Genomic DNA, 52,858 nt, shown 5'->3' with positions numbered 1-52,858 from the left:
TTCTTTTTTTACGCGAAATAGCCTTGCCGTGTTTGTTGCCTGAATACCGCTAGCGGTATTCGTTCTGTCCGGTGGCGTCTCTGCGCATGCCCGTTTTTTTTTTTTTTTTGAAGCCAGCCGCACTGTCGCCGACTGTCGAACCTCCGAACGAAGCGTTCGTAGCTAGGTTGAGCCGCGTATGGTATCCGTGAGCCGTCGGAGTGTGACACCCTGTCGGTGCTACAACACTCGCAGCTCCTTGCACATCTGGCGCGAATCGTCCCTGTACAGAAACAAACCCGGCGACCCGACACTCGCGTCTTTCCCCGAAAGGGGACCTTGGGCGAGCCGGCCGCTCCGTCTCTGGCTGCTACCTGCAAGTAGCAGTAGCACCTGGGTGCCACTTGCCGCCTCCGGCCAAGTGGGGGGGGGGGGGGGGGGGGCTCGGAGACTGCAGCGGCGGGGCCAGTAGGTCGCGGGCGGGACACAGGAGAAAGAAAGACGGACGCTCGTAATGATCCCCGAAAGCCTGTCTGCAACTGCCTCCCCTCCTACTTAGGTCAACATGGCGACGGGTGCTAGCAATCGTCATTAATGCCTTCTTGGGATCGGCAGAGGCTTACAATCCTTTACACGGGGGTATGCGAGGTAGAGAACCAGACAAGGGAGCACAAAAGGGGACGTGTGTCGGCGACATAAAAGGGAGAGAACAAGGTTGGAGAATAAAAGGCAGGAAAAACCTGGAGAGAAGTGAACGCAAGGTGCATGAATAGAAATGTGCGCGACACAGCCCAGACTGAAGGCAAGGTCGGACGAGAAGCGGGAGAGCCGGGAAAAGCTGGGCAAAAAAACGAGGGAAAGAAGAAAGGTTTAAGCGAAGTGATTGAAAAACTCATCACGGCACGAAAGAACACTCTATCTTAGAAGCGGCCGCACACTCGGAGAAAAGCGTCAGCAAGTGCGCCACGGAGTGAAAAAATTACAAAACATTGACAAAACACGGCATGGGGGAAAAGGAAATGAACGAATGCAAAGAAAGGCATGGGCCACGTGGCAAGACGTCACTGCTGCTATCACGTGACCACGCCACCTTTTAAAACCGAGTTCCGAAGTAGTTCGTGCAGTGTTTTCAGGAAGCTAGCAACCTCCGACAACACGACGACATGGCTACGGCATCAGCGATGGGACCGCGTTATGACCCTGAATTATTATTATGACCCTGGACCACGCATAATAATTCATAATGAATTATTATGACCCTGGACCGCGTTATGACCCTGGTGCCTTCGTGAATGCAGCGCATACAATGGCCCACAGAGAAAGGCCCCACCGCTGCGATCTTTTTTTTTTATTTCCTGTCGGAAACGGCAAAAACAATGCCTATCCGTAACCAAGACATCCTTATGAAGAAATGTCACGACGCTCTGATTGAAGTGCAGCAAGGCTGAATAAAATGGAAAATACTGACACCGTCTCGTCTTTCATAACGGGTGTATACGCTAATATCCTTCAGTGCCTGTACTACCTTCATTTAACATTAATGTGGCAATAGGCCAAAGCAAGTGGTGTGGCCTTCAACGTTTGGCCGACGTTTCATGGAAGAGGTCTATTTCTGCCAGAAGAGCCTTAACCGTTTGTCACACTAGTGAGTCATTTAGACTACAGCTGCTCTCTATGACATTGCGTCTATATGCATATGGCTAAGCACAGGGAAGGAGCTTGCACAAGAACGGACTCAACAAAGGCAGTACAACAAACAAACAAGGACATGCAAAATCTTCAGTATATTATGCAAGGCATAACTTCAAGAAAAGATTCATATAGCAATGCAGAGCATGAAACGAACGATGAGACCTATGGCAAATAACGTCACGGATGGATTTGATGTGATTCTGTTTTCTTTATTTCCACAAACAAGGTTACTGTAGGTTGCAAGGAGTAATTACAAAAAGCTTCTCAAGACAACCTGAGGGGCCCCAGCATCCATTGAAGTGGTCGTAGCAAGACGGAACACTTTAATACAACAGTATGATACCAGAAGACAGCGCCACGTCAAAATAACTACTAACGCATTTTGCAATTCTAGCGCAGAATGTAGATAATGACTAATTTTCTCCCATTTGATCACACCGTTTGCTGACAGACTACCGAGGCAAGCCAAGCATGGGGAATGAAGATTTTTGATGCACTTTTTGCATGATCAATGTGTTCGGTCCATTCAATGGCGGTAGTTTGAAACCTCTGAGATTCTCATTTTCAAACCAATAATAAGGCGGATTTCCTTCCGAGATACTTTCACGGAAACTATCTTTGGGAAGTTATCAGACATGCATCCGCCAGGCGTCACACCAGGCGATGACTTTCCAGATAGCCCCATTCAGAATTAACTTATCTGACGTATTTTTAATGCCTGGATAAAGGGCACAATCAACCTATAGAAAGCTGTGTGATGTGATATTAGCTGGCGGTTACGCAAATCATTCAAAACAGCCATATTTCTGGTTATTCATGTCTAGAGCGGTTTCACTTCGGTTTCACTTGGGAGCATTTCTGGGTATATAGTCTAGTTGCCAGTCTACCCGCCCTGCTCCCAGAAAATAAGTTTTGAAAGTTTGGCGGATACGTTCAGCTTCATGGAAGGATCTGTTGGAACCCAGATTTGTCGCCTCACCAAACACTGGCACATCGCTACGTTCATTGCGCCAGTCTCCTTCAACTACGTCCCCGTTCCAAGTTTCCGCGTCAACTAGAGTTGAAGGGCAGTAGTACTGCTGATCCTCATTGCGGCCGATGAGAAAATTATGCAACGCAATGCTCGCAATGACATATCTGTTAACATTTTCATCGCTAGCTTTAAGTTTCCTCCGCAAGATGCGCCATTGGCTTGTAAGAATGCCGAAAGCATTTTCAATGACGCGTCTTCCTCGTGAAAGCCGGTAGTTAAAAACTCTTTCTGCGTCTCTTTCCAAAGACCGTTTTGGATAAGGCCGCATTAGATACGGCTTAACGCCTCGTCTCCAAGAATCATGTACGGTGTAATATTACCCCCTGGAAGTACGGCAGGCTCGGGAACACCCAAGAGCCCAGATTCAAGAGCTCGGGGTAGCTGCGACCTCCCAAATACGCCACCGTCGCTCTCTCTTCCACACCGGCCAACATCAACATACAAAAATCTATATGCAGAATCGCACATTGCTAGAAGAATCTTACTAAAGGTCCCCTTGTAATTGAAGTTTTCTGACCCGGAGTTACTAGGAGCCTCCACGGTAACGTGCTTCCCGTCGATGCTACCTGCAAAGAATAATGAAGATAAATTATTCTTTGCCCACCGTATCTAAAAACCAATACGCAGTCTTTTCTTCTCGGTTGCTTGAAAACAACTGTATAGCCGAGATCACGTCACATTATATTTGTCATATCTTATTAGGTACACACATGCTTACATGCACACCCCAACACCCCGAAATTTCCCATGACATTTTCCCATAGCACTGCAACATATATAATAGCAGAACCACATATCAACTAAACAGTTTTGAATCTGTAACTAGCAAGTTCATAAGTTATGACAAATGAACACTACCATATACTTCATGAATTAGAACAGCTTGAAGCGGGCGTGCACGGTACGAAGATCAATATTTTAAAATATGACTTACTAATGCAGTTTGGAACGTTCCACCGCTGCAAGAACCCTCGACCTACATCGAGCTATTCTTCAGGTGTTGAGGGACACCTGACATATTGGTGTTTTAGTACGTCCCAGATTTCTTGCGAGGTCTCTGATATTACAGTGCAGACGGTGGACCTCCCTATCATGTATGCAAATGACAGGCTGCGCTGACAGTCACCGCTGGCGAGAAATCTGCAAAACAGACAAAATATGTAAGCAGAACGCACGCTGTAGCCACAGCAGTGTTAACTGAGCAAAGCGCGACTGCAATGAAAGATAACTATACCGAAGTGTGATTTCCAAACGGGTTCTTGCAGATATTGCCTGTCTCCAGTTGGTGTCTTGCCGCTCGATTATGGGTCTGACCAATGCCAAAATTTTGTCGAAAGTTCCCTGAAGCATCCTCATGTAACTGAAATACAGTTAAACATATATTACTTTACTCGCTACAAACGCCGAAACTTCACTTACTCGAAGAAATATTGCCGGTCCGACTGACGCAGCAACGGGATGAGCAGCCCGGAATGGCCGAAGTTCCGATGCCTGCACATGCTGCGCATACACACACTTCTCGGCTGTCCAGTACGCCTTGCATTTTGTTGTCTCCTCTTCCGAAGGAGAAAAAAACAGCAGAAGCCCGCCCAGCAGCACAAACGGAGAACCGTTGTCTCGGTGGCTTGTCATTGTCACATGAAGGGAACGAAGCACACCGCGCGATAGTTTGAAGCTGGAATATCTGGTGCGATATTATTTTGGGAAAACGGCACGGAAAACGTAGAGTGAATGACACATCACGGGAAGTGGCTAACTGAGATTCTCTTCACGCACAGAGAAATACAGAAAACGGCACGCCGGGTCAACACACTCGTTCTAATTTAGCCCAGAAGGAAAAGCCTGTTCATAAACAGTGCCGACTGCAGCACTCCGCTTGCATGCTACAAGAAGCTCGCAAACCTAATACCCCTGCTACACGGGCGTTTCGAATGCCTTCCAACCGAACGTCATTCGACTCGAATGCCAAACGTGCGCTGCTACACGACGTTTTTGAACGGCATTCGGTTGGAATGACTTTCCAGTCGAAGGAGCTCCGCGGAGACATTCCAGATTTTGGAATGCCTTCGAAACGCGAACACAGCCCGAACCAACCAATAGCCGTCGCCGCCGCCGTCTCTTCGCCCCGCCCACCGCCGCGCGACTGCTTTCGGCTCTGTGGCTGCTCATTTCGATACCCGCTACTCGCTTTTTTCTGCTGTTTGTTTAGCAAATAGTTCGTGTTCCGTCTAGGTGAGTGCTTGCAGATAATAGTACACCAATGAACATTTACCGCGTGAGCATGAAATTTCCCCAGGAGTGCGCCGATGAGGACGACTGCAGTCATACTGCTGTTTTCATTGGTTTACATCGCTTCGTATGAACAGCTTGTGCTCGTTTGCAAGACACAAAACTAAATATGCGCTTTAGTTCTATTAAATAATCTCTTCTCTTCTGTACCGGTTGTACGCGTGCTTGTTTACGCAGTGCGACAATCTGTGGGAAGCGCCGACATGATCGCTCGCCTGAGAAACACTTGACAGCCGGGTTGTTGACATCGGATGATCAGCGCTTCTCGCTAATTTTCCCGGCTTCCTCCAACATGCCCAGTACTTTATTTTAAGCTACTTTATCCAGAAGTATGTTTGGTGACCGTTCGCGTTAACTGAAATGGCCTAACTTGTTAGTTACAAGCTAGCGACGGCGACGACTGCTGCTGGCCGTAAAGCACTGTTCGGCAGCTCGTGTCACACCGCCGCTTCCCGTTCATCGTATGCGCGTCCTGCGATGTAAGCAATAGTTGATTTCATGTCCCTGTTGTCAAAAGTACACTCGTTGATCATTTGCATTCGCTAAAACTTGTGAATTCATTCTTCACAACCACCGCAATCACCGATCCAACCCTGCGGATTCGCTAGGCCTAGTCGTCGCTGAAGGGAACGGAGTCGTCGTCGACTGAAATTAATTTGGCAAGTGGTTATCGCTATCGAGTGTCCAAGTGTGCACATGTGAAATATAGCCGTTCGTCTCGCTTATTTCCAATACGGATAATGTATAAGCGCGCATGTATTCGCACTGTCCCCTCATCAGCGTGTTTTCGCTCAGCCGCCGAACTCCCGAGGGCATATGAAGGCTGACCGTCCGCCGATCGGATTCGTCGGTGTCGTTTAGCCAAAAAACTTGTCCCACTACAATATTAAAGTGAACTGGATAGTTCACTATAATCACATGATAATGTTCACCGTGATAGTGCCGTTGTCCGACTAGTGTGACCGTCGTCGTCGTTGTACACTGAAAACGAGCCGAGAATTTCGAATGCGTTTGGAAAGTGCCGTGTAGCACCGCGGGAGTCCGTCGAGTTCGAATGCCATTCCAAGTCTCGAATGCCATTCGACTCAGATGTCATTCGAAAGTACCCGTGTAGCACAGGTATACGACACCCCAAATCAGGAAAAGCCTGGGAGGTTTAAACGGTGAGGAACATGTGGCTCAACAGTTCAAAGGCAAGCCAAAAGGTAGAAAAAACCTTGAAAAAAAAAACACGGCCCATGGGCCATGACGAAAAGAGGGAGTTCAGGAGGGTAACGAAGTTGGGGACGATAAGACTGTCGCCAGGTTTAAAGCGAAGTGAAGGGGATGGCTGATGCAAAGGGGAACCATCCAGGTGAAGAAAGGAGAAAGGGGCGGGAGAGGCAACTGCGGAGGAAACGAAAAGAGCATAAAAACCAAATTCTGTTCACCCGTTGCTAGCTCTAGAGGCCTCATTGTTTTTATTAGCCGTTTAAATTGTTTTGCTAGTTTAATTCTTGAATGGTTGTATAAAGACCAATAACAGAGTTCATTACCACCCTACATATGTTCAATTTCGTGCACATTGGCCTGAATACTGTGACTGCACCACTCATTTCTGCAGCGACTTTAAAAGTAGCTTGTTATACTCATATATATTTGTTTTGGTGCTGTACGCATGGTGTTTCGTTGCACAAACAAGGGAGTTGTGTAGAGTTAATAAACTAACTTCAAACTTTTTCCACCGCTTGCAAGATCGCATCGTTTTTTTTTCTGCGATAAGAGCCAAGCGAACCAAAGCGTGAGCAGTCGACAGACGACTTTCACCGCTATTTCGGCATGTCCTTCGGGCACCGCCGAGCAGCGTTTTTTTTTTTTTGCGCGGAAGAAAAAAAAAAGGCACTGACGTAGAGTCACGTGGGAGCAGCGAGCGCCCGCCCAAACTGGTTTGCCGGTGTCCGGCGCCTCTTTCGATAAGAACACAAATCCGTTGCGGCCGCGGTTCCCGGCTCCGTCGCCGCCGCGCCGGAGAAGATACCGGCTGTGAGGATCAGGCCCTACATGGCTGTTTCGAATGCCTTCCAATCGAATGTCATTCGACTCGACTGCCGAACTAACGCTGCTACACGAAGTTTTTCGATGGCATTCGGTTCGGATGACATTCGAGTCGACGGAGCTCGGCGAAGACATTCCAAATTTTGGAATGCCTTCGAAACGCGAACACAGTCTGAATCGACCAATAGCAGTCGCTTCGCCCCGCCCACAGCCCAACAGCCGCGCGACGGCTTTCGGCTCTGTGGCCGTTCATTTCTACCCGCTGCTAACTTTTTTCTCCTGTTTGTTTAGCAAATAGCTCGTGTTCTGTCTTAATGAGTGCTTGCATATTATAGTACACCAATGAACAATTACCGCGTGTGCATGAAATTTCCCCAGAAGTGCGCCGATGAGGACGACTGCACTCATAACTTTAACTCATACTGCTGTTTACATAGCTGCGTATGAACAGCTTGTGCTCGTTTGCAAGACATAAAACGAAATATGCGCTTTAGTTCTATTAAATAATCCCTTCTCTTCTGTACAGGTTGTACCCGTGCTTGTTTACGCAGTGCGAAAAGAAGCGCCGACACGATCGCTCGCCTGAGAAACGCTTGACAGCCGGGTTGTTGCCATCGCGTAGGACCGGCGCTTCTCGCTAATTTTCCCGGCTTCCTCCGACATGACCAGTGCTTTATTTTAAACTAATTTATCCAGAAGTATATTTGATGACCATTTGCTTTAACTGAAACGGCCTAACTTGTTACCCACAAGCTAGCGACGGGGACGACTGCTGCTGGCCGTAAAGCACTGCTCGGCAGCCCGAGTCACACCGCTGCTTCCCGTTCATCGTATGCGCGTCCTGTGATGTAAGCTATAGTTCATTTCATGTCACTGTTGTCAAAACTACACTCGTTGACCATTTGCATTCGCTAAAACTTGTGAATTCGTTCTTCACAACCACCGCAATCACCGATTGAACCCTGCGGACTCGCTAGGCCTAGTCGTCGCGGAAGGAAACGGAGTCGTCGTCGACTGAAATTAATTTGGCAACTGGTTATCGCTACTGAGTGTCCAAGTGTGCACATGTGAAATATAGCCGTTCGTTTCGCTTATTTTCAATACGGATAATGTATAAACACGCATGTATTCGCACCGTCACCTCATCAGCGTGTTTTCGCTCAGCCGCCGAACTCCCGAGGGCATGAAGGCTGACCGTCCGCCGATCGGATTCGTGGGTGTCGTGTGGCCAAAACCTTGTCCCATTACAATAATATTAAAGTGAACTAGATAGTTCACTACAATCACATGTTGCTGTTCACCGTGATAGTGCCGTTGCCGCACTAGTGTGACCGTCGTCGTCGTCGTACACTGAAAACGAGCTGAGAATTTCGAATGCGTTTTGAAAGTGTCGTGTAGCACCGCGGGAGACCGTCGAGTTCGAATGCCATTCCAAGTCTCGACTGCCGTTCGACTCAGATGTCTTTCGAAAGTACCCGTGTAGCACAGGTATAACTCGCTCGCGGTTTTCCCACCGCCGCGTTCCCGCGGCAAAACAACAAACAAAAACCAGCAAACGAATCCTCTAGGCGCAGTGCGCCAACGATTTGCAGATGTTGAGAACGGGGGGGAAAGAAACACGGAGAGATTGAGAAGGGACGCGAGGGAAAGCCACGTTCCTCACGAGAAGCGATGCTAATTTGCCAAGATCGGGAAGGGTGCTAGGGCATTCAACCGGCCACTTCCCGTCCCCCCCTCGTGCAATCGCTCGCTTCCCGGCGATAATCCTGGGGAGGGGGCGGAGTAGGCTTGACCCTCCAGTGTCGCGAGCGGTCTACTGCCCCCAAGAGGGGTGCAAAATCGTTGCCGCCGCATTGCGAAATGCCTGCGAACCACCGGCGCCGTGGCCACCTCGCCCGCAAAAGAAAATAGAAAGAAAAGGCATGCACGCACTTCGTGACAATTATGCAGTCGTTATTTGGTTAAAAAACGATATTGGAGAATATTTATGAGCTCAAAAATGCAATTTTTCTTTCAACGTAATTCATTTATTCACATACGCATACAAAATTAGTGTCACAATACAATACACAATTAGTCTCACAGTGCAATACAAAAATACACTTCAACAAGGTTCTTAACATCCACAAACAAATTTTTACATCAAATGTAGGTTATGGTTTATAAACAATGTTTTGCTGACTTTGAGTGAGCTGTAAAGCCATACAAAATTAGTGTCAGAATACAATACACAATTAGTGTCGCAGTACAATACAAAAATACACTTCAGCAAGGTTCTTAACATCCACAAACAAAGTTTTACCTCAAATGTAGGTTATGGTTTGAAAACAATGTTTTGCTTACTTTGAGTGAGCTGTAAAGCCATACAAAATGAGTGTCACAATACAATACACAATTAGTGTCGCAGTACAATACAAAAATACACTTCAACAAGGTTCTTAACATCCACAAACAAAGTTTTACATCAAATGTAGGTTATGGTTTATAAACAATGTTTTGCTGACTTTGAGTGAGCTGTAAAGCCATACAAAATTAGTGTCACAATACAATACACAATTAGTGTCGCAGTACAATACAAAAATACACTTCAACAAGGTTCTCAACATCCACAAACAAAGTTTTACATCAAATGTAGGTTATGGTTTATAAACAATGTTTTGCTGACTTTGAGTGAGCTGTAAAGCCATACAAAATTAGTGTCACAATACAATACACAATTAGTGTCACAGTACAATACAAAAATACACTTCAACAAGGTTCTCAACATCCACAAACAAAGTTTTACATCAAATGTAGGTTATGGTTTATAAACAATGTTTTGCTGACTTTGAGTGAGCTGTAAAGCCATACAAAATTAGTGTCACAATACAATACACAATTAGTGTCACAGTACAATACAAAAATACACTTCAGCAAGGTTCTTAACATCCACAAACAAAGTTTTACATCAAATGTAGGTTATGGTTTATAAACAATGTTTTGCTGACTTTGAGTGAGCTGTAAAGCCATAGAAAATTAGTGTCACAATACAATACACAATTAGTTTCGCAGTACAATACAAAAATACACTTCAACAAGGTTCTTAACATCCACAAACAAAGTTTTACATCAAATGTAGATTATGGTTTATAAACAATGTTTTGCTGACTTTGAGTGAGCTGTAAAGCCATACAAAATTATTGTCACAATACAATACACAATTAGTGTCGCAGTACAATACAAAAATACACTTCAGCAAGGTTCTTAACATCCTCAAACAAAGTTTTACATCAAATGTAGGTTATGGTTTATAAACAATGTTTTGCTGACTTTGAGTGAGCTGTAAAGCCATACAGAATTAGTGTCACAATACAATACACAATTAGTTTCGCAGTACAATACAAAAATACACTTCAACAAGGTTCTTAACATCCACAAACAAAGTTTTACATCAAATGTAGGTTATGGTTTATAAACAATGTTTTACTGACTTTGAGTGAGCTGTAAAGCCATAGAAAATTAGTGTCACAATACAATACACAATTAGTGTCACAGTACAATACAAAATACACTTCAACAAGGTTCTTAACATCCACAAAGTTTTACATCAAATGTAGGTTATGGTTTATAAACAATGTTTTGCTGACTTTGAGTGAGCTGTAAAGCCATACAATACACAATTAGTGTCGCAGTACAATACAAAAATACACTTCAACAAGGTTCTTAACATCCAAAAAACAGAGTTGTACATCAGATGTAGGTTGTGGTTTATAAACAATGGTCTGCTGACTTTATCAGAAGTGAGACGACTTCTGCTTTCAGTGCAAATTTGGCCAGCTTTAGAGAATATTTTCTCACTGGGTACACTCGTCACGGGAATACAAAGCCTTTTTAAAGCCAGTGCATACAAGTTCAGGTATGTGAATTTTCTACTTTCCCACCACTTAAGTGGGTCATTGCTACGGTTCAAGTACGGCTCGCTCAGGTACTTATCAACCTCAACGACAGCCTGCGCTGTAGGGTCTTGATTCCCTTGCAAGGAACTCAAACTAGCGTCATACTCATCCTATACTGAGGAGGTCTGAACAAGCGTCGCGGGCTCATTGCTTGGTCCGGCCTCCGTGCTTTGTATAGTCGCTTTTGCCCTCAAAACAAGCGCTTCTTAGTCGCCTTTAACTTCGCATCATCCCCAAAGCCTTGGGACTTAAAACGTGGGTCCAAAAGTACTGACTGAGCAATTAACTCGTTTGATTCTCTGTTACCAAATCGCCGTGTGAGACCGTCGATGAGTTCGTTTGGAAGCTTTACAATCGTCTCGGAAGCGTCTGTATTAGTCTCTAGATACTGATTTACTTTTCTCGTCATTATCCTGGACAAAACGGCCATTTTAGACAATGACACATTTGCTTCGGCAGAAATTTCTGCCGTTACACGACTAAACACTGACAAGACATTAACAGCATAGACCAGTTCTGTCCATTCTAGTTCTAATTTATCTTTTCATCCAAGTAACGCCAGAGTTGAAACAAGTGGCTCTTTTTTTTCAGTAATCTCTCTAACATATCAAAAGTGGAATTCCATCGAGTGGGAACATCTTGCTTTAATTTAAGTTTATCTTTATTAAGCGAAATTTGCCTCTCGTGAAGTTTCGCGAGTGCCGTGCTGCTTTCCTTGAAGTACTGGACAATGGACTTCGCTTTATCAAGTTTTGCCCCAATAGATGCCGAAATGGCATCTGTGACGACCAAATTCAAAGTATGTGCAAAACAACCCAAGTGCCGAAGATTTAGTTCTGTCAGAGCTGCTTTCATATTAGCTGCATTGTCAGTGATAACTGCACAAATTTTATTTCGGATAGCAAATCTTTCTAAAACTTCATTTACCCAGGCTGTTATATTGCGACTCGTGTGTCTGCCGGAAAATTCTGAGCATTCAATAAGGCACGATCGCAAGCAAGTTGCCTGATCAATGTAATGAGCAGTAAGGGTGTAAAAGCTAACATTGTTAATATTAGTCCATACATCACAAGTCAAGCAAACAGCTGGGGCATCAAACAGAACTGATTTAACTTTTTCTAGGAGTTCGCTATGAACAGCGGGCAACAAACTATTTGTGAGTGTTTTACAGCTCGGTAAGCTATAATTTGGGTTCAAAACATTGAGTTCTTGAAGCTCTTTATCCTCAACCAATAAAAACGAATGGTACTCTTTGGAAATCATCTTGAGCAATTGAACATCAATCATCCTTTTTTTCTGCGCTGACACTGGTCTAAGTGCATCAACGTATCGCGTCAATGATGACTGCTATAACTGGCTTGATATAGGCCCAGGCGTGGAGAACGGGGTTGACGAAGCCGTCGAAGACGAAGCTGGCGACAGCAAACCATTTTCTGGTATATCAGAATTGTCCGGTTATTGGCTCAGGCCCCTTGAAGGGCGTGCAACGGCGCCGAGGCAGGAGCAGCAGGGTAGTCGACGGTGATCGGGATGGTGATCGGGAGCGCTTGGGTTCCACTCGGCCGAGGGGTACTGTGGGGTGCTTCTTCGTCAAATGCCGTCTAAGATTTCCGATCGAGCCAGATGACATTGAGAGCACAGCTTGACAGTATCTGCATTTCGCCTTGCAATCCGTCAATTTTTCGAAGTGGTACCAAATTTCGCTGGTTGAGCGATTTGCTGACATCATTATTCTAGGAATGAAATAGAAAGGGAGAACGCGTCTGAGTGGGAGGGCGTGGCTGCCACGCAATCCAGCAATAGACGATCGAATGTCCCAGGCCACTGTAGCGCATCAAACGCGGCGAGCCACGCCTTATAGAGGCGTCGACGAACTCTATCCGCCGGGTATCCCGTGCAGCGGCCCAGGACGTCGCTGCCTACTCTAATGGCAACATCATCCGTCCAGTCACCGTAGCTGTGAGTAATCATGGGCAGGTACTTCTCTTCCGGCACACTGAGCGTGGCTACATAGTCGCTGGTGACAATGGTAGCGAAGTACGGGTGCAAATTTGTCGTAAAGTCTTCCCACCTTCGCCTCAGTAGCGATATTGCTAGGACACTTCTCGATCACCTGCGTCACCAGAAATCAATCAGCTAATTAATGCGAGCAAATATTACAACAGTGCGCTTCACCAGAATTATGCTCAACTATATATACAGCCTGACCACTCTGACAGCTCTGCAAATAATCTGCGCAGCGCCGCCATACTGACCACAGCGCCATGGCGCAAGGCAGAACGGGCGATGCAAGCATCTCAAAACACGCAGCGCCAGCTCACAAGCCAGAGGCACGTTCGCTGCCGCATAGAATGCTGCGTAATTTTCAAGCCTTTAATGCCCCATCGTTGTAAGCAGGAGTTGGCAGAAATGTCACGCTTTCCAATTGGTCGAAACGGTCGTGACGTCACAGTGCGCGAATTTTAAACGGGGCCAATTGGACTTTGGCTAGCAACCATGCAACCAATTAAAGGGATCTTATAGTGATGCTCCAAGTAAGTGGGACTTAGTTTAGTTAATTGCTTAATTACCCAGTTAGCCTAATTAACCTTTGTAGTCAGGCCAGATAAATAATTAAAAGCGAGTAGGAAATTGGTCGAGTTCGGGAATCGAGCCCCGGTCTCCGGAGTGCGAAACGAGCATGCTAACCACTCCGCCATGCCAGCTCGATGGTTTGGAATGAACAAAGGCGCGTCAACTGAATATGGTGTCTTCGTTTATTACCATCTTCCTCCCTTCCGGTTACGGCGAGGTTTAGGTAGGTGTCCACCGAGGTATGAGCGGCAGATACATTTCCTTTCCTCAAAATAATTTACCGACGAGCAAGGCGTAGAGCCGACCGGGCGATGCCGTTCTGTTGACTCCCTGGCAGCGTTGCAAGACGCTGGCGCGTTGCACTCTTATGGCCGTTTCACATGATGCGACGCGCACGAAAAACTTCGGTCCAGTCGCAGTATCGCAGCGGCGCCAGTCGCGACAGCCGTTTCACGCAACTGCTTTTATTGTTGTCCTTTTGACGAGCATAGAGAAATCTTGGCAGCCATGCGGGGGCACCGCACACCACATAAATTTTGGCATGTTTTGTATTTGTGCACAGTGTATGTAGCCGCCCTGCATCTTGCCTTTATTTCTATCCCTCCCCGGCATCTCTCATAGCCTCAGTCACTTTGGGACGTTAAACCCCATAAACCAAACCAAACCTTTCTTTCAGTCCATGTCCATTTAATCACGCTAGTCGCAGCTCAGGGCGCTTCAGGTTCCGATGACAGATGCTGCAGCTAACATCTTTCCTTTCTATTGTTATTTTATTAGTAAAGAGCCGCTAACAATAATGATAACGTTATGAATTCTGCGGTAATGACATTCAAATTCTCCCGGCATTTGCATCTACTTGGCTGTAAAAAGTAACGTTTTTATAGCCAAGCAGGAATATGATTGTTGGTGGCTACTTTAACGTTCCTTCCATAAACTGGAGCATTAAGTTCCGTGATTCCTTACGCTGATATATTTTAAAGGACCTATTGCGATTAGTTACTGAACCAACACGAATACGAAGTGCTATCACGTTTATTCTAGATCTTTTCATTGTTAATAATGTCATCATTCGTCACAGTCCCGAAATACACGTTCTTAAAGGTATATCTGATCATAAGATGGCAGGATTAACTGTCGATCTGAAATGTACCAGTATACTGGAATCTATGGTACCGATCATTACACTTACTGATGATGTGGGTGTACTAGACATACTTGATATCTCGTTTTCAAACTTCGTTTTCAAAGTGGACTGGCGATTCTTCCCTGTCTTCTGTAAAGACGTTGTGAAAACCATCTGGGAGATGTCCTCCAGCCTGACGTCCTTCCTTAATGGGTTTTTGTTCTTTTATGGAAGCCAATGGTGGCTGTGCATGCGCTATAGATATCTTTCGATATTCTGACGTATCACACTTTCACACCCTAGATCCGAAATTGCTGTATGACTGCTGAGGTTTCGACTGAATCAAACGCTTTGCTGAAATCTAGGAAGGCTACATGTAGGGGTGGATGTATTCTGCGCAGTTATTTGTCGTCCCATGACTGCGCCAATATGGTCCTATTGCCTAGTACCCTTTACGAAAGCCAGCTGCCTGTGTTTTGGTTGACTAGGTTCTAAGGTTTACCTGACTCTATTAGCGACGAACGCTCATAGCTGTCACCCTCTTTTATGATCATCCTTCGTCGAAATCTACACACACTAACTTGTAAACGATTCCCGTTTCCCGCACTACTGTTCTGCCTGTGGTGGGGGGATGATAGTACGTCTGGAAAAGTGCTCCACCCTACACTGTCTTCCAATTTAATACTACCGTATCCTTGGCCGCGAGTGGTATCGCAGGTAATCGGCGCGTTCATGCGTAGCCCGGAGAGGAAACTCCCGGGCTCCTGACGATATCCAGCCAAGCCCAACCATTCTCTTGCAACCAATGCATAGTTTTTCAAAAGACGACCCTTTGTAATAACCGCATGGCACAAACTGTTTGCCCACCTCGGCGTCAGCACTAAAATTTATTACTTTCCATGATGTTACAACTGGGAATTCTTTCCATTTCTTCTCCGTATCACCGTGTTCATGTGCTGCAGAGAACCTAGAGTTCATCATAACTCCTCAACAGTTCAACAACGTCGCTGTCGGCTTCAACGGCGCAGTAATGTGCCATACCAAGGTATCATCGAAAAATTCGTTAACCGACACCAACGCGGTCAGACGGCGTCTGGCAGTTGTCACTAGAAGGTGGCTGCCTCTGTCTAATGCGCTAACGTCTTGGAGGATACTTCCAAACCTGTGTTGGCGGTGACTGCAATAGTAACACACAACACTCGTTTCGTCGGTACGCTATGCCAGGATAGTCTTAACTGACATGAATTGTTCTTCTGCCTTGAAATTTTTGGTGCCCATGTGAAGGTCTAGACAGTGGAGTCACGAATGACCTTGGAGCGTACTTTGCAAACTGAGAATTCTGGGAAGTCTTCGCAGACAAGTTTTTTAATTAGAAAAACTGAGGGCACCAGAGACCTCTTTTGTTGCCACTTCGATGCTTCTTTGCCATTTTTTTATGCTCTGCGGAATTGCCGCCGTTATTGTATATTAAAGGGATACTGAAGCAATATCTTAATGTTGAACAAAAACGCTGAAAATAGATTCACGGAATGTGATTACACCGAAATCTAGGCGCCACTTAGCGTATTTTTCAGTTGATTATATTTTCGACGTTTTCTGAGCGCGCGCCAAGCCCTCCCGGCGGGCGCGAGTTAATCAGCGTGACGTCATGACACCCTCGTCCGACAGGCAACCGGTCGCGTCACTCGAAGCGCGATGTCGCACTGCAGTTTGGGTAAACCAAGCGATAAGGCTCCCAACCACCGACGCTGAGGGCGCAGTACTTGCAAAACCGGCGAGTAGCGGTGGGAACCGTGCTCCTGCGGGAACAGTGGGCGAGCGGGTGTTATGACGTCTCTTAGTTGCTTCCACAGGCGGCCGCCAGGTGCAACGATACGGCAATAAATCTCGAAACACAAACGTGCTATCCGCCTCCTTCATCAATTTCAGCAGTCAAGCTTTTGTTTACATGTATAACAGCAGCTCTGAAAGTTTGGTTCAGTATCCCTTTAAAAGCGCTCGCTAAAGCATGAGGTCTTCGTTGTCTTAGTATGGTTAGCATCATCCCTTCATGCCACTAACTGGCGACACTGGCCATTGGAATGACCCTTCGCCCTGCATTCGTCGCACTGCAGTATCTTTCACACCTCCCGTTGGTGACGACGTGGCAGCGTGAAATCGAACTGGTGCCTCAATTTCATTCTCGGGGCTAATGAGAACGCTTTTGCTAGGGCCTTCACCCGCAACCTCGGGAGATATGGCAGCCATATGCTGCGCACAGGGCACGTTTTGCCTGTCCTGCTGTAACATATCACCCCTGCAAATGCACGAATGTTATGGACACTACAGCAACATCTCACATGATGCGAAACAGTTGAAATGCGTAAACAACCAAAGTGCACTTCATGGTGGATATGTCTGGCCGCACAGTAAACGAGGCACAAAGAAAAAGACACATGAAACGCGCCATATAAAGTATATTTCAATCGCAATCATTTCAGCATTCCAGGTTCTAACCTGGGCCGATATATGCATGCAGTGCCTTTCCGATACATTTACCTCTTCGTGACCGCGACAAGGTGCTATTTCCAGTTATACGAGGTCTGTTAGAAAAGTATCCGACATAATTTTTTTTTTTTGCGAACACCTGATGGATATGAAACAAGAGCGCTTGCATCAACAGACCATAAACCTTCGTGCGCATGCACGAATTTTTTCTCGCTTGTCGATAGCGTCAGTCGCTGGGACGGAGCGTTTGAGTGAGGCATTGCGCAGTGCTCTCGTCGATTTTTTTATTGCAAGGAAAATGGCGGAGCGACAGGAGCAGCGCTACTGCTTCCAATTTTGCCAGAAATTGGACGACAGCCAGGTGGAATCCATTCAGAATATTCAGACGGATTTCGGTGACGATGCTAGGAGCAGCACACAGATTAGGCAGTGGTACAATGGTACAGTGGTGGCAAGAGAGAGCCACGCTCCGGTCCGCCATCAACATGCCGAATTGACCAGGTCATTGCCGAAGTGAACGCTGTGCTTATGCGGGACCGTCGTGTGACTGTCCGAGAAATTGCGAAAGAGGTGGACATCAGCAATTTTTTTGCATATTCCATAATCACCGATGATTTGGCCATGGAGAGAGTTCCGGCAAAATTCGTGCCGAAGCTGCTCATGGTGGAGCAAAAGCAGCTTCGTGTTGAAGTCTCACAGGACATGCTGGATTCCACAAACAATGACCCCGAATTCATCAACACCATAACCACTGGTGACCAGTCTTGGGTGTACGGGTACGACCCGGAAGCCCAATCCCAGTCGTCACAGTGGAAGCATTCCACGTCACCAAGACCAAAGAAGGCCCGCCAAGTGCGCAGCAATTTCAAAGTGATGCTGACTGCTTTATTTGACTCCCTTCATGTGGCAGGCACACCACGAGTACGCACCCCACAGGGTCAAACAATGAGCAAAGAGTTTTACAGGGTTGTCCCCCGTCGCCTACGTGGTGCTGTGCGGCGCAAGAGACCTGTTGAGGTCAACGGGAAATTGGCACATCCATCACGACAATGCTCCTGCACATTCCTCGCACTTGATTCAGACTTTTTTTCGCAAAAAACAAGACTCTTGTAGTTCAACAGACCCCTTACTCTCCTGATATGGCCCCCTGCGGCTTCTGGCTGTTTCCTAAAATCAAGAGGCCATTGAAAGGAGCGTGATTTAAGAAAAGAGAGGACATTATGGCTGCAACGACAGCTGAGGTAAACTTCATTCCGAAAGGGGCCTTTTCGGAATACTTCCACCAATGGCAGCACCGCTGGGAGAAGTGTCTGGAGTCCCAAGGGGGTTACTTTGAAGGTGATTAGGTTTCCAATGCTCCAGTTATGACAGTTTTTTTTTCTCCGGCCAAAGGTCGGATACTTTTATAGCAGACCTCGTATACAACTTTGTTCTCTTCAGATTGCTCTCTTTTGCTTGCCTTGATGACACAAAGTCCATGGATTCGTAGTGAGTGGAGTATTGTTTGGATTGATTTTTCGATTCTTGCAGTGAATGTGCAATCTGGTTTAGCTATGGATGGGATTGTGATTGGTTTTGAATTTTATTGGCTGCAATTTTATAAGGAAGAGTGAATGGGTTATTGTTTGGAATTCGGCCGCAAAAATTTTGCCAGGATTTGTTGCGGGTGGTGGTGATATTTTGTTAAAATTTTTTAAGAGTGGTTAAGTATGTCGTTTTGAAGTGGTCCCGTAGTGTAGAATGTGCTTGCTGATATCGTCGCCTGTGAGCTCTGACCTTCTTCCTTTCGATTTCCTCGGTGGGAGAATAACCAATCAAGTACTATACAAACATCCACCCAATAACTTATTCGGGAAAGGAAAATACCACCAATCAGCAGTTGGGGAAAGAATAACACAACCAATGAATGATTGGGGAAAGAAGGTAACTCATCGCGACACGGTACACATATGCACACTTTCCACCATCACGATTTCGGATAATTATGCTTTCCCGCTGCGAGCTTCGCGAACACTCGCTTTCCCAACGTCCGGTTGCCGCCAAGTTCGAGGAACGCCATTTCAACTCATCTGTTTCTCGTCGTCGCTCCTCATGCCTGCAGCTAGCGTGACAATATGTCAAAGCATGCCGCTGCAGACATGGTACAAAGAGCCACGCACTGCGGCGCGGGTCAGCCTCGCCGTACACACGTGCACACAGGATGCCGCCTAACGACTCAGTCCATGAGGGGAGTTTGAAGTCTCCTGTAATCCCCCGCCATTCGGCGCCTCCCTTCTCCCGCTGGGTTCACTGACCCCTTTCTGTGCGGTTGTGCGGAGGGCCCAAGAAAAGCACATAATGGGCATTCCACTACGCGACCGGATGCGGTAAACAAACTACAGCACCGCGAACTTCACTCCTCCCAACCAAGAATGTCACACGGACACTTGTTGTCAGGGGGACATTAAAGTTAAGCCACGGTGTCCAACAACAAAAGTACACACGTACGCACGCAAGCACACGCACGCTGGCTGTCCAGTCAGTCCACAAACACGCGCACAGCGGATATTTCAACCTACACACACAAGGACGGAAACCAATCTGCACATTCCAGAATCCACGATGTCAGATCGGTGCCCAAAACTGGCAGAAATTACTTCTAGCCACCTACATCACGAAACAGCAAATGTTTCTCTAGAGCTTTGTCCAGAGGATTGGACAAAAATTCCGGATTATCCGGCAAAACACCGGTTCCAAAGGCTGCAGCCGCCGTCGGATCAATAGAGCTCACCTGCTCCCCGCGGGCTACGAAGATTGCTGCTGCCCTCGCGTCTGCATTCTCCCCTTCTTTGAGTTTCACAGTAGGGTCAGGCCTCTCATCGGCTACTTCGCATGCAGTTTTGCATCGAGATTCAAGTAGCCCTAGCTCTTCGTACAACTGCCCACCGACGTTCGCTTCAAAGAAAATCGTGCCGTCACGCCTTCTTTTCTGACAACTGCCTTCACCAGCTTGCTGCGGCACTTCTGGCAATGAAACATACTGTGTCTCCTCCACGCTGATACCCACAGGGACAGATGCATTATCCCAATCCTGCAGTTCCTTATCAGCTTCGAAAACCATTGCAGTGACCAAACGGGCATTCCTTCCTTCCTCGGCATCAAATGCAGCCTCATCGCTCGTTGTTAGCTCACAATCTGCTGCAAAAACTTTTGCAGCTACCGAATTGGCCTCAAGCTCTACCGGCGTCTCAGATTTGTCTCGAATTTTGAAATGCTCTTCCAAATCAGCTCTCTCATTTTCTTGATGTAGCCGCTCTCTTTCTATCTGGTCTAACAGCGAGTGCGTCTCAGGTGTCCCCAACTTCGCTACACCGTCCGCTACATCTGCTGTCACTGCGCAGAGTGTCAGCTCCGGCTGGCTAACCGATTCATCTTTGGCAGCCAGCTTACCTTCGCCTGCAAAGGGTGTTCCCGTTATTCGCGCCTGCTCTAGCTCTTCGTCGAGCGTTACAGCTGCGCCAGAGTTTGCGCCAACCTGTTCTTGCTCAATGCTGAACTCCTGTTCACAAACAAAACACTCATGAGCCTCCTGGGTCTCCTCTATCTCGGCTTGCTCTGACAAGCAGCGCTTCAAAGGCGTGACTAACGCCCCTATGCCCTCGGCCATCTCTCCTGGCACGGCACACACGGTTGGGCCCTGCTGCCTAAACGCTGCAGCTTTCACACCTATAGCCATTGGCCCACAGGTCATTCTCAATACGGGAACATGCTGTTCTCGCTTCGATTTCGGACAGTCAATCATTAGATGCCCAAATTCCATGCAGTCAAAACATTGAACTGCTGCCAATAACATCCCTCTATCAGATTTCGTTCCCTGGTTGAATTTAGATTGCATCTGCGCAAGTTTTATCTTCTCTCGTTCAATTTCGAGTTTCAACTTGCCGATTTCAAGCAGCTGTTCTGCCTTCTGCTCAGTCTCCAAACATCGCATCATGCCCTCCCGATCGTACCGCACGGCAGCCATCTCCCTTTTCCGTGCTATCATCTATAGCACGAAAACACTACACCGACATGGTGAATTCGGAGGAAGCAGAAAGGTCTCCTACCTCGCAGGTTGCTTTCCTCTGCCACGGTAGTCACGTCGCCCTGAGTGACGACAGCGGGCTCCTTGATGCGGATGAGTTGAGTTGAGCCCCGGCTCTCACAGCAGCTCGCTGACTTGTCCTGCCTCGTTTGACTTGCTGGTCGCCTGGTTCTTCTCTTGAACCTCAACGGGGACGCCTGGTTCCTTCCGCAGCTCACAGACTAGGCACCTCCACGACACGTCGGTCGCCTGGCTCCTTCAGCTCCTCGCCGACTTGAGCCTCCTACGTCCCGTTGACAATGACCAGCAGTCTCATGAAGCTTTCAACGTCGCTCTATGACGCTGACGTACCGCTCTGCAGCTTGTCCACCGACTTGATCCTCCGCCAGATACCTCAAGCAGGAAGACGTAGCAAATCCTGTCGACTGCGCCAGTTGGATTCCGTCTTGATCTCGTAGAGGGAAATTTAGTTAATGATGATTGTTGTAGGATTCTTGACGTCCTGCAGATTCGTTTTGCTCAATCACATTGCAAGAGGACACTTTAGGAGAGGTTAACTTTTTATAACAATTAAAAGCACAAAGGAGGATACAAGCAAGGAGAAAACATATTTACACTTGACTGGCTCGCAGTTCTAGGTGACGAAACCAGCCCTCGGTCCTGCCGAAGCAGCGGGTTTTAAATCCCATGTCCCCGCCCTCGGTGGGAGAATAACCAATCAAGTACTATACAAACATCCACCCAATAACTCATTGGGGAAAGGAAAATACCACCAATCAGCAGTTGGGGAAAGAATAACACAACCAATGAATGATTGGGGAAAGAAGGTAACTCATCGCGACACTGTACACATATGCACACTTTCCACCATCACGATTTCGGATAATTATGCTTTCCCGCTGCGAGCTTCGCGAACACTCGCTTTCCCAACGTCCGGTTGCCGCCAAGTTCGAGGAACGCCATTTCAACTCATCTGTTTCTCGTCGTCGCTCCTCATGCCTGCAGCTAGCGTGACAATATGTCAAAGCATGCCGCTGCAGACATGGTACAAAGAGCCACGCACTGTGGCGCGGGTCAGCCTCGCCGTACACACGTGCACACAGGATGCCGCCTAACGACTCAGTCCATGAGGGGAGTTTGAAGTCTCCTGTAATCCCCCGCCATTCGGCGCCTCCCTTCTCCCGCTGGGTTCACTGACCCCTTTCTGTGCGGTTGTGCGGAGGGCCCAAGAAAAGCACATAATGGGCATTCCACCACGCGACCGGATGCGGTAAACAAACTACAGCACCGCGAACTTCACTGTGTGTTTTGGGGGTGCTTTGTTTTTGTGGTTTGTGTTGTGTGGTGGTGTCATGGTGCGAGGTAGTGAGGGACCTCAGTGCTTTGTGCGGTGGCGGGTTTCCGTGAGACGGTGTTTGGTTCCTAGTTCCTGTTAGCCTCCTCTCGTGTTCTCCGCTCGTGTAGGATTGTGCACATTTGGCTTCCCATGTGGTCATTTACTTCTGCTAGGTTGGCTACCTTGCAAGGATTGCATGTTGGGATGTCGTTGAGGCATTCCTCGTGATGGTGGGTCGCAGCGCATCTGGTGCACCGGTGGTGTTGACTGCGGCAGTGTTGGCCACGTGGCCGTATGAAGCGCACTGATGGCAAATGGGGGTGTTGATGCGTAAGTAGAGGGGGTAATTGTGCCAGCCAATGGATATGGAGGGTTTGGTTCTCAGTTGTCTGTAGGCGGAGATGGAGGTTGTGAGGATGATGACTCTGGTGCCTTTGAAGTTTTGTAGTCGGCTGTGATGGCCAGTTCATCGGGTTGGACGTTCAGCGTGGGGTTGTGTTTGAGGATTTCTGTGGGGATTGCCTGAGTGTCCAATTCCGAAGGGAGTCCTGGGATTTCGAAGTTTGGTTTGCGTGGTGTGGGCATGTGAGTGGTTAACTCCTGAGCGTTCGGGTTGACTTCAATGGCGGTTTTGAGTTTTTGGATGCCCTAGTTACTGGTGGAGGTGATGATGACTTTGTCCGCTGAGACCCTCATCTTCACATCAGTGAGGCCGAGTTCCACAGGATCGTATGCCCTCTGAAGGAAGGACGTGATCGCACTGGTGTTTTTTCCCGGAAGCTGATTTTGCTCGCACTCTAATAGCGTTGGTTCGGGGTGTCGGGTTGTGCGTCACTGCGGGGGCCGGCGGTTTCGGTCCCAGCTCCTCAGGTTTTGAGGTTGATTGTTGGATGTTTGATGCTTGGTTGAGGGCTCCCTGGAGCTGTAAGTTTTTGATTGCGAGGTGGAGGAGGGCGGTTTTAACATTCTGGAAAGTTTCCAGGAGTTTGTTATTAGTTGGCTGCTTTATGCCCTGCTTTTGTCTCGAAATGAGTGCCCTCAGATGGTTTCATTTTCGGTGATGACTTTGATGATGCTGTCGTGGCCGGGTGGAGTGGTGTTTGCGGTGTTGGCTGTCTCGCCCAGCACGGTTGTTGGTGCCCTGGAAGTTGGGGGTTTCGGTTGTGTTTGGTGGTCCTCGTTTCCTGAGTCGTCCGAGGTTGGAACTGTGGCGGGACGAGTTTTTTTGGGGTTTTCAAGTTCCTCATCGGTTTCGTCCTCTGAGGTGATGGGCTTGGGGGGTGTTTGGTGTGATTGTTTTGTTTGTCTGGTTGCGTCGTCTGAAGAGTCGTCGGTGGACTCTGTGGACTTCGACTGTCTGGCTTGTTTTGTGTTTGGAGCGTCCCTCCTGCTGACGTTTTGCGTGCGGGGGTTTGAACTGCGGGATTCGGTCCTGGGTGAACTGACTGCAGTTGCATAATTGGTGGTCTTCTTAGGGGCCTGTTTCACTGTGGTGGTAGGTGTTTCCAGGAGCGTTTACTGTGTACGCGTAAAGAGGGTAAAGTAAACACTTGATAGGATATACACTTGATAAAATGAGAGCTGGGCGCGGATAACTAGACAATTGAACACAGAAATTGGACACTGGATGCGCTTAAAGAGAATAAGATATACCTTTAGTAGAAGGGAGCTAGGTAAATACGTGCTTGAACGATATGAAGGGTCTGGGTAAAGTAAAGAGGTGTTAAGAGATGATATATTGGAGGGCTTGCTTCTGACTTGCTTCGGGAGCTCCAGCGAGTGCGTCCGTCCGTGGCGGCGGCCGGGCGAAGAGTTGCACTGCACTACAGGAAGCCCCCTATCCGCCACCTGGGGACCGCGCTGTCTAGCAGGCAGGTTCTGCCGAGAGTGCCACTGCATGGTCTGGTTTCCCAACCATTGAAAGGATAGCAAGGTGGAGACTTGAAGCATACAATCACATAATTACGGCACGTAAGCAATGGTGCTGGCCAAGGTGATGCTCGACAAAGTCCAGAGAACAAATATAGTGGCATATACACAGGCAGCAATCTCGGAAGGGACATGCACACGACCACACTGTGGGCTCCAAAACGTCCATACAGCCTCACGGCAACCTTTACTACAAGCCTGAAAAGAAACAGAGACACAGACAGACAGGCAAAAACAGACAACAAAATGAAGCAAATGAAATGTCATCAAGCATGACACTCGCAAAAGATGAAAAACCTACTGGCAACTTTCACACAACAGACTGATATGCGCATGTACATGCGATGCGAGCTCTGCAGCTAGGCCAGGGCACAAAATGTGGCCGGGTGGTCGGAAGCTGGGCCATCCGAGCGCCTCTGAAAGGGTCCGTTGAAGCCTCGCCGAAATCTGGTACAGGCAGTTTAACTACAGCACTGTTGCCTTTCATTCCGGTCCGTCCTGGTGTTCGGCAATGTCCTGCATGAACCGGGCCAAAAGCTGTGCGTGCCTCCTCTCTGGAACTTTCTTCAGGAGGTGGGCTGTCTGTAACAATAGCAATTCGTGGTGATTAAGGTCCGAAATGTGCCTTTTCGTGCACGCTTGTTTGTTCTGTGCCGTCTCCTGAACCATCTGCTTGGCACACAAGGCGAGCAGCACTTCGCCCTGGGTGGGCTCGGTGGTCTGCCGCTTCCTTTTCGGGACTCGTCGTCGAGGTGGAATACCTCTGCCTGGCTGTCTCTTTCCACCTTGTGGTGAGTCGTTGGAAGGTGATGATGAAGTGGCTATTTATTGAACATTTGATATGGAATGTAAAAGAATGTTTGCTGCCCTGGCATCTGCTATCGCGACTGGGAGCACCTGAGCTGGGGCATCGAAATAAAGGTTAGCAGGCAGTATGTAGAAGTGAAAGGAAAGGGGTGAGTGGATAGTAGAAAGGACAGGGGGAGGGGTACACTTTCAATGAATCTATTTACATATCTACAGGTAAATATAAACATATATACAGGTCGCACGCGCGTGGAGATCTGGAAGAACACTGTTCAATCACACGCGCACGACACATAGCACAAACCAGTTGGAGTGGGGGCGTCGAGCTGTTCATCGTCGGAGGTAGCACACGCGGAGCGTTCAGGTCACTGCGCGTAACTACCTGGCGGAGAACAGACGGGACGTCAAGCCCGCCTGTTCGAGGAAGCGTTGCAAGGGCCAGGTTCCGGCTCCAAGCGGTCGTGCTGAAAGTTATTAGACAGTTTTAGCTGTGCGTCCGCAAAAGCTGTGCGTACGCTACGGGCGCACCTTACACGCAGTGCCACCCGTCCTGGCAACGACAGTTTTAGTTGGGAGTGGCTAGCGTTGCGCCCGGGAAGCGTAGGTTACAGTGGCGCCATCTAGCGACAGCAAGTCAAAGCTCTTTAACTGTGTGCTGAAGAAACTTTTTCCTCTTTTATCAATGGCAGTGGTGGTTGCATTCGAAGGCTTTGTTTATTTTTTAATGTAAATCAGTTGAATCAAATGAAAATATAAATCCCAGCGCAAAGTTGGAAAAGAACTTTACCTGAGGTAGATGCTATGACGACAGTGTACGCCGTAGATAGTTAGGCTTAACATCAAGAAATTCTTAGATTTATCTGAAAGAAGATGACTATTTGTCACATATATTGTTGCGGAGGGGTGAGAATGCACAAAATAAAAGAGAATACAACCGTTTAGAGTGAGCTATCACGTCGAAAAATGCAGCGGCGATGCAGTATTTGGTCCGAAGCGGGCGTGCAGGGCGCCGCCATGTTGCCAACGTTAACCACGCAAGCCACGCAAGCAACGCAACGCAAAGACCGCTGGATTGCGTACGTACGCAAGACTCAGGGCTCGCGCTTGCGTTCTGCGCATGCGCACTACGGTCCCCGCAAGCTCCTTGCGTACGCTAAGCCCTTGCGGACGCACAGCTAAAACTGGCTTGGTGTGAGTTCGCTGAACTTTCTGATGCGCCATTCAGTCTCCAGCACAGGTTTACGGCGCGTGGTAGCAACTGTGATGTGCAGCTGTCCCCGGTCGAACGGTTAAGGCGCGTTCACACTAGGCCGACGATCGGCCTATTTCGGTCTGGCGATGGTCGGCGGCAGCGATTTTCGTGCCGTCGGCGCGCCTGTCATACTGCGCAGACGCCGACCGAGCGCCGATCGTCGCCCGACGAGCGCATCGCCGTCGCGTCGGCGACATAGCAGCCGTCGGCCGACCCGCGTGTCACACTCTGCCGACAACAGCGCCGACCTCACGCCGACGTTGTCCTATCCCGACAGCTCGACGCTGCTGCTTCGTGCGCGCGGCCCGTCTGCTAGCCCCGTTGCTGAAGGCGTCGTGGAAATCGAGCATACCTTTTATTATGGGACGAGTAGGCAGTAAAGCGATGTGAATAGTAGGCCTTTTATTACAGCACAGGCGACTTCCGAAGCGCCGTCAGCTGCGGAGTCGATACGAAACCACCTAGGCCTAGGGACGACTAGGGCAGCCTGGGACCAGCGCACAGTTCGTCGCCCGGCGTTGCCGCAGGCGGTGTCGTTGCCGAAAGATCCACTTTTGCACAGGCACATTATCGTTGCTCTAATCTAGGAAGCATCCTTTCTGGTTCACGGCTGTTTCGTATTTTCTTGTGCGAACGTGAAGTACATGTTTACGCCGAGCATGCCGGCCGGCCGGCCAGCCTGGATCCCGTCTGCCGGCGTCATAAAAACGAGCTGAAGAGTGTTCTTGACGTAAATATTAAACCCTGTGATAAGAAATGTGAAAAATGTTTCATTTCTGAGGATCGCTGACCAATACTGAGCTGTGGGCAAAGGTAACGACTGTGATACGAGCAAACTTCTTCCCACAACCGCCTCGCAGCTGCCGCTGGCCTGACGTTGGGGTCCGGCTCGCCTTGCGCCCGCTCGCTTCGCTGCTGAAGACGTCGCGGAAATTTACCATACTATTATTTTATTGTGAGATGATGCTGTTGACAGTAAAGCGATGTGTAGAGTAGGCCTTATTATAGCTCAGGCGACTTCCGAAGCGCCGGCCGCTGCGACTCCGATGCGAAAGAGGCTATAGGCCTAGCGACGACCACGGCAGCCAGGCAGCAGCAGAGCTCGCCGCCCGGAGCGCCCGCGAGCGATGCCGTTGCCGAAAGCTCGAAACATAAGCAGGCATGCTTTATCGCTGCTCGAGCAGTCTTTCTGACAAGGCGATCTTGTCTTTTCTTGTGACATTTGTACACCATCCCAAGCAGCGCACAGGCACTGCTGCACGGCGGCGAAGTGCGACACCGATTGTGGGCGGAGCTTGGGTACAGCGGCGCAGCGATGTTCACCGCTCCGTGTGTCCCTACTTGCAGTGGGGCGGCAGTTCGCAAGCGACGATCGGTGCTGCGCGTCGGCCAAGTAGTCATATGGCGTGATGACACATAATGATTGCACTTCGCGCTGTGAGCTCGGTACTCGCTTTTGGTCGGCGAATGTTTTCGCTCGGCCACCGATATGCCCAAGGCACGTCGGCCAACGGGTCTCGTTTTGGTCGGCGACGTTGTCACACTAGGACGACGCTTGAACGTTGGGGGCGTCGTCGTCCTCGTCGGTGCAGTGTGACTGGCTAGTCGGGGAACGACCAGGTTGGCCAACGCGACCGCCGATCGTCGGCGTCGCGTCGGCATCGGGGTCTCGTCGGCCTAGTGTGAACGCGCCTTTATCAAATTCGTGGAACCGCGGACGCACGACGGAGGCTCGGTGGCTGATCTGTTGTTGCCAGCGGCACTGCCACCAGAGTGCTTCCGTCTCCGTCTTTCCTTCCTACCGCAGATATTTTTCCAGCGCGTAGCTTTGTGCAGCGTTCAGTGTTTGAATGCCTGCAGTCATCATTTTTGTGGCCAGTGGACGTTTTTTTTTGTTCTTTCTCGTTTCCCTGCGTGTGAGAAATTCGCTCTGCTCATATGCAGAGCTTACTCTGAGGACGCAGGTGTACGGTCACTGATCGGTACGCGCTGCGGGGCAAATGGGTCGTTTGAGCTTTGGGTACCCAGAAGACGCGCCTGGTTATGCTTCAGTTGCCGCTGAGCGCTTGACCCCTCCAAGACAGCTTTCTTTTTTTTTATAAAGAACCTTAGGTGATTGTTTCCGAGGCATAAATGTGTCCTGTATGCAGGTGTGCGGAAAAGGAAACGTAGAGGAAAGAAGAGGTTTGGAATGCAGTGAATTCAGTGCTGCTTGTATGTGTGTTCGGAAGCCCTCGTTTTCCAATTATATGGTTAGCCGATATCCTTTCCCCGGTCTTTGATTAGCTGACGGAAACTTTATTTTACTTTCCCTGACCATTGATTGGTGATAAGTGCCGCCTGATTTATATTTGGTTGCTCTCCCCGCCAAGGGCGGAGACCGAGGGCTTAAATCTAAGCGCCCTGGGTTAAGCCGGGGCTGACTTCGTCTAATCAACGGTTCAGTCATGCTGTAAATAATTTTCTCCTTGCTCGTTTCTTGTTGTTTGTTTATGTGTAAATAAACCTTCTTAACGTTAACCTTCACCTTAAACTTAACCTTCTTCTCCGGCCGTCGAGAATGTGAATGTTTGCGAGTCCGGACCATCAGTCAATCAAAAAACCCGGTTTCATCATCAAGTGTTTCCTCACGTCGCCACATGAAGTGGAAACTCAAAACTCTTGGGCTTTTGGTTTCTGATCAGATTATGAATATACTCGTATAGGCATGATTCAGAATGCAGCTAGCGAAACGCAGTATGTTATGCTGATGGCAGAGTTGCACAGAATAAAAGATTACTTATTAGTGGTTCCGTTACGCTTTTTTTTATGCAGTTCTATTTGTTTCGTATTACTATTGCAGAGCTTTATACATACTGAGGCTAATGTTTGTACATGCTGAATGAAATCTACTTACCGGCTCTTCCATGCAGTCTGAAGTGAGGTTCCCCACATCATGGTCATCGCACGTGACCTCATTTTGGCTCAGATCTTCCAACTGTACTCTTGTGGATGGTCACTGCTGAAGTTGAGTAATGAGGTGCCCTGGCTTGACGGTTCACAGTCTGTAACCATGCCATGGAGGATAACTGCAGAACATTGGGAATAATATGCAAGGCTCACTAACAACGCAGACAAATAGTGCATTAACACATTGAGATTTGTAGGAAGGAAGCAATACATTACCTTCAGCATTGTGAAGCATTTCTCCTGTTGAGGAAGCATTCAGGTCCAGAGACGCATTCCGCACGCTGCTTTCATACAAGTCTCTCCTGAACAAAACGTGAGAGTGGCCGTGTTAGATTTCTTTGGAGTATAGAACTGACTTGTTCAAGAGGTGCTATTAACATGATTTTTGTTCACTGTGCACCTATATTGAAATTCATTTGCAGCTTGTGATGACTGCTCCACTGATATTGTGTGTATGATGTAGACACGAGCACACAACTGCCTAAAAATTACAACCGCATTGCTATGAGCGTGGTGCATGCTGTATAGGTAGGGACATAATTGTATTGTGTGTATGCGTCATTTTTTTGTGAACTGTCACTGAATAGATTACCCAGAAATGGTAGGTGCCATGAAGGCTTTACTTACGTAGCTTTGAGAAACTTGTCGCGTAGATAGGTGCACTTCCTTTTGCACTGTTCAGCTAAAAAGAAGGCAGCACTAAAAATACATGATCAATAAATCCTAGACTCTTGTCTTTCCCTGCACTTAGCTGTCACGTGCCAAGATAAAACAATCGCTGGCGCTGCACTTACGTATGATAATGCTAGGATTTGATGGAAGGATTAGTGTATGGATTTATTGATTGATTGACGGATTGATGTATTGTTGGATTGAGTGACGGATTGATTGATGAATGGATGGATTCGTTCATGGATTGATTGATTGATTGATTGATTGATTGGTGGATGGAAAGGAGTGCCCCCTTTGAAACCGGATGTTTAACTGCCACCATGCTCAGCCTTTTTTTTTATTTGTGTTCAACTTAGTTGTAAATTATCATTAAAATTCGCCAATTTCTTTCACTACGGTTTCCTACTCTTCTAGCATTTTGTCACCTCTCTGCTTTTCAGCCACCAATCTTCCAATCGCATTTTGATAACTTCCACCGCAGATTTACTAACATGACCATTGCTAACTTAAAACCCTAGGACCCCAGGAAGAGTGACTGTGCCTGCGTCGACATCCGGACGGATACCATCATATTTGAGTATGAGGTGTTCAATTGTTTCTACAGATCTACCACATCCAGCACATGTGTAATCTTCGTTTTTTTTTTGCAGCTGCGCTTTCTAAGACACCGTGACCTAGCTTCAAAGAGTAGGGCACTGCCTCTTGAGTTAGCGTAGAAAAATTCTTTCCATCATTGTTGTTTTCCAGCACTGTCAGGCACTGCTGCAGGACAGCATCTCCGGACTCCCCGGACGCATTGTTCAATATGGAGCACGCACAAACAGCCAGGGGGGAATTTTCTATCAAACATTCCATGCGCTTCAAGATAAAGCGGAACCGGGCCTCCAGCCTACCGAAGGCATTTTGAACTACTCTCGTGGCCTTGGACAGGCGGTTGTTGAAAACTGAAGACACAAAACTACACAGGAAACAGGACACAGAAAAGAAGCAGACAGGACGAGCGTAGACTAACAACTGATTTATTGGTCGAAAACAACCTTCCTTCAAGAGCAACGCATGCGCAACCAAACTTAACGCCAAAAGCAAAAGTACACAATCTTATCAACCTAAAAAGTCAAGTTCCTTCTTATACAAGTGAATTGATGCCTCGCTAACACATTTTTCCGCACCGTATCTAGCAATTTGCCAGGCTTCAAAGATCTCGCGTGCCTTCTTGTCCTTCGCGCAACCTATAATCTTCGTTTGCTTGAAAAGCGGCGTACAAAATACTTGTTTCTTCTTGTCATTGATCTTACAAGACTGGCAGTGCCTTGCTAAATGCTGCCCACCGTGCTGGCTCAAAGAGTTATTATGCTCCTGAAGGCGTTTATTAATGCAGCGCCCCGTCTGCCCTACATATACGGAACCACAGCTGAATGGGATCTCGTAGATAACTCCCATCTTACAGGCTACAAACTTAGGTCTGTGGTTGACTCCGCACCCTACTTTCTTTTGCAGGTTATTGTTAGTTAATCGGCATAAACGAGACAGTTTACATGGGGCGGAAAAGAACACGTTAACACCAAATTTCCCTCCCACCTTCTTCAAACCGTGCGAAGTCCTGTGCACATAAGGAAGGACTTCAAACTTCTTCCTCTCACTTTCAGTGAGTTCTTGTTGGTTTTGCTTCAACCTTCTTGTTGGTTTTTGCTGGTTTTGAAAAGCCTGGCATCATCGGTCAGGTTTGCGCAATGCCTGACTGGCTTCATCAGGTTGGCGGAGAGTGGGAATGGCTGATCACACAAAATGACTAGAGGCACTGTTGTGCCACCCATGATGGCACGTGTCGGACGAAACAGAGGGCCATTCACGGCTTTTCCCAGCTTGGAGCCACTGCAAACATACGAATGATGGCAGCGGCCTGGCGATCCCACTCTTATATACACGAACCTATGGCGATGGTCCTCCAGGGGAAGCCGGATGATGCTGTACCTACAAATAAAATATGCGGCTGGCATGACTGACAAAATGCAAGCAGCTAGTACATGACGATAGTGATTTAAGCACAACATTACAATGCATACAATATGCCTCTGCTTGCTCTCCGGAAAATCACCTGCATGCTATAAGGGGACAACAGACTGCCTGACACTAGCGGTGAAAACGCGTGTTTCGCTCGCAAAGTTAAATTGACACTCACGCTGGTAGGCTGCTGTAATGAACCTTAACAGAAGGTTACTATTTCACAACTACGTCCAGGGCTTACCATACTATTGGAGACGCCCACTACACAAGGGGTCAAATGACAAACGACACAAACACAAGTGCAGTGTGTGTTTTGCGCTTGTCTGTTTTGTTTTTTATTTGGTCCCTTTGTGCTTTTTACTAGCGCATAAGTCTCCGATATGCTGAACCGACTGGTCCCTGTGTTCGCACTGTTGCCTACCACTCTTTGTAATTTCTTTAGTCCGCTGCGTTTTCCTTGGGAGGAGTCACGGGAAAGTGGCAGCCGTCCAACGCTCCGTCCACTTGCGGAAATTGGCACGCTGCGTTGAACTCCCTGTTGGGTTCAGACACCGTGTCCTGCGTCGGCATCTTCACCCAGTCACCTTTCCTCAGCTCGACAACGGCCTCGCATAGCTCGCGGTAGGCCTGGTTCACTGTCGACCGTCAGACGACCAACAACTCTGCGATGCTGCTTTCTTCGCTTGAAGAGCACAGCCGGTGCAATCCGATGGCGACTCGCTTGTCGACAGGGGTAGCTTCCCTTATGTTGGTGTATGGCCGCTCGAGCAGCGGTCGCACAGTTTGTAGCAGGTTACATACGAAACGCGCACTTGAAGTACCTTTCGTCGAGCTGCTGCAGCATCTCCTGAAACCACTTTGTGTTCCGGTAAAAACACCACCTTTCGCGGTTCCCGGCCCTGCCGCATGCGAATATGGACGCGTTCAGTGAACTGACATATACCAGCTCTTCTTCAATCCCTTACAAAAATGCTTCTTGAGACAGTGTTCAAGTTCTCATGAGCAGACTCAACATGCCATGTTGAATTTGTGTTGGGACCAGGATGGCCTCGTGTTGTTGAATCATTGAGGCCGAGTTGAAACTCAATGGAAAAGTGGCCACCGTGCCAGAGTTGAGCATTCTCAATGCCAATTCAATATGTTTCCATGTTGAATTCGTGTTGGAATTACTGGGGAGAATTCAACATGCCATGTTGAATTTATGTTGGGCACATGAAGGTTCCCTGTAGAAGTCACCACCGTGTCTGTGCTGACAGAGCTCAACACTGATGCTGAGTTACCTTGCTGAAATGCTGAAAACCGGTTGATGCACAATGCCATTCTGCAATGAAACTTCTGCACCACAAAATTGAAAGCTTACAAAGCAATGCGAAAAACCCAAACACTTGCTATGCTGTCCTCGAGTAGTTTTTTATGTGACAGCGCTAACGGCCCAGTTCTCCAGAAAATCCAGCGTCGGCGTTAACTGCGAGTGAAAAATCACGAGCATGCCTCTGGTAGGTGGTAGTTAACAGGTGACATGGCCAGGTCGGTGGATTGTGCGACGTCCCGAGACTACATGACAGTCCAACCGGCACCAATTGGATCCCGAGTCAGACAGGCTACCCCTATCCCTAGGCCATGCAGGAACGTTCGTATGGTTTGGTTAAAGCAGGGCTTACCTATATCAGTTGGTCTTGCACATCATGTGGTAGATTACGACTGTATGCTAATGAGCATGCATGACATAACATAGGCACAAATCAAGGAAGTAGTGATTAAGAGAGTTGCAATGTGCATGTACACAAATGGCAGACAGGAGCCATTAACGCCGTCGCTGCTTGTGAATCATGGCCAGAAGATGCGCAGCGGAAAATTGAATAGTCTATTTTTAGTCTATTTCACGTGCGAGCATCGATGACAGGCTGTTTTTCACATAATTGAGGCCAACAGCCGGGAATGTCGTGCTGACGTAGCCTGTTGGAAAAAAAAATGAAGACAGAAAATAAAGCATTCAGTGTCCACAACAACAAACTTTTACATGTGCAACAAATGCATCATAAAATGAGAGATTAATTCACCAAGAGTGACAATAAAATGCAGCCTGCACTGAAAACTTACCCTATGGTAAATAAATTTTATTTTCACAAATACATATCAGAAATATAGGGCTCTCCATTTTAGGCAGCTGACAAATGATTGCGATGCACACAAAATACATATCACTCTAAAAGATACTTTGCCACCACTAATTTGACACTCTGTCAAAAATCATTAATTAGAAATAAGAGACACCACAGATTGCTTTAGATGCTGGAAGACGGGTGGATGTCCTCTCATTTCATATTCAGTGTTATTTAAACCAATTTAGATTTTCTTCACACTGCTCTTTTCTTCCCCCCCCCCCTCCCCTTTTGAAACTGAAGTACAGTGCAGCTCTCTATCCTGACTGTGAAAAGACTGTATCAAAACAGTTTAATGTGGTAGTGGTGAAGCAGCTGCACTCCATTCGCACACTATGCTCATTTGCTCATTTACACGCTCTAGATCAATTTAGTTGTGATGATAAGGTGAAAGCAAAACAAGTCAAAGCAGCACATGCAGATGAAAGCAAGCACACTTACCTAGCACCGCCGTTAGACGAACAGGGTCAAGGTCCTCTTTGACAGGGAGATGCTTCTGGACGTGGTTCTTCTGCCCAAAGAGGGACTTGCCCCTCAGCTCGTGATCAGTAAAAAGATGCCTCAACAGGGCCCGAGCAAATTTGCCAGGGCCGCTGTTGCATGTCCTTTCGAGGCGCCCAATAACAGCCTCTTCAACAATGACCCCCCCCCCCAATGTCAACCTGCAAACAAGAAATCAAGAATTAGTGGAAAGTAATGATTTTCCATAACTGGGAAAGGCAACTACTAGACATTATTTTCAAGCAGGCACTGAGACGACCTTCTTAACAATGCAGGACTCAAAATCAAAATGGGACTACTAACACCTGTGCCCCCTAGGTGTTAGCTAAGTCAGGCACAGCATAGCAACAAAAAATAAATAACATGCTGAATCCAAAAAAGCAGCAATCCTGCCCCAACACAAAAAAGCAAATGACATATGAATGTACAAACGTATGTGTGCGCGCACACACACACACGTGCGCGCACACACACAGTAGACTGGGATGAACACACACACAGTAGATTGATGGTTGGTTTGGTTTATGGGCTTTAACGCCCCAAAGCGACTAAGGCTATGAGAGACGCCGTAGTGGAGGGCTCCGGAAATTTCGATCACCTGGGACTCTTTAACGTGCACTGACATCGCACAGTACACGGGCCCCTAGAATTTCTCCTCCAAAGAAATTCTACCGCTGCAGTGCATACCCTTGTGTATGTTACGCAGATTCTATCTCTGCACCTCTTATAAACCACGTTGTGTGTCCATAGCATGGAAGTAACTCAGATACCAAGGCTGTGTTGTATGCTGCCCTGCCTGAAGCTAAAATACAAGCACATCGCATGCTTCTAGTGCTTACTGTTGCTAAAGGCCAATGCACACAACAGATCACCCCCTCACCCGCTGTGCCTCGCGTGCAGGTGACAGCAACTTGCATGCACATGCCGGACAGCAAGAGATGACAACGGAGCACGTGAAAGAAATTCTAGAAAATTTTAGCCTTCTTGCTCTCTTCGCACTTCCCTCCCAGAAGCGAGGTAGGCAGCGCACCCAAAACTCCACCAGCACAAAGGCAATGAGCAGGCGATGGCACCTGGCTATCAAAACAGACCTGCTCACACAACTAAGCCCCATACCCGAGTAAAAAAATCATGAAAATAGCAATAACAGATATTACTGAAGGGAGAGAATGTGCTCAGAGATGGATGTGCATCTTCAGTAGACTGCCACCAGAATTTGAGAGGAGAAATCTGCGAGCTTGTTTTTGGCCTGCGTCATCTGCGGACGAGGCTGATCTAGTGACATCTGATCATGTGGCTCACTAATGTAACACCCCCTGAAAAGGGGGCTTATAAGGAATAAAACTGAACTTAACTGAATGTGGTGCTTAACGTAGCGGCCATAGAATGTATTACGCCTTTTATATTCTCTTCTTATTGCTTACAGCCACAGAAGTAATGTTTACAAACTTACATCAGATTCAGAAGACTGCAATGTGCTTCTGTGCTCTCAAATCCTCCTGCTCACTCTATCATACATCTCCCACACATATGCAACATTCAGTGAAACAATGGCTTTGAACAACAGGCCCAGCACAGATGTGCAAGAATGGTCTTCTGCATGCCTTTCAGCTTGAATATAGAAGATTGCATGGTTTCTTCCCAAAAGCAAACAACTATTCTCAGAAAAACAAATTGAAGAGATTTAACACATGCCATAAACCTTGAAAAACAGATGCGTTCCATGTCCGAAAGTAATGCTTTGGCCGTTCTTTGTGTTCAGTCTTGTTACTTTCTTTTGATGTGGGTTTTTTCAGCGACCATGAGATAAGACCCATGGCGCAAAATGTGGCAGTTTAAAAGATGCCCACATGCACGAGTTCTTAATCTGCTCTGCTACATCTCATGTAAATTCTATGAGCAAACAAAAGCTGACAGAGTCCAATTTTATTCCTTGCTTAACTAAATTATCCTTACGGCAGCCCTTCATGCTCGAACACACAGTCCATATCTGAAGGGCTCAATGCAACTCAGTAGCAGAAAAGATTTAAGAAAGCACATATGCATGCAGCAAACTCAAATATGTGCATACCTTAGCAGATGGTATGACACTGTCATCGCTTTTTTTTTTCGATCATTTTCTGCAGCCGTTTTACCGTCTTGGCAGGTGCTATAAACACAGAGAAAAGAAAAATAATGAACATTTAGGTTCACTGTCAGCCTCGGACTATAGAAAGTACAAATAAATTCCTAACTTTGGCATCAATAATACAATAAATGAAAGGAACCCCACCCACCAAAAGTTGATGCTATTAAGGACTATAAACAGAGCGAAAGGGGTCAAAAGCCGTCAGAAGTCAACTGCCACTAAGTTTTTCACATTGTAAAGGAGTACATCTAGGAAGGACTGAAAAGAGAGTTGTGGTGTTGCGGCCACGCACAGTTGCCAACAGAAACCACAGGGGGTACGCGAGGGGGTACGTGTTGAAGCATTGAGCGACAAAATTGCAGACTGCATGCATCTACAGCACTGTAGAGCAACACCCACAAACAGGGACTGCCTTTTGTTTTGCGGCGTTTGTTTTCGTCTTTCTGACAGAAATAGCGCTTCTACAGCAGCTTTGCCAGAAACATTTTAAGGCCAGAACAGCCACAAGAAATTCAGGCCAAATCATACGAAGACACTATCAGAACACCACGCGAAAAAATCCAGATCGCCACGTCACAAAATGCTTGTTTGCCCTACTTCGGAAACGCACACAGATTTTCCTCTCCAGCATGCGCATTTGTGCCGGTGACTGCTACACAGCATTTCGGCCCATTAATTGCGCTTGCAGTTTCCAGCTGTTTACATACCACTGAACCAAAGTTAGGACCCTGTCAAGCCGCATTTCAGCCTCTAGCTATTCTCTCCCGAATGTCCAAAATCTGTCCACACCAATTAGGCATGACTGACCTAGGTCATATCCAGTAAGCTGCCTAACTTTGTGACATGCCACCAAGTGCCCAAGTCATCTGCCACACAGCTTTTTAAACACTTGCAACAAAAATAATAGTCACCTTGCATGCTTCGAACTTTGTCGCTACTATGACACATACCCAGAACACGTATCCGACACATACCCGAAGTGAATTCTCACTGCGGTTGGCATTTTATGGTACAAGTAGAGATGCCAAATTTCTCAGCTGGTCACGAACTGAACACTAATTTAATTATCACTGACTTGAGATATACTGCATATAGCTTACAGTGAAAATCGAATCAGTCTGTTCACAGCACCTGAAACATGAACTAAGACAGGCTGATCATTTCTTTCAGCGTCATCCAGACGGCTCTTGGTCCAAGCGTTATGTCCAAGAAAAAATGCAGGTGCAGTGTCACTGCTGTCATAAGTTCAAATGGAGATATGCAGAGAACCACACTATAGTAATGGGACATTAACCGGATTGCTGTTGTGAATCATTGCTGCATTGCTACAAAAGCTAAATTGCCCAGTTTATGCAGAAAATGTAGCAACTGTTATGTACTCTTACCTAGCTTTATACTAAATAGTACTGTACCCTATCCTCTTTTCTCGTTTTGTTTATTTATAAACATACCATCAATCCTGATCAGGAACATGATAGTAGAAAACAATCAAATTCATATGCAACAAAGCATGCGCACTTTGAAATCTGAACAATGAAAATTTCAACGTCCAAGCATTGGCTATGATGACGAAGTTAGGTCTAGGTCACGTGAGGGATGAAAAACTAATAATCGCTGCTTCTTAATTGATGTGAACTCCTATTCATGATAGAGGCCAACTTCAGCATTATAGTGAATCACAGTTTTTCATAACTCAAGTGACCTAGACTTTGATGTCATAGCCATTGCTTGACTATTGAAACCAAAACCAAATCAGGCAAGAAAAAAATTATATTATAAATTGCTTAGTGGTTGGTAGCAAACAGCATGAGGTGATTCGTGTATAGTGTAATGCCTAACGAGTCATTACAAAGAATACAACACGCAACCAAAAATTAGGTTCTGCACTACTAAACAAAATAAAACCATAGAGTACTGAATGCTCCCATCTGCTGCTGTTTCACTGCAACCACTCATTCCTATCAACCGAAGGGCCATCCTGCATATACGTGAGCCACGGCTTACGCAACGATTCTAAAAGAGGGCAAATTTTTCAGTGCATTTTTTTTCCTTTGAAATGACCACAAGACGTTAGTAACATCGGTCGCAATGTTCAATTCCTCTATGCCCAGAAAACAATTTATAACTGAATTTTTGCTTCCATGCAGCTACAGTAACCAAACGGTGGCAGCAACATCAAAGCAGGTATAAGATCACATGAGGTACACAAGAACTGCAGATTTGCAACATAAATGCTGCCTTGTCACTTACCCTTGCCAGCTCCACAAGACAAAATGACAGCAAGTAAACAAACAGATATTATACTGCAGCGCTTGTATAGCTCATGTAATGTGATATCTACTTGTAACGAAGTCTACGGCTCGACGGAATCCCGTCTGGCGAGGAAAACTCATACCTTTTTGTGAAAGAAAACCTGCACTCGCCAATGATGCACAGAAAATAAAAGGAATTGGCGTTTCGGAGCCCATACGGGTGCCTTGATCACAAAGAAGCGAAGGACGGGCAGGTGAGCTATATTTTTTGAAGGGTGCGCAGGTTTATCTCGGGGAGATTGCCATGGGTCCGGTTAATCGTGTTTGGCGTGAATTGAATGTACAATGATGCTATGAGAAGGCGCTTTGGTAATTATTTTTCTTATGCAATTACACGTTCTGTGTCCCAGTCGGTGGTATGGCCAGTTGCCTGATGATGTTGCGCTAAAGCGTTTGAGTTAGATTTTCCTTTACCCACGTCATTTTGGTGCTGCTTGAGCCTTGTCTTGAATTTTCCTGTTTCTCCGATACAGGAAGCGTCACAATTACGACAGAGGATCTTGCAGACCACACTGGAAAGATATCAAGGTCAAGATGGTCCTTGACTCACAAGAGGCGTTGCCATGAACGTCATAATCTGAAAAGTTGCGAGCAAGGTTCTCACGCACGCCGTGGGCATACGGAATCGACACCCGCTTCTTTGCGCATGCCACAGTTCAGATAGTCTGAGCAGAGGCGCGTCGTTCCTGAGATTGTAGTATTTGGGCTGGATAACCGTTCCGTATCAGGTCGTGCTCGACCTGTTTCACTTTTGCTGCTCTACGCTTAGGACTTGAGCATATCCTAAAAGCGCGGCTGAACAGAGATGCAGCGACTGAGTGCTTGTGCCCGATGGGATGAGATGACTGAAAGTTTAGGTACCTTCCGGTGTGAGTGGGCTTACGATAGACGGTGGTTTGCAGAGAATGCGGTGAGCGTTCCATGAGGACGTCGAGGAAAGCGATGTGGCCATCCACCTCCTCCTCTAGGTGAACTGAATGCTTTGCTGGAACGTGTTGAGGTGCACTCAGTCGCACCTCAACACAACAAGAGCTCAGTCGCTGCGTCTCTGTTCAGCCGCACATTCAAGATATGCCCAAGTCCTAAGTGCAGAGCAGCAGAAGTGAAGCAGGTCAGGCAATACCTGGTACGGAACGATTATCCAGCCCAAATACTACGATCACAGGAATGATGCGCCTCTGCTCCGAGTATCCGAACTGTGGCATGTTCAAAGAAGCGGGTGCCGATTCCGTATGCCCATGGCGCGAGTGAGAACCTTGCTCGCATGTTTTCAGATTATGATGTTCATGTAGCCCACGTTCCTTCGCGCAAACTTCGGCAACGACTCTTGCGAGTCAGAGACCCTCTTGACCTCGATATCTATCCAGGTGTGGTCTACAAGATCCCTTGTCGTGATTGTGACGCTTCCTATATCGGAGAAACAGGAAAATTCAAGACAAGGCTCAAACAGCACCAAAATGACGTCTCTAAAGTAAAATCTAACTCAAACGCTTTAGCGCAACATCATCAGGAAACTGGCCATACCATCGACTGGGACGCAGCATGTGTAATTGCATAGGAAAAATCATTACCAAAGCGCCTTCTCATAGCATCATTGTACATTCGATCACGCCAAACACGATTAACCGGACCTGTGGCAATCTCCCAGAGATATACCTGCGCACCCTTCGAAAAATCGCCCATATATAGCTCACCTGCCCGTCCTCCGCTTCTTTGTGATCAAGGCACCCGTATGGGCGCCGAAACGTCAATTCCTTTTATTGTCTGCGCATAATTGGCGAGTGTATGTTTTCTTTGACAAACCTACTTGTAACATCAGAACTATTCAACTGCTGAAGGAAACTACAGAGAAAAATAAGTTCAACTATTATTTACTGGGGCACAGTTATGCCAAATGTGTTGGCCTATGTTTACTTATGCTTTGTACATCTTTTCGAAGCGGAAATACAGTGCAAAAAATATTTGGTTTTGTATCCCTTTAAGCAAGTCAGAAAATAGAATTTTATACAAAAATTTAAGTCTCTGAGCCGCAAGACAATTTTTGACAGCTAAAAAGTAAGCAATATATTATGTAATAGCCTAAGTTGGTTCTCTCCTTTTTTTGAGCGAGTATTGTGGTAACCTCTAAAAAAAGCAGCAGCAAATGAAAGAAGCTTGCTGAAAGTACACCTGTTCAAGTAAGAAAAGCTCACCAGCTGCCTTCTCTGCCTCTTCTAGTTCCCTTTTCAAGCTGTCAATCTGAAGCTTTAAAGCGGAATTTTCGCCCCGCAGTTCCTCCACTTCCTTTATGTGATTGCAGCATGGCTCTTGCTGAAATAAACGAAAGGGAACGATAGAAAGCACAACTGCAGCAAGCAGCAGCTCGAGTGCCTCTCATTTCTTCTCCACTGAAATGCTGCAGCTGCCGCCTGGATCGAACCCTGGTCGCCTGGCTGTGAAACGCCCTAGCCAATAGCTATCGTGGCTGTGCACATGACACACAACTCTTCTTAAAAGAGAACAGACGCCCGATTTCGGTGGCATGATTTCTTCTTAGCAATGATGCAGAAGACGCTACTAACCATGAATCACCACGTGGTATTTGCTGCAAATGCTACATATTTTATAATCAAAAATTTCTTTTGTCATGTTTCAGTTCCATCAACAGATCGATGACTATGACGATAAAGTGTGCTCACAGCCCACGTGGGGCATAAAAAAATTTTTCAGTGTAATCGCTGCTTCTACATTCGTTGTCATTCCAGCCATTGAGGCAGGCTGCCTTAAGCACTGTTGTGAATGCAAACGACGAAGCAACAATTACATGACGTGACCTACAAGCACACTTTGATGTCAGCCATTCTTTGGCTGTTGGAACCAAAACAGCACAAGAAAGAAATGATTATAAATTATTTAGTGGTTGTCGGAGAAAACCATATGGTAATCCATGTATAATAATGCCTCATGCATCATTCCAAAACAGAAAACATACACTCAATGGTTAGGTGTCTATACTCCTTCAAGATCACTCTTCATTGTAACGAGGTTCCTTTCAAATAAAAAATTGTCAAAGTATACAAATGGACTTGGAACTCCATCTCTGACCTCCTTGAAGAGCCGCATTTCTGTTAAAACAATGTTTCACCAATTAGATTTGCAACATGATTCATCGAGGCAGTCTACAGTTCAGCTAAATGCTCGCAGGACAGTTGTGATTATTTTATTATGCCTTTAATATAGCATGCAATAAACCCCTTCCACTCTGACATTTCATAAACATATGATGCGTGCTCACCAGTAGTCATAGCTATCACACGAGCAAACCAAGCTGCTCCTGCTGCATATTGTCAAGAGACAAGGCACTTAATGACTCACAGAGCAGCTTGTTAGCTGTGCACACGTTGCTTGTACTGATGTGAATGAAAGGAACCCTGACATGCGCTTTGGTCACATTAGAGAACCACCTACTCCTGCAGTTTGCGACATACATCATTTGGTATGGCTGTGTGCACGACGATTAGTTTTTGCAAGCATAGTAGTAGCAAAGGAAAGAAAACACCTGGAAACATAACGTTACAGGGGATCAGTGCGCCCAAACAGAGCCACTGCACACAGTACCACTGTTCCCGCATGCTGCACATAAAACGTGGAGGTTTAAACCCCACACTACAGCTGTGCCATGCAATTCATAACAGGTAAATAATAAATGAGAACATTCAGAACAGCATCATTTACACTGATTCTCTGAGCATACTAACCTCACTTCACCAAAGCAATGCAGTGACACCACTAATTGGTAATATCATACACAACATAACAAGCGCCACAATACAGGGACAAGACATAAAATTTTGCTGGGTTCCCAGCCACATTGGAATCACTGGCAATGAGAAAGCAGATGAATGTGCTGCGAATGCTCGGAACAAACAAATAAAGAAAGTTAACATTCCCTACAAAGATGGCATGAAGTTAGTGCAGTATAAGCTGAGAGATAAATGGCAGTCTGAGTGAATATTGAAGGTAATAATAAGCTCCACTTAGTAAAAACAGTTATAGAAGAATTGAAGTCATGCTCCCACCAAGAACGTTTCATCGAAGTTATTTTATGCCGTCTCCGAATTGGACACACACATCTCACACACAACTTCCTTCTTACAAAAGAAGACAAACCTGTTTGTGGAAAGTGCGGAGATGAACTAACAGTAAACCACATATTATTCTCATGTACAGAACTTGAATCACTAAGAAAAAAAAACATTTTACTACTTTTTACAAACAACACATTCCTTTTCATCCAGCATTGATTTTAGGCGAAGATGCACTTGTCAGTATACCCTGTGTTTTTAGCTTTTTAAGGGAAGCCAGTATTCTTCATCAACTCTAATCTACTCACCCTGTGCTTCGCTACATGCAATTATACACCTCAGCCACTTTTCAATCATGAGAAGGAGGCTGAGGTCTTTTTCTGAGTTGTTGGGCGCCTCGAAATCCTTGCCGAGCCAAGGATGTCTGCGGAGGTAACCCAACCTTTAAAAGTTTCTGCTATCAGACATTTTTAAAATTCTTGTCTTTCATCAGCTAGTTAGTAAAAATAACTTTTAGGCCCTTTACACCACCGTTTTTATCCACTTTGTTTTCAAACTCTGCTCAAGCATATTTTTTCCATACCTTGTTCTTGGCGCATGATAGCCTTAGCTGCTTATGCGCCAATAAACCCAACACAACCCAACAAGGAAAGGTTCGCCATGTAGCCCGATTGTCTATGTTGATATGAAGATTGCAGTAGTTTAAGCAGAATCCTACGCAGTGAAAATCAAAGGTCTAAGACTCAGAAACGGCATGCTGAGGTCAAAGCTGTGGGGGGCAGTGATCCAGCCATGTATCGAATTTGCTAACGCCATAGCTGAATGGAGAAATCAACATCTAGCCAACAATGTTCCAACAATCAGATGTCAGTGCATGCTAAAGAACCCCAAATGGTCGAAAATTCCGGAGCACTTTACCACGGCATCCCTCACAGCCTGAGTTGCCTTGAGATGTTAAACCTCCATAAGCCAGAAAGCTAAGAGGAACTAACACTAACAAGTTAGCACTACGATAATTTTCAAAGCAATTTCAACCAGCCTGAAGAGGTAAAAAGAATGAAAACGATCTCTGTGGCTCCCTTCATACAGGCGGGCCTCATCTCTGAATTGCTTTTCTGCCTAACCTTCTCGCAATGATCTGATAAGCTGAGAGCTCTCTTGAAAGGGTTGTAAACCAGGAAGCAGCGATTACATCGCAGTCTTTCAATGTTTCAGCTGAGATAAAACCACTCTTTGACGTCACAGCCATCGTCCCTCAGTTGAAATCGAAACAGCACAACAGAAAAATATGATGAGAGGTTATTTAGCAGTCATACATGAATACCATATGGTTATTCACGCGTAGTATTGTATTCTGCATCATTGTGGAAAAGAAAACATGCAACCAAAATTAGGTGTCTATACTCCTTTCATCCCGTAAACTTCCTAGCCTCAACAGCCCACCCAGCCCCACAACGCCCCACTGCTATGCTTGCCTTCTCTTGGAATACAATCCATTACCCAGCTATCTTGCCTCAGCATCGCATGCCCTGCCAATGCCCATTCTCTCTTAACTCAGACTAGGACGTCATTAACTCGCCTTTGTAACCTGACCTGCTCTCTTACAGTCTCTTAAAAGAGTAGGTACCAAATATTTGCATGCTGAAGAATAGTGCTGAAGAAAATTATAATTCAAGATGTTACATTCCCCTATGGAAGCTAAATAATTTATAATTGAGTATTTTTCCCATGCCATTTCAGTTTCAATCGACAAATGATCGCAATGACGTCAGACAAGTTCAGGTCATGCGAGTCATGAACTGAGATACAATTGCTGCTTTTCATTTCTTTGAGACTCCAACTCTTCAGCAGGCCTGCATAAAAGGTGGTGTGAATTAAAATATACAAAGCAGTGGGCACACTGCAGATTGCATGCTCACACAAACTCAAATAGTCTGAAACGTCACAGCCGTCATTCGGCAGTTCAAACCAAAACAGTGCGAAAGAAAAAACAATTACCAATTATTTACCACTTATTCCCACAATTTTTCTGATGAACTGCACATCATACAAAAGAAAGAGCACACAACTAAAATTTGGTGCTTCAACTCCTCAAATCAACTTCAACCCATTCTGCTAACCTCTATGGTTCTGCCCGAGAGGCGAGTACTTGTTTGTTTGTTTAATGCAGTTGTCTAACAACAGCACACTGCACATTGTTGACACAAACAGCAAAGAACCTGTAAGGATGGCCACTGCAATCTTGGAAAAATAGGCTTTTTGGATCATGGTGCTCCTTAAAACAAGCAGTGTCACAGTAGCCAAATGAATATCTGTATAACTTGAGAGGCATCCCCACCTGCATTCTTGGCCCATCAACAAGTACAGTTCAGGCTTTGAAGCAGGCTGAAGCAGGCTTTAGGGTCCATTGCAGCAGTGTATGCTAACTGTGTGTACTGAACAGCCATACCAAGTGAATTGGGCACCCTTTAAGTAGTTTCTTCACTGAAGTCAAACTAAATTTTCTGGGCATTTGGTCGAGACTGGGTACTGCACCAAATGCCCTTGGAAGCATAAAAAGTAAGCCACACAGTAAAAATTCACAGAAAAGAGATAGTACTTTTTGATGACGTGGAAAGCTAGCATTCAGTAATCATGCAACAGAAATTGTGCAACACTGCACACTAAACACAAGTACATCTGCAGTGAAAAAGTTCATGGAATCCTGGCGAGTGCAGCAGTAAACCTGAAGCAATGTGCCCTGGCTAAAAAAAAGGAAGAAAAAAAACAGAACATCTTTGTCAGTATCACTCCACAAACTGATGATGATGCCAGGTGTACATGGGGGTCACCAGTGGTATCACGGACTGGCAGTATAACGTACACATTATTTTGATCCCACAGACAAAGGAGGCCATTAGCGAGAAATAAAAATGAATATCCAAGGTTTAATAATAATGCGCATTAGCTGCTGTCAACAACCAGAATGAATGAAAGTGGACTGTTTGTACGAACGCCAATGACCACGTGTACTGAGGTGACACCTATACGCACGTTCAAAGCTCTTGTCCCAGAAGACGAGCTGCTGCCAGGGTCAAATCCAGCAGCAGAGACAATTCGAGCCCTTTTTTTTCCAGATAGTTTGGTTTGCCTGTCAAAAACAATGCAAGGCACTGCAATGTTACATGACACACGGAAAGGTCACCATAACAAAACCTACGTGTACTACAGAACTGAACATGCTAGCCTAGAGCGCTCCACCAGTGTTCTACGGAACAAATAATGCGAAATCGTTCCGCAGCGCTTTGTTGTGGTCACTGTCATGCTTTTATCATACAGAGTGTCGCAACGCTAAACGCGCACTATGCGAAAGCTGCTTGTTAAGGGGGTCGCCGTGCTCTTTCCTCGTTGGTGTTGCATATAACCCTCCTCGCAGCGCCACCCCTCGTTCTCCGCTCTAAGAGAGTGTGCGTCGTATTTTCCCGTTTTCGATTGTTTACTGGATGTTTCTGTTGGACTGATCTGTGCACCTTATTTGAATTATTCGTAGCGGCGACTTGGGTTTTCCCGCGTCGAACTTACACTGATACCGCGAAAACGTTACTACGTTCAGGAATTGCCGGATAAGTGCTGTATTTGGCATTCGAGGGAAAATGCAAGAAATTAATTTATGCTTTGAGCAAATGTAGCGGGAATGAAACAAACTAGATGCAGCATCACAATTCTCTCTGTAGACTTGGATGCATTCCTTCTAGGACTGTGGCAAGCAGTAGTTCAACTGCGCACAAATTAATTTCCCTCTGGTGCAAAGTAAGAAGTGCAAATATTATAAGAAAACCCAAGTCGCCGTTACGAATAATTGAAAGAAGGTGCACAGATCAGTCCAACAGAAACATCCAGTAAACAATCGAAAACGGGAAAATAGGACGAACACGCTCTTAGAGCGGAGGCGGACGGGCGCGCTGCGAGGAGGGTAAAGAGCCGCCGTGCTGTAGACGGCGCGGATTTATAATTAATTCTGATGAAATGTGGGAAGCACATCGTCTAAACTTGGTATTAAAAAAAGCAAGACTGTCATATGTTATCTCGGTGCCCAATTCGAGCGCGAATAAGCGAGCGGCTTAACAGAGGGAAGCATTTTACAATGAGCGTTCTGCGTTCCAACAGCCTATATGTGAGGGCGCTAGAGCGCAACAAGCTTGAAAATCGCTACATGCATTTGCCTGCCACAGGTCGAACGGTCTAGACAAGCCTGCTCACGAATGAACGCATTCACACATGCGCTCAGCTGTCGTGCACAATTACGCAAAGGAAATACTTACCCATGAGAATCAGCTCTGCCGGCTCTGCTTGTTCGCCTTCTCTCCAGAACACGTTCATAACCGTATTTTTCAATTCTCTAAACGCCAATTCGTCAGTTAAGTCTCAGCCCAATGGCCGGATCTGCTATACAGCGTTTGGGATAAATATCACATTTCGACTCCGCACACCACTTGACCAGAACATGCGTCATTTCTAACACGAGGTCGAACGAGGACGAGACTGCTGCTGTTCCGTGCAAGGCAAGAGCCGAGCGACGAATGCTGCTCGCAAAATCGGGGGTCGCACTTAAGTAGCAGTCGGCACATGGCAATATTCCACGGGACAATTATGAGGCCACAACAGTACGATGCACACAACAGCGATGCAATAACTGCATATGACTAGTATATGGATATGGATTTGGCTAGAAACCTTGGTTCAAAGCCGCTCGTAGACGCGAAAATACCGCTAGTTGAAGCGCATTAGGGGCTTTATTATTCGCGTTTTTACTTTCAACTTATTAAAACTTTTATGAGTACTGAATTCGAAACTAATGCTAAATTAAGCATGAAGTAATTCATAAATTTATAAGGTATATTTATAAGTGGCTTGCGACTGGCCGTATGACCGGCTTCCAGCGTGGCTAGGAATGTCTCATCCTTTCTTGCCGGCAGTTTTTTTCCTCTATACTTGCCGGGCATGGTTGCCGGGCTTGCCGGCCTGCCCTTTCTTGCCCTCCCATATGTCTTCTCACTTCTCGCTAAGGACGAAGGAACACTTCCCCTCCATGCCTTTTCCCAATACAAGTCGGTTCCGCACAGTACTCTGGTACTGTCGTGTTCTTCTTGGAAAGACTCTGGACTGCTGAGAGAGCTCACGGAAGCGTTATTACAATGATTAAATACTACGAATGCCACAAGCGTATAATGCATACCGTATGTACTCGTGTAGGGGCCGCCTTTTTTTTTCGTGACTCTGACGAGGTGGAGCTCTTACGCACGACCGCCATTTTTTTTCGTTAAATTTATGGCGGCACGCATTTTGCTCACAAATTAGCGCAGCCCTGTCGAATTCTTCAAATTCATAATTCATTTATTTATTTACATTTCTGCAGCGCCATGAAGGCATAATTGCAAGGGGAAATACATACATAGACAATCAATCGTGCTACAGGTGCCAACCTTTTCTACAGGATGGGAAAGAATCGATGGCAAGTGATGAAAAAGAGCGCGAACAGCGCATTCACATCACTCAAATGCTTGGGAAAGGACAAGGAGCGGAAAAGCAGAAAAACAGTAGCTGAGCATGCGTGCACATCAAAATTCCGACAACAGTGCTCGGAACTTTTCCTCGGACTGGCATTCGGACTGGCATTCACAATACAATGAGGCAGCTTATTCCATTCATGGCGTGCGCAAAGGAGGACAGCTTGAACACACTAGTACGGCATTTTATCTCACGTATTTTCTAATCGTGGTCGCCCCTTCTGGATTCAAAATGAGGCGGCAGCAAATAAGTTTCGGGGTTGATAGCAGTATTCTTGAAATAAATGCGGTAAAAGAATTCTGACTTGATTCGTAAACGGCGTTCAGTCTCGGTTCAGCTCCTGCTTGATACTGTTACTTCGATAATTAAAACAATATTTGTTGGTGACAAACCGCGCCGCACGATTCTGAACGCGTTCCAGCATATCACAGTAGGTTCCGACGCGAGGGCCCCAGACTGCGCAGGCATGATCCATAATTCGTCATATGTTAGTGAAGTATAAAAGTTGTTTAACCTTCCGAGGAGCATAAAAATTTAGCATTCTTGATGCCTTTGCCGATATATATTCAGTTTGCTTTCTCTATGTCAGGTCAGCCGGAAAATAAACCCCGAGATATTTAAAATCTGTTATTTCAGATAAAAGCTGGTTGTTTAAAACATAGTCAGACAAAACAGGAGTACGCCTGCGCAGTAAAAGAAATATAGTAACATTTCAGCATTCAGAACCATGTCCCATTTCTCGCACCACCGCTGAATGCGGTCCAGTCTGCTGCAGATTATTTGTGTCACATTAGGCTTTAATTCAACGATATAGGACACAGTCATCTGCATACAGCCGCACCTGACAGGTAACATTTTCCACGATATCAATGACATAAATTAAAAACAGTAGAGGCCCCAGTACCGATCCCTGCGGAACACCAGAGGTGACAGAAGCAGTATGTGAAAGCCGGCCGTTGCATTGAAGGCATATGATACGGCATGCTCCCGACGATCGGAGCAAGTTAAACGCCTGGAGTCCGCCACGGTACCTAGTTGTTATAGCGCTCGACTGCTGACCCGAAAGGCGCGGGTTCGATCCCGGTCGTAGCGGTTGAATTTGGATGGAGACGTGTGTCCGTGTGCTGTGCGATGTGAATGCACGTTAAGGAACCCCAGGTGGTCGAATTTTCTGGAGCCCTTCTCAACGGCGTCTCTCATAGCCTGAGTCGCTTTGGGACGTTAAACCCCATAAGCCAACAAAACCAAACGCCCGGAGTAAAACAGGTTGCTAACGAGTTCTCGATCAATACAGTCATTTACTGGCAAACGATACGTGATCATAATTTGTTAAGGTCCTCTTAAGATACGGCGTTTTTGACGGCTTGGCAGACGCTTTGGAGCGGAGCTCCACGCGTGCAATCCGCGGCAGTCGGTGTGAGGTGGCCTTCGCATACGGCTGCTTTTCCGAGCGCATCGCTGCCTTGCAGAAATCAATTATATGTTCAATTGATTGCGAAGTACCTCATAGCCTGATGGTGAACTGGTAACAAGGTTAGTCATTTTATGGTTCTGTGCCTCGGTCCAAAGCACGTGCCTTCGCTCTAGCTTCGATGCGGAGCACGGGGCAGGGTATAGCATATTTTTAAATATCAGTTTTTTTCCCCGATGTGAAATTTTTCACTTTTCCTGCACAACATTCAATTTCGTACTTGCCAAGAATTTCCTCAACCCGAAAATTGAATTTTCAGAACCTGGGTGGGGACCAACCATATGCTTCATTTTTCAACCTGATGCTGGCTAAAACGTGAAGCTTGCTTATGTTGAACAGAAACTGCAAAGCAGGCACGATGATTATCGCCAGGTTTAAATGGATTGTTGCTCTTCATTCAGCAAAAACACAATAAAGAAAAGCTTCTAGCATTTTTTTTTTTTTTCAGGGAACATTGGCTCTATATGGAGGCAATTTAATTGCCTGACGCACGCCTGCAGTGCTACTTCAGCAGGATTTCTCTCGAAATATCTTTTTTTTAGCTCCGGGTTTCGCGGATGACTGATTAACGCCGGACGAATAGTCCCGGAAGCACTGAGTTTGGGATAACCAGCCTCAGCTGACCATACGCTGTTGAATCCTCGCACGCAGTCGGAAACAGGGAGTTTGTATAGGCTACGCGAGCTCTTATTCTTAATAAGTCTCGCTGTCGGCAGCACGCATCGACAAGCTAAAGGTGAATTTCTGACCTTGGCTGTGAATTTACATTGGCTATACAAGAATGTTTGCATGAGATGACACAAAAGGTCTTTATATATTTTGGGAGTGTGCTGCAAAGGATGTGCCTACTGCTTTTTAAATGGTGAAAACACCCAGGCAGCGTCACTTGAGCGGTCATGTTTTCATGCCATTTCTTGTTCGAAAAATGGTTGCCTGAGGCACACCGACGATGGCTTACTTCACGCAAAGGGATTCACAGTCGAATAGAGATTTTCGAAAATAGTCAGCTGTATTTCTCCCGTCCTCCCTGAGCTGGAGTTTTAGGAAGTACTTTAAAGAGCGGAAATGTACAGAGGTCCGCAAGCTCTAACAATTACGTCCCCCTGTCCTGCCACTCTGCACGTGGGAAGAGTTGGAAATGGAGAGCTAGAGCGCGAGTAGAGGGTACAATGCACTGCATGTGTATGGACCGGCCCGCACAACACCTGGCTCGTATTTGCCGCACGTAGTTTCCAAGAAGTTTTGCGCACATCAATGCGATTAGCGAGTCTCCCCTTAACTATGCGATCTTGAACGCGTGCACCTTATGCCTGCTTTCGTTTCCGCGAACATTGCGAGTGTCTCGCAGGAACGAGCTTCCGTTGGAAAACGAACCTTGCAGAGAAGCTCGAATAGAGAGATTTTCGAGAATAGTCAGCTGTATTTCTCCCGTCCTCCCTGAGCTGGAGTTCTAGGAAGTACTTTAAAGAGCGGAAATGTACAGAGCTCCGCAAGCTGTAACAATTACGTCCCCTTGTCCTGCCACTCTGCACGTGGAAAGAGAGCTGGTGGAGGGTGATATGATGTCACGGTTCCTGAACCACTACGAAGCGGGGAAGGGCACGAAGTAAATCTATTTAAACCGCGACCTCCGCGACTCGCCACGGTGAATACGTTTGTCGATTCTACATGTAGCCCACGCAGTCCTTGCATTCCTGCAGTGCAGATTTACCGAGTTATCTCCCGCGTGCATGAAGTGACCTGTGTGCCGTCTGCATTACGTGTGCATTAAGTGGCAGCCTGCTTAAGGTCGACGAGACCGAATGATCGCATGAATGGTCAGGATGCCGCGTAAAACAAAATTCGGCCAGTATCTATGGGACTGCCGCCGCGGTGGCTCAGTGGCTATGGTGCTCGGCTGCTGACCCAAAAGACGCGGGTTCGATCCCGACCGCGGCGGCTAGAATTTCTTTGGAGGAGAAATTCTAGAGGCCCGTGTACTGTGCGATGTCAGTGCACGTTAAAGAACCCCAGGCGGTCGAAATTTCTACGGCGTCTCTCATAGCCTTAGTCGCTTTGGGACGTTAAACCCCGAAAAACCAAAAACCAAACCAGTATCTATGGGACTCGTCAGTCGAAGTTCCCCGCCGTTCCAAACACCGGTTTAGACTGCAAGGTTCACTTCCTGAGCCTCCGGGGTCCCCAGCCGACACTGATTCGAGCGGTGATAGCTCCTGTGAAAGCACCAGGGAGCGAGATGTGGAGAATGTAATTCCGTCTACTCGTCACGCCGATGCTGGAAACGAGGATCGCGACGAACTCCTTGGCGACGAGCACAGCCCCCCGCATCTTGTGAGCAACAGCAGAATGTGACTGGGGACTCGTCAGATGAATGCCGCCGCGGTGGCTCAGCGGTTATGGTGCTCGGCTGCTGACCCAAAAGACGCCGGTTCGATCCCGGCCGCGGCGGCTAGAATTTCTTTGGAGGAGAAATTCTAGAGGGCCGTGTGCTGTGCGATGTCAGTGCACGTTAAAG

The 52,858-nt window shown here is 46.7% G+C and overlaps 1 pseudogene; it reads right to left on the bottom strand.

Moving 5' to 3' along the window:
* Nucleotides 1-219: 219 nt before the first annotated feature.
* Nucleotides 220-13,228, bottom strand: LOC149370170 (uncharacterized; annotated as a pseudogene).
* Nucleotides 13,229-52,858: the final 39,630 nt, after the last annotated feature.

Source organism: Amblyomma mixtum, chromosome 1 (assembly GCF_055824585.1).
Source record: "Amblyomma mixtum isolate Tamu chromosome 1, ASM5582458v1, whole genome shotgun sequence".
Lineage (NCBI taxonomy): Eukaryota > Metazoa > Arthropoda > Arachnida > Ixodida > Ixodidae > Amblyomma > Amblyomma mixtum.
Note: the sequence above shows the minus strand (reverse complement) of the source record. Positions and strands in the feature narration are given on the sequence as shown.